We start from the raw sequence: 72,089 nt of genomic DNA, 5'->3' as shown, positions 1-72,089 counted from the left end.
GCCCATCAGTAGATGAATGGATTAGAAAACTGTGGTACATCTACACGATGGAATACTACACTGCTGTAAAAAGGAAGGAACTCGTACCATTTGCAACGTCATGGATAGAACTGGAGAGCATTATGCTAAGTGAAATAAGCCAGTCAATAAAGGAAAAATACTACATGATCTCACTCATTCATGGACAATAGGGACCATTATAAACTTTTGAACAATAATAGATACAGAGGCAGAGCTGCCTCAAACAGATTGTCAAACTGCAGCGGGAAGGCCGAGGAGGGTTGGGGGGCAGGAGGTAGGGGGGTAAGAGATCAACTAAAGGACTTCTATGCATGCATATAAGCATAACCAATGGACATAAGACACTGGGGAATAGGGGAGGCTAGGGGACTGTCTAGGGCGGGGGAATAAAATGGACACATATGTAATACCCTTTGTAATACTTTAAGCAATAAAAAATAAATAAAAAATAAATAAATTAAAAAAAAGAACAATTCCAGTGTTTATTATTGTGAATTCTTAGAACAGTAACGACATTTACAGAGTGGTCTGAGCTCTTTTACCTTATATTCTGTAGTTTTCCAAGTAGTTTCTTTAAAACGCCATCACAATGAAGGTAATTGAAAATGGAAACAGTAAACTCATCATTTCAGAGTGGTTTGAACGGCTGTTCAGTGTATTTATCTTCCCCGTTTTGTATTAAGATTCTATTTACTTGTTATTCCAGTGTTCAATAAACATCACAGAACAATTCCAGTGTTTATTATTGTGAATTCTTAGAACAGGAACCACACTGACAGAATATTCTGAGATCAATTATCTTATATTCTTAAGTAATCTAAGAACTTTCTTTAAAAACACCATCAGAATGACGAGAATTCCAAGTGTAAACAGTAAACTCCTCATTTCAGAGATGTTTGAACGTCTGTTCAGTGTATTTATGTTCCCTATTTTGTATTAAGATTCTATTTACTTGTTATTCCAGTGTTCAATCAATATCACAGAACAATTCCAGTGTTTATTATTGTGAATTCTTATATTTACTTGTTATTCCAGTGTTCAATAAACATCACAGAACAATTCCAGTGTTTATTATTGTGAATTCTTAGAACAGTAACCACATTTACAGAGTGTTCTGAGCTCTTTTACCTGATATGCTTTGTATTCTCAGTAGTTTCTTTAAAACGCCATCACAATGACGGGAATTGAAAATGTAAACAGTAAACTCGTCATTTCAGAGAGTTTTGAACATCTGTTCAGTGTATTTATGTTCCCCGTTTTGTATTAAGATTCTATTTACTGGTTATTAAAGTGTTCAATAAACATCACAGAACAGTTCCAGTGTTTATTAATGTGAATTCTTAGAACAGGACCCACACTGACAGAGTAATCTGAGATCAATTATCTTATATTCTTAAGTATTCTAAGAACTTCCTTTAAAAACACCATCAGAATGATGAGAATTCCAAGTGTAAACAGTAAACTCCTCATTTCAGATATGTTTGAACGTCTGTTCAGTGTATTTATGTTCCCTATTTTGTATTAAGATTCTATATACTTGTTACTCAAAGGTGTACAATAAACATCACAGAAAAATTCAGTGTTTATTATTGTTAATTCTTAGAACAGGAACCACATTCACAGAGTGTTCTGAGATCAATTATCTTATATTCTTAAGTATTCTGAGAACTTTCTTTAAAAACGCCACCAGAATGACGAGAATTTCAAGTATAAACAGAAAACTCCCCATTACAGAGTTGTATGAGCGTGTTTTCACTGTATTTATGTTCCCCGTTTTGTATTAACATTCTATTTTCTTGTTATTACAGTGTTCAATAAACATCAAAGAACAATTCCAGTGTTTATTATTGTGAATTCTTAGAACAGTAAAAACATTTACAAAGTGGTCTGAGCTCTTTTACCTTATATTCTTTAGTTTTCCAAGTAGTTTCTTTAAAACGCCATCACAATGAAGGTAATTGAAAATGTAAACAGTAAACTCATCATTTCAGAGCGGTCTGAACGTCTGTTCAGTGTATTTAGGTTCCCCGTTTTGTATTAAGATTCTATTTACTTGTTATTCCAGTGTTCAATAAACATCACAGAACAATTTCAGTGTTTATTCTTGTGAATTCTTAGAACAGGAACCATATTGACAGAGTGTTCTGAGATCAATCATCTTATATTCTTAAGTATTCTAAGAAGTTTCTTTAAAAACGCCATCAGAATGACGAGAATTCAAAGTGTACACAGTAAACTCGACATTACAGAGTTGTATGAGCTTATTTTCACTGTATTTATGTTCCCCGTTTTGTATTAAGATTCTATTTACTTGTTATTCCAGTGTTCAATAAATATCACAGAACAATTGCAGTGTTTATTATTGTGAATTCTTAGAACAGTAACCACATTTACAGAGTGTTCTGAGCTTTTTTAACTGATAAGCTTTGTATTCTAAGTAGTTCCTTTAAAACGCCATCACCATGACGGGAATTGAAAATGTAAACAGTAAACTCGTCATTTCGGAGCGGTTTGAATGTGTGTTCAGTGTATTTATGTTCCCCGTTTTGTATTAAGATTCTATTTACTGGATATTCAAGTGTTCGATAAACATCACAGAACAGTTCCAGTGTTTATTATTGTGAATTCTTAGAACAGGAACCACACTGACAGAATATTCTGAGATCAATTATCTTATATTCTTAAGTATTCTAAGAACTTTCTTTAAAAACACCATCAGAATGACGAGAATTCCAAGTATAAACAGAAAACTCCCATTACAGAGTTGTATGAGCATGTTTTCTCTGTATTTATGTTCCCCGTTTTGTATTAACATTCTATTTACTTGTTATTACAGTGTTCAATAAACATCAAAGAACAATTCCCATGAACTTTCAGAAAGAGAGATTATAAAAACAATCCCATTTACCATTGCACCAAAAAAATTAAGCTACCTAGGAATAAACTTAACTAAAGAGGTACAAGACCTCTACTCAGAAAACTACAGGACGTTGAAAAAAGAGATAGAGGATGACATAAACCGATGGAAGAACATACCGTGTTCATGGATTGGTAGAATCAACATCATTAAAATGTCCATACTACCCAAAGCAATCTATAAATTCAACGCACTTCCCATTAAAATACCAACAGCATAATTCAGAGATCTAGAACGAACTTTCCAAAAATTCATCTGGAATAAAAGAAGACCCCGAATAGCTGCAGCAATCCTGAAAAAGAACAAAGTAGGTGGGATCTCAATACCAGATATCAAGTTGTATTACAAAGCCACTGTTCTCAAAACTGCCTGGTACTGGCACAAGAATAGGCATATAGATCAATGGAATAGAATAGAGAGCCCAGAAATCGGCCCGAACCAATATGCTCAATTAATATTTGACAAAGGAGGCAAGAACATACAATGGAGCCAAGATAGTCTCTTCAACAAATGGTGTTGGGAAAATTGGACAGATATATGCAAGAAAATGAAACTAGACCACCAACTTACATCATACACAAAAATAAACTCAAAATGGATAAAGGACTTAAATGTACGACAGGAAACCATAAAAATTCTAGAAGAATCCAAAGGCAACAAAATCTCAGACATATGCCGAAGCAATTTCTTCACTGATACAGCTCCTAGGGCACTTGAAACTAAAGAAAAAATGAACAAATGGGACTACATCAAAATGAAAAGCTTCTGCACAGCAAAAGAAACCATCAACAAAACAACTAGAAAACCCACTCTGTGGGAAAACATATTTGCCAATGACATATCTGATAAGGGCCTAATCTCCAAAATTTATAGGGAACTCATACAACTTAACAAAAGGAAGATAAACAATCCAATCAAAAAATGGGCAAAGGACCTAAATAGACACCTTTCAAAAGAGGACATTCAGAAAGCCAAGAGACATATGAAAACATGCTCAAAGTCACTAATCATCCAAGAGATGCAAATCAAAACAACAATGAGGTACCATCTCACACCTGTCAGACTGGCTATCATCAACAAATCAACAAACGACAAGTGCTGGAGACGATGTGGAGAAAAAGGAACACTTGTGCACTGCTGGTGGGAATGCAGACTGGTGCAGCCACTACGGAAGACAGTATGGAGTTTCCTTAAAAAACTGAAAATGGAACTCCCATTTGACCCTGTGATCCCACTTCTAGGAATATATCCCAACAAACCGGTAACACCAATCAGAAAGGATATATGCACCCCTATGTTCATAGCAGCACAATTCACCATAGCTAAGATTTGGAAACAGCCTAAGTGCCCATCAGTAGATGAATGGATTAGAAAACTGTGGTACATCTACACGATGGAATACTACACTGCTGTAAAAAGGAAGGAACTCGTACCATTTGCAACGTCATGGATAGAACTGGAGAGCATTATGCTAAGTGAAATAAGCCAGTCAATAAAGGAAAAATACTACATGATCTCACTCATTCATGGACAATAGGGACCATTATAAACTTTTGAACAATAATAGATACAGAGGCAGAGCTGCCTCAAACAGATTGTCAAACTGCAGCGGGAAGGCCGAGGAGGGTTGGGGGGCAGGAGGTAGGGGGGTAAGAGATCAACTAAAGGACTTCTATGCATGCATATAAGCATAACCAATGGACATAAGACACTGGGGAATAGGGGAGGCTAGGGGACTGTCTAGGGCGGGGGAATAAAATGGACACATATGTAATACCCTTTGTAATACTTTAAGCAATAAAAAATAAATAAAAAATAAATAAATTAAAAAAAGAACAATTCCAGTGTTTATTATTGTGAATTCTTAGAACAGTAACGACATTTACAGAGTGGTCTGAGCTCTTTTACCTTATATTCTGTAGTTTTCCAAGTAGTTTCTTTAAAACGCCATCACAATGAAGGTAATTGAAAATGGAAACAGTAAACTCATCATTTCAGAGTGGTTTGAACGGCTGTTCAGTGTATTTATCTTCCCCGTTTTGTATTAAGATTCTATTTACTTGTTATTCCAGTGTTCAATAAACATCACAGAACAATTCCAGTGTTTATTATTGTGAATTCTTAGAACAGGAACCACACTGACAGAATATTCTGAGATCAATTATCTTATATTCTTAAGTAATCTAAGAACTTTCTTTAAAAACACCATCAGAATGACGAGAATTCCAAGTGTAAACAGTAAACTCCTCATTTCAGAGATGTTTGAACGTCTGTTCAGTGTATTTATGTTCCCTATTTTGTATTAAGATTCTATTTACTTGTTATTCCAGTGTTCAATCAATATCACAGAACAATTCCAGTGTTTATTATTGTGAATTCTTATATTTACTTGTTATTCCAGTGTTCAATAAACATCACAGAACAATTCCAGTGTTTATTATTGTGAATTCTTAGAACAGTAACCACATTTACAGAGTGTTCTGAGCTCTTTTACCTGATATGCTTTGTATTCTCAGTAGTTTCTTTAAAACGCCATCACAATGACGGGAATTGAAAATGTAAACAGTAAACTCGTCATTTCAGAGAGTTTTGAACATCTGTTCAGTGTATTTATGTTCCCCGTTTTGTATTAAGATTCTATTTACTGGTTATTAAAGTGTTCAATAAACATCACAGAACAGTTCCAGTGTTTATTAATGTGAATTCTTAGAACAGGACCCACACTGACAGAGTAATCTGAGATCAATTATCTTATATTCTTAAGTATTCTAAGAACTTCCTTTAAAAACACCATCAGAATGATGAGAATTCCAAGTGTAAACAGTAAACTCCTCATTTCAGATATGTTTGAACGTCTGTTCAGTGTATTTATGTTCCCTATTTTGTATTAAGATTCTATATACTTGTTACTCAAAGGTGTACAATAAACATCACAGAAAAATTCAGTGTTTATTATTGTTAATTCTTAGAACAGGAACCACATTCACAGAGTGTTCTGAGATCAATTATCTTATATTCTTAAGTATTCTGAGAACTTTCTTTAAAAACGCCACCAGAATGACGAGAATTTCAAGTATAAACAGAAAACTCCCCATTACAGAGTTGTATGAGCGTGTTTTCACTGTATTTATGTTCCCCGTTTTGTATTAACATTCTATTTTCTTGTTATTACAGTGTTCAATAAACATCAAAGAACAATTCCAGTGTTTATTATTGTGAATTCTTAGAACAGTAAAAACATTTACAAAGTGGTCTGAGCTCTTTTACCTTATATTCTTTAGTTTTCCAAGTAGTTTCTTTAAAACGCCATCACAATGAAGGTAATTGAAAATGTAAACAGTAAACTCATCATTTCAGAGCGGTCTGAACGTCTGTTCAGTGTATTTAGGTTCCCCGTTTTGTATTAAGATTCTATTTACTTGTTATTCCAGTGTTCAATAAACATCACAGAACAATTTCAGTGTTTATTCTTGTGAATTCTTAGAACAGGAACCATATTGACAGAGTGTTCTGAGATCAATCATCTTATATTCTTAAGTATTCTAAGAAGTTTCTTTAAAAACGCCATCAGAATGACGAGAATTCAAAGTGTACACAGTAAACTCGACATTACAGAGTTGTATGAGCTTATTTTCACTGTATTTATGTTCCCCGTTTTGTATTAAGATTCTATTTACTTGTTATTCCAGTGTTCAATAAATATCACAGAACAATTGCAGTGTTTATTATTGTGAATTCTTAGAACAGTAACCACATTTACAGAGTGTTCTGAGCTTTTTTAACTGATAAGCTTTGTATTCTAAGTAGTTCCTTTAAAACGCCATCACCATGACGGGAATTGAAAATGTAAACAGTAAACTCGTCATTTCGGAGCGGTTTGAATGTGTGTTCAGTGTATTTATGTTCCCCGTTTTGTATTAAGATTCTATTTACTGGATATTCAAGTGTTCGATAAACATCACAGAACAGTTCCAGTGTTTATTATTGTGAATTCTTAGAACAGGAACCACACTGACAGAATATTCTGAGATCAATTATCTTATATTCTTAAGTATTCTAAGAACTTTCTTTAAAAACACCATCAGAATGACGAGAATTCCAAGTATAAACAGAAAACTCCCATTACAGAGTTGTATGAGCATGTTTTCTCTGTATTTATGTTCCCCGTTTTGTATTAACATTCTATTTACTTGTTATTACAGTGTTCAATAAACATCAAAGAACAATTCCCATGAACTTTCAGAAAGAGAGATTATAAAAACAATCCCATTTACCATTGCACCAAAAAAATTAAGCTACCTAGGAATAAACTTAACTAAAGAGGTACAAGACCTCTACTCAGAAAACTACAGGACGTTGAAAAAAGAGATAGAGGATGACATAAACCGATGGAAGAACATACCGTGTTCATGGATTGGTAGAATCAACATCATTAAAATGTCCATACTACCCAAAGCAATCTATAAATTCAACGCACTTCCCATTAAAATACCAACAGCATAATTCAGAGATCTAGAACGAACTTTCCAAAAATTCATCTGGAATAAAAGAAGACCCCGAATAGCTGCAGCAATCCTGAAAAAGAACAAAGTAGGTGGGATCTCAATACCAGATATCAAGTTGTATTACAAAGCCACTGTTCTCAAAACTGCCTGGTACTGGCACAAGAATAGGCATATAGATCAATGGAATAGAATAGAGAGCCCAGAAATCGGCCCGAACCAATATGCTCAATTAATATTTGACAAAGGAGGCAAGAACATACAATGGAGCCAAGATAGTCTCTTCAACAAATGGTGTTGGGAAAATTGGACAGATATATGCAAGAAAATGAAACTAGACCACCAACTTACATCATACACAAAAATAAACTCAAAATGGATAAAGGACTTAAATGTACGACAGGAAACCATAAAAATTCTAGAAGAATCCAAAGGCAACAAAATCTCAGACATATGCCGAAGCAATTTCTTCACTGATACAGCTCCTAGGGCACTTGAAACTAAAGAAAAAATGAACAAATGGGACTACATCAAAATGAAAAGCTTCTGCACAGCAAAAGAAACCATCAACAAAACAACTAGAAAACCCACTCTGTGGGAAAACATATTTGCCAATGACATATCTGATAAGGGCCTAATCTCCAAAATTTATAGGGAACTCATACAACTTAACAAAAGGAAGATAAACAATCCAATCAAAAAATGGGCAAAGGACCTAAATAGACACCTTTCAAAAGAGGACATTCAGAAAGCCAAGAGACATATGAAAACATGCTCAAAGTCACTAATCATCCAAGAGATGCAAATCAAAACAACAATGAGGTACCATCTCACACCTGTCAGACTGGCTATCATCAACAAATCAACAAACGACAAGTGCTGGAGACGATGTGGAGAAAAAGGAACACTTGTGCACTGCTGGTGGGAATGCAGACTGGTGCAGCCACTACGGAAGACAGTATGGAGTTTCCTTAAAAAACTGAAAATGGAACTCCCATTTGACCCTGTGATCCCACTTCTAGGAATATATCCCAACAAACCGGTAACACCAATCAGAAAGGATATATGCACCCCTATGTTCATAGCAGCACAATTCACCATAGCTAAGATTTGGAAACAGCCTAAGTGCCCATCAGTAGATGAATGGATTAGAAAACTGTGGTACATCTACACGATGGAATACTACACTGCTGTAAAAAGGAAGGAACTCGTACCATTTGCAACGTCATGGATAGAACTGGAGAGCATTATGCTAAGTGAAATAAGCCAGTCAATAAAGGAAAAATACTACATGATCTCACTCATTCATGGACAATAGGGACCATTATAAACTTTTGAACAATAATAGATACAGAGGCAGAGCTGCCTCAAACAGATTGTCAAACTGCAGCGGGAAGGCCGAGGAGGGTTGGGGGGCAGGAGGTAGGGGGGTAAGAGATCAACTAAAGGACTTCTATGCATGCATATAAGCATAACCAATGGACATAAGACACTGGGGAATAGGGGAGGCTAGGGGACTGTCTAGGGCGGGGGAATAAAATGGACACATATGTAATACCCTTTGTAATACTTTAAGCAATAAAAAATAAATAAAAAATAAATAAATTAAAAAAAAGAACAATTCCAGTGTTTATTATTGTGAATTCTTAGAACAGTAACGACATTTACAGAGTGGTCTGAGCTCTTTTACCTTATATTCTGTAGTTTTCCAAGTAGTTTCTTTAAAACGCCATCACAATGAAGGTAATTGAAAATGGAAACAGTAAACTCATCATTTCAGAGTGGTTTGAACGGCTGTTCAGTGTATTTATCTTCCCCGTTTTGTATTAAGATTCTATTTACTTGTTATTCCAGTGTTCAATAAACATCACAGAACAATTCCAGTGTTTATTATTGTGAATTCTTAGAACAGGAACCACACTGACAGAATATTCTGAGATCAATTATCTTATATTCTTAAGTAATCTAAGAACTTTCTTTAAAAACACCATCAGAATGACGAGAATTCCAAGTGTAAACTGTAAACTCCTCATTTCAGAGATGTTTGAACGTCTGTTCAGTGTATTTATGTTCCCTATTTTGTATTAAGATTCTATTTACTTGTTATTCCAGTGTTCAATCAATATCACAGAACAATTCCAGTGTTTATTATTGTGAATTCTTATATTTACTTGTTATTCCAGTGTTCAATAAACATCACAGAACAATTCCAGTGTTTATTATTGTGAATTCTTAGAACAGTAACCACATTTACAGAGTGTTCTGAGCTCTTTTACCTGATATGCTTTGTATTCTCAGTAGTTTCTTTAAAACGCCATCACAATGACGGGAATTGAAAATGTAAACAGTAAACTCGTCATTTCAGAGAGTTTTGAACATCTGTTCAGTGTATTTATGTTCCCCGTTTTGTATTAAGATTCTATTTACTGGTTATTAAAGTGTTCAATAAACATCACAGAACAGTTCCAGTGTTTATTAATGTGAATTCTTAGAACAGGACCCACACTGACAGAGTAATCTGAGATCAATTATCTTATATTCTTAAGTATTCTAAGAACTTCCTTTAAAAACACCATCAGAATGATGAGAATTCCAAGTGTAAACAGTAAACTCCTCATTTCAGATATGTTTGAACGTCTGTTCAGTGTATTTATGTTCCCTATTTTGTATTAAGATTCTATATACTTGTTACTCAAAGGTGTACAATAAACATCACAGAAAAATTCAGTGTTTATTATTGTTAATTCTTAGAACAGGAACCACATTCACAGAGTGTTCTGAGATCAATTATCTTATATTCTTAAGTATTCTGAGAACTTTCTTTAAAAACGCCACCAGAATGACGAGAATTTCAAGTATAAACAGAAAACTCCCCATTACAGAGTTGTATGAGCGTGTTTTCACTGTATTTATGTTCCCCGTTTTGTATTAACATTCTATTTTCTTGTTATTACAGTGTTCAATAAACATCAAAGAACAATTCCAGTGTTTATTATTGTGAATTCTTAGAACAGTAAAGACATTTACAAAGTGGTCTGAGCTCTTTTACCTTATATTCTTTAGTTTTCCAAGTAGTTTCTTTAAAACGCCATCACAATGAAGGTAATTGAAAATGTAAACAGTAAACTCATCATTTCAGAGCGGTCTGAACGTCTGTTCAGTGTATTTAGGTTCCCCGTTTTGTATTAAGATTCTATTTACTTGTTATTCCAGTGTTCAATAAACATCACAGAACAATTTCAGTGTTTATTCTTGTGAATTCTTAGAACAGGAACCATATTGACAGAGTGTTCTGAGATCAATCATCTTATATTCTTAAGTATTCTAAGAAGTTTCTTTAAAAACGCCATCAGAATGACGAGAATTCAAAGTGTACACAGTAAACTCGACATTACAGAGTTGTATGAGCTTATTTTCACTGTATTTATGTTCCCCGTTTTGTATTAAGATTCTATTTACTTGTTATTCCAGTGTTCAATAAATATCACAGAACAATTGCAGTGTTTATTATTGTGAATTCTTAGAACAGTAACCACATTTACAGAGTGTTCTGAGCTTTTTTAACTGATAAGCTTTGTATTCTAAGTAGTTCCTTTAAAACGCCATCACCATGACGGGAATTGAAAATGTAAACAGTAAACTCGTCATTTCGGAGCGGTTTGAATGTGTGTTCAGTGTATTTATGTTCCCCGTTTTGTATTAAGATTCTATTTACTGGATATTCAAGTGTTCGATAAACATCACAGAACAGTTCCAGTGTTTATTATTGTGAATTCTTAGAACAGGAACCACACTGACAGAATATTCTGAGATCAATTATCTTATATTCTTAAGTATTCTAAGAACTTTCTTTAAAAACACCATCAGAATGACGAGAATTCCAAGTATAAACAGAAAACTCCCATTACAGAGTTGTATGAGCATGTTTTCTCTGTATTTATGTTCCCCGTTTTGTATTAACATTCTATTTACTTGTTATTACAGTGTTCAATAAACATCAAAGAACAATTCCCATGAACTTTCAGAAAGAGAGATTATAAAAACAATCCCATTTACCATTGCACCAAAAAAATTAAGCTACCTAGGAATAAACTTAACTAAAGAGGTACAAGACCTCTACTCAGAAAACTACAGGACGTTGAAAAAAGAGATAGAGGATGACATAAACCGATGGAAGAACATACCGTGTTCATGGATTGGTAGAATCAACATCATTAAAATGTCCATACTACCCAAAGCAATCTATAAATTCAACGCACTTCCCATTAAAATACCAACAGCATAATTCAGAGATCTAGAACGAACTTTCCAAAAATTCATCTGGAATAAAAGAAGACCCCGAATAGCTGCAGCAATCCTGAAAAAGAACAAAGTAGGTGGGATCTCAATACCAGATATCAAGTTGTATTACAAAGCCACTGTTCTCAAAACTGCCTGGTACTGGCACAAGAATAGGCATATAGATCAATGGAATAGAATAGAGAGCCCAGAAATCGGCCCGAACCAATATGCTCAATTAATATTTGACAAAGGAGGCAAGAACATACAATGGAGCCAAGATAGTCTCTTCAACAAATGGTGTTGGGAAAATTGGACAGATATATGCAAGAAAATGAAACTAGACCACCAACTTACATCATACACAAAAATAAACTCAAAATGGATAAAGGACTTAAATGTACGACAGGAAACCATAAAAATTCTAGAAGAATCCAAAGGCAACAAAATCTCAGACATATGCCGAAGCAATTTCTTCACTGATACAGCTCCTAGGGCACTTGAAACTAAAGAAAAAATGAACAAATGGGACTACATCAAAATGAAAAGCTTCTGCACAGCAAAAGAAACCATCAACAAAACAACTAGAAAACCCACTCTGTGGGAAAACATATTTGCCAATGACATATCTGATAAGGGCCTAATCTCCAAAATTTATAGGGAACTCATACAACTTAACAAAAGGAAGATAAACAATCCAATCAAAAAATGGGCAAAGGACCTAAATAGACACCTTTCAAAAGAGGACATTCAGAAAGCCAAGAGACATATGAAAACATGCTCAAAGTCACTAATCATCCAAGAGATGCAAATCAAAACAACAATGAGGTACCATCTCACACCTGTCAGACTGGCTATCATCAACAAATCAACAAACGACAAGTGCTGGAGACGATGTGGAGAAAAAGGAACACTTGTGCACTGCTGGTGGGAATGCAGACTGGTGCAGCCACTACGGAAGACAGTATGGAGTTTCCTTAAAAAACTGAAAATGGAACTCCCATTTGACCCTGTGATCCCACTTCTAGGAATATATCCCAACAAACCGGTAACACCAATCAGAAAGGATATATGCACCCCTATGTTCATAGCAGCACAATTCACCATAGCTAAGATTTGGAAACAGCCTAAGTGCCCATCAGTAGATGAATGGATTAGAAAACTGTGGTACATCTACACGATGGAATACTACACTGCTGTAAAAAGGAAGGAACTCGTACCATTTGCAACGTCATGGATAGAACTGGAGAGCATTATGCTAAGTGAAATAAGCCAGTCAATAAAGGAAAAATACTACATGATCTCACTCATTCATGGACAATAGGGACCATTATAAACTTTTGAACAATAATAGATACAGAGGCAGAGCTGCCTCAAACAGATTGTCAAACTGCAGCGGGAAGGCCGAGGAGGGTTGGGGGGCAGGAGGTAGGGGGGTAAGAGATCAACTAAAGGACTTCTATGCATGCATATAAGCATAACCAATGGACATAAGACACTGGGGAATAGGGGAGGCTAGGGGACTGTCTAGGGCGGGGGAATAAAATGGACACATATGTAATACCCTTTGTAATACTTTAAGCAATAAAAAATAAATAAAAAATAAATAAATTAAAAAAAAGAACAATTCCAGTGTTTATTATTGTGAATTCTTAGAACAGTAACGACATTTACAGAGTGGTCTGAGCTCTTTTACCTTATATTCTGTAGTTTTCCAAGTAGTTTCTTTAAAACGCCATCACAATGAAGGTAATTGAAAATGGAAACAGTAAACTCATCATTTCAGAGTGGTTTGAACGGCTGTTCAGTGTATTTATCTTCCCCGTTTTGTATTAAGATTCTATTTACTTGTTATTCCAGTGTTCAATAAACATCACAGAACAATTCCAGTGTTTATTATTGTGAATTCTTAGAACAGGAACCACACTGACAGAATATTCTGAGATCAATTATCTTATATTCTTAAGTAATCTAAGAACTTTCTTTAAAAACACCATCAGAATGACGAGAATTCCAAGTGTAAACAGTAAACTCCTCATTTCAGATATGTTTGAACGTCTGTTCAGTGTATTTATGTTCCCTATTTTGTATTAAGATTCTATATACTTGTTACTCAAAGGTGTACAATAAACATCACAGAAAAATTCAGTGTTTATTATTGTTAATTCTTAGAACAGGAACCACATTCACAGAGTGTTCTGAGATCAATTATCTTATATTCTTAAGTATTCTGAGAACTTTCTTTAAAAACGCCACCAGAATGACGAGAATTTCAAGTATAAACAGAAAACTCCCCATTACAGAGTTGTATGAGCGTGTTTTCACTGTATTTATGTTCCCCGTTTTGTATTAACATTCTATTTTCTTGTTATTACAGTGTTCAATAAACATCAAAGAACAATTCCAGTGTTTATTATTGTGAATTCTTAGAACAGTAAAAACATTTACAAAGTGGTCTGAGCTCTTTTACCTTATATTCTTTAGTTTTCCAAGTAGTTTCTTTAAAACGCCATCACAATGAAGGTAATTGAAAATGTAAACAGTTAACTCATCATTTCAGAGCGGTTTGAAGGGCTGTTCAGTGTATTTATGTTCCCCGTTTTGTATTAAGATTCTATTTACTTATTATTCGAGGGTTCAGGAAACATCACAGAACAATTCCGGTGTTTATTATTGTGAATTCTTAGAACAGTAACCACATTTACAGAGTGTTCTGAGCTCTTAACTGATATGCTTTGTATTCTCAATAGTTTCTTTAAAAAGCCATCGCAATGACGGGAATTGAAAATGTAAACAGTAAACTCATCATTTCAGAGCGCTTTGAACATCAGTTCAGTGTATTTATGTTCCCCGTTTTGTATTAAGATTCTACTTACTTGTTATTCAAGTGTACAATAAACATCACAGCACAATTCCAGTGTTTATTATTGTGAATTCTTAGAACAGGAACCACACTGACAGAGTGTTCTGAGATCAATTATCTTATATTCTTAAGTATACTAAGTACTTTCTTTAAAACCGCCATCAGAATGACGAGAACTCAAAATGTATACCGTAAACTCTCCATTACAGAGTTGTATGAGCGTGTTTTCACTGTATTTATATTTACTCTTTTGTATTAACATTCTATTTACTTGTTATTCCAGTGTTCAATAAATATCACAGAACAATTCCAGTGTTTATTATTGTGAATTCTTAGAACAGTAACCACATCTACAGAGTGTTCTGAGCTCTTTTAACTGATATGCTTTGTATTCTCAGCAGTTTCTTTAAACACCATCACCATGACCAGAATTTATAATGTGAACAGTAAACTCCTCATTTCATAGCGGTTTGAACATCTGTTCAGTGTATGTATGTTCCCCGTTTTGTATTAAGATTCTATTTACTGGTTATTCAAGTGTTCAATAAACATCACAGAACAGTTCCAGTGTTTATTATTGTGAATTCTTAGAACAGGAACCACACTGACAGAGTATTCTGAGATCAATTATCTTATATTCTTAAGTATTCTCAGAACTTTCTTTAAAAACACCATCAGAATGACGAGAATTCCAAGTGTAAGCAGTAAACTCCTCATTTCAGAGATGTTTGAATGTCTGTTCAGTGTATTTATGTTCCCTATTTTGTATTAAAATTCTATTTACTTGTTATTCCAGTGTTCAATCAACATCACAGTACAATTCAGTGTTTATTATTGTTAATTCTTAGAACAGGAACCACATTCACAGAGTGTTCTGAGATCAATTATCTTATATTCTTAAATATTCTGAGAATTTTCTTTAAAAACGCCATCAGAATGACTAGAATTCCAAGTATAAACAGAAAACTCCCCATTACACAGTTGTATGAGTGTGTTTTCACTGTATTTATGTTCCCCATTTTATATTAACATTCTATTTACTTGTTATTACAGTGTTCAATAAACATCAAAGAACAATTCCAGTGTTTATTATTGTGAATTCTTAGAACAGCAACGACATTTACAGAGTGGTCTGAGCTCTTTTACCTTATATTCTTTAGTTTTCCAAGTAGTTTCTTTAAAACGCCATCACAATGAAGGTAATTGAAAATGTAAACTCTAAACTCATCATTTCAGAGTGGTTTGAAGGGCTGTTCAGTGTATTTATGTTCCCCGTTTTGTATTAAGATTCTATTTACTTGTTATTCCAGTGTTCAATAAACATCACAGAACAATTCCAGTGTTTATTATTGTGAATTCTTAGAACAGTTTCCACATTTACAGTGTGTTCTGAGCTCTTTTAACTGATATGCTTTGTATTCTCAGTAGTTTCTTTAAAACACCATCACCATGACGGGAATTGAAAATGTAAACAGTAAACTCGTCATTTCAGAGCGGTTTGAACGTCTGTTCAGTGTATTTATGTTCCCCGTTTTTTATTAAAATTCTATTTACTTGTTATTCGAGTGTTCAGTAAACATCACAGAACAATTCCAGTGTTTATTATTGTGAATTCTTAAAACAGTAACCAATTTTTACAGTGTTCTGAGCTCTTTTAAATGATATGATTTGTATTCTAAGTAGTTTCTTTAAAACACCATCACAATGACGGGAATTGAAAATGTAAACAGTAAACTCGTCATTTCAGAGAGTTTTGAACATCTGTTCAGTGTATTTATGTTCCCCGTTTTGTATTAAGATTCTATTTACTGGTTATTCAAGTGTTCAATAAACATCACAGAACAGTTCCAGTGTTTATTATTATGAATTCTTAGAACAGGAACCACACTGTCAGAGTATTCTGAGATCAATTATCTTATATTCTTAAGTATTCTCAGAACTTTCTTTAAAAACACCATCAGAATGACGAGAATTCCAAGTGTAAACAGTAAACTCCTCATTTCAGAGATGTTTGAACGTCTGTTCAGTGTATTTATGTTCCCTATTTTGTATTAAGATTCTATTTACTTGTTATTCCAGTGTTCAATCAACATCACAGAACAATTCAATGTTTATTATTGTTAATTCTTAGAACAGGAACCACATTCACAGAGTGTTCTGAGAACAATTATCTTATATTCTTAAGTATTCTGAGAACTTTCTTTAAAAACGCCATCAGAATGACGAGAATTCCAAGTATAAACAGAAAACTCCCCATTACAGAGTTGTATGAGCGTGTTTTCACTGTATTTATGTTCCCCGTTTTGTATTAACATTCTATTTACTTGTTATTACAGTGTTCAATAGACATCAAAGAACAATTCCAGTGTTTATTTTTCTGAATTCTTAGAACAGTAACGACATTTACAGAGTGGTCTGAGCTCTTTTACCTTATATTCTTTAGTTTTCCAAGCAGTTTCTTTAAAACGCCATCACAATGAAGGTAATTGAAAATGTAAACAGTTAACTCATCATTTCAGAGCGGTTTGAAGGGCTGTTCAGTGTATTTATGTTCCCCGTTTTGTATTAAGATTCTATTTACTTATTATTCGAGGGTTCAGGAAACATCACAGAACAATTCCGGTGTTTATTATTGTGAATTCTTAGAACAGTAACCACATTTACAGAGTGTTCTGAGCTCTTAACTGATATGCTTTGTATTCTCAATAGTTTCTTTAAAAAGCCATCGCAATGACGGGAATTGAAAATGTAAACAGTAAACTCATCATTTCAGAGCGCTTTGAACATCAGTTCAGTGTATTTATGTTCCCCGTTTTGTATTAAGATTCTACTTACTTGTTATTCAAGTGTACAATAAACATCACAGCACAATTCCAGTGTTTATTATTGTGAATTCTTAGAACAGGAACCACACTGACAGAGTGTTCTGAGATCAATTATCTTATATTCTTAAGTATACTAAGTACTTTCTTTAAAACCGCCATCAGAATGACGAGAACTCAAAATGTATACCGTAAACTCTCCATTACAGAGTTGTATGAGCGTGTTTTCACTGTATTTATATTTACTCTTTTGTATTAACATTCTATTTACTTGTTATTCCAGTGTTCAATAAATATCACAGAACAATTCCAGTGTTTATTATTGTGAATTCTTAGAACAGTAACCACATCTACAGAGTGTTCTGAGCTCTTTTAACTGATATGCTTTGTATTCTCAGCAGTTTCTTTAAACACCATCACCATGACCAGAATTTATAATGTGAACAGTAAACTCCTCATTTCATAGCGGTTTGAACATCTGTTCAGTGTATGTATGTTCCCCGTTTTGTATTAAGATTCTATTTACTGGTTATTCAAGTGTTCAATAAACATCACAGAACAGTTCCAGTGTTTATTATTGTGAATTCTTAGAACAGGAACCACACTGACAGAGTATTCTGAGATCAATTATCTTATATTCTTAAGTATTCTCAGAACTTTCTTTAAAAACACCATCAGAATGACGAGAATTCCAAGTGTAAGCAGTAAACTCCTCATTTCAGAGATGTTTGAATGTCTGTTCAGTGTATTTATGTTCCCTATTTTGTATTAAAATTCTATTTACTTGTTATTCCAGTGTTCAATCAACATCACAGTACAATTCAGTGTTTATTATTGTTAATTCTTAGAACAGGAACCACATTCACAGAGTGTTCTGAGATCAATTATCTTATATTCTTAAATATTCTGAGAATTTTCTTTAAAAACGCCATCAGAATGACTAGAATTCCAAGTATAAACAGAAAACTCCCCATTACACAGTTGTATGAGTGTGTTTTCACTGTATTTATGTTCCCCATTTTATATTAACATTCTATTTACTTGTTATTACAGTGTTCAATAAACATCAAAGAACAATTCCAGTGTTTATTATTGTGAATTCTTAGAACAGCAACGACATTTACAGAGTGGTCTGAGCTCTTTTACCTTATATTCTTTAGTTTTCCAAGTAGTTTCTTTAAAACGCCATCACAATGAAGGTAATTGAAAATGTAAACTCTAAACTCATCATTTCAGAGTGGTTTGAAGGGCTGTTCAGTGTATTTATGTTCCCCGTTTTGTATTAAGATTCTATTTACTTGTTATTCCAGTGTTCAATAAACATCACAGAACAATTCCAGTGTTTATTATTGTGAATTCTTAGAACAGTTTCCACATTTACAGTGTGTTCTGAGCTCTTTTAACTGATATGCTTTGTATTCTCAGTAGTTTCTTTAAAACACCATCACCATGACGGGAATTGAAAATGTAAACAGTAAACTCGTCATTTCAGAGCGGTTTGAACGTCTGTTCAGTGTATTTATGTTCCCCGTTTTTTATTAAAATTCTATTTACTTGTTATTCGAGTGTTCAGTAAACATCACAGAACAATTCCAGTGTTTATTATTGTGAATTCTTAAAACAGTAACCAATTTTTACAGTGTTCTGAGCTCTTTTAAATGATATGATTTGTATTCTAAGTAGTTTCTTTAAAACACCATCACAATGACGGGAATTGAAAATGTAAACAGTAAACTCGTCATTTCAGAGAGTTTTGAACATCTGTTCAGTGTATTTATGTTCCCCGTTTTGTATTAAGATTCTATTTACTGGTTATTCAAGTGTTCAATAAACATCACAGAACAGTTCCAGTGTTTATTATTATGAATTCTTAGAACAGGAACCACACTGTCAGAGTATTCTGAGATCAATTATCTTATATTCTTAAGTATTCTCAGAACTTTCTTTAAAAACACCATCAGAATGACGAGAATTCCAAGTGTAAACAGTAAACTCCTCATTTCAGAGATGTTTGAACGTCTGTTCAGTGTATTTATGTTCCCTATTTTGTATTAAGATTCTATTTACTTGTTATTCCAGTGTTCAATCAACATCACAGAACAATTCAATGTTTATTATTGTTAATTCTTAGAACAGGAACCACATTCACAGAGTGTTCTGAGAACAATTATCTTATATTCTTAAGTATTCTGAGAACTTTCTTTAAAAACGCCATCAGAATGACGAGAATTCCAAGTATAAACAGAAAACTCCCCATTACAGAGTTGTATGAGCGTGTTTTCACTGTATTTATGTTCCCCGTTTTGTATTAACATTCTATTTACTTGTTATTACAGTGTTCAATAGACATCAAAGAACAATTCCAGTGTTTATTTTTCTGAATTCTTAGAACAGTAACGACATTTACAGAGTGGTCTGAGCTCTTTTACCTTATATTCTTTAGTTTTCCAAGCAGTTTCTTTAAAACACCATCACAATGAAGGTAATTGAAAATGTAAACAGTAAACTCATCATTTCAGAGTGGTTTGAAGGGCTGTTCAGTGTATTTATGTTCCCCGTTTTGTATTAAGATTCTATTTACTTGTTATTCCAGTGTTCAATAAACATCACAGAACAATTCCAGTGTTTATTATTGTGAATTCTTAGAACAGTTTCCACATTTACAGTGTGTTCTGAGCTCTTTTAACTGATATGCTTAGTATTCTCAGTAGTTTTTTTAAAACACCATCACCATGACGGGAATTGAAAATGTAAACAGTAAACTCGTCATTTCAGAGAGTTTTGAACATCTGTTCAGTGTATTTATGTTCCCCGTTTTGTATTAAGATTCTATTTACTGGTTATTCCAGTGTTCAATAAACATCACAGAACAGTTCCAGTGTTTATTATTGTGAATTCTTAGAACAGGAACCACACTGACAGAGTATTCTGAGATCAATTATCTTATATTCTTAAGTATTCTCAGAACTTTCTTTAAAAACACCATCAGAATGACGAGAATTCCAAGTGTAAGCAGTAAACTCCTCATTTCAGAGATGTTTGAATGTCTGTTCAGTGTATTTATGTTCCCTATTTTGTATTAAAATTCTATTTACTTGTTATTCCAGTGTTCAATCAACATCACAGTACAATTCAGTGTTTATTATTGTTAATTCTTAGAACAGGAACCACATTCACAGAGTGTTCTGAGATCAATTATCTTATATTCTTAAATATTCTGAGAACTTTCTTTAAAAACGCCATCAGAATGACTAGAATTCCAAGTATAAACAGAAAACTCCCCATTACACAGTTGTATGAGTGTGTTTTCACTGTATTTATGTTCCCCATTTTATATTAACATTCTATTTACTTGTTATTACAGTGTTCAATAAACATCAAAGAACAATTCCAGTGTTAATTATTGTGAATTCTTAGAACAGTAACGACATTTACAGAGTGGTCTGAGCTCTTTTACCTTATATTCTTTAGTTTTCCAAGTAGTTTCTTTAAAACGCCATCACAATGAAGGTAATTGAAAATGTAAACTCTAAACTCATCATTTCAGAGTGGTTTGAAGGGCTGTTCAGTGTATTTATGTTCCCCGTTTTGTATTAAGATTCTAATTACTTGTTATTCCAGTGTTCAATAAACATCACAGAACAATTCCAGTGTTTATTATTGTGAATTCTTAGAACAGTTTCCACATTTACAGTGTGTTCTGAGCTCTTTTAACTGATATGCTTTGTATTCTCAGTAGTTTCTTTAAAACGCCATCACCATGACGGGAATTGAAAACGTAAACAGTAAACTCGTCATTTCAGAGCGGTTTGAACGTCTGTTCAGTGTATTTATGTTCCCCGTTTTTTATTAAAATTCTATTTACTTGTTATTCGAGTGTTCAGTAAACATCACAGAACAATTCCAGTGTTTATTATTGTGAATTCTTAAAACAGTAACCAATTTTTTCAGTGTTCTGAGCTCTTTTAAATGATATGATTTGTATTCTAAGTAGTTTCTTTAAAACACCATCACAATGACGGGAATTGAAAATGTAAACAGTAAACTCGTCATTTCAGAGAGTTTTGAACATCTGTTCAGTGTATTTATGTTCCCCGTTTTGTATTAAGATTCTATTTACTGGTTATTCAAGTGTTCAATAAACATCACAGAACAGTTCCAGTGTTTATTATTATGAATTCTTAGAACAGGAACCACACTGACAGAGTATTCTGAGATCAATTATCTTATATTCTTAAGTATTCTCAGAACTTTCTTTAAAAACACCATCAGAATGACGAGAATTCCAAGTGTAAACTGTAAACTCCTCATTTCAGAGATGTTTGAACGTCTGTTCAGTGTATTTATGTTCCCTATTTTGTATTAAGATTCTATTTACTGGTTATTCCAGTGTTCAATCAACATCACAGAACAATTCAATGTTTATTATTGTTAATTCTTAGAACAGGAACCACATTCACAGAGTGTTCTGAGAACAATTATCTTATATTCTTAAGTATTCTGAGAACTTTCTTTAAAAACGCCATCAGAATGACGAGAATTCCAAGTATAAACAGAAAACTCCCCATTACAGAGTTGTATGAGCGTGTTTTCACTGTATTTATGTTCCCCGTTTTGTATTAACATTCTATTTACTTGTTATTACAGTGTTCAATAGACATCAAAGAACAATTCCAGTGTTTATTTTTCTGAATTCTTAGAACAGTAACGACATTTACAGAGTGGTCTGAGCTCTTTTACCTTATATTCTTTAGTTTTCCAAGTAGTTTCTTTAAAACGCCATCACAATGAAGGTAATTGAAAATGTAAACAGTAAACTCATCATTTCAGAGCGGTCTGAACGTCTGTTCAGTGTATTTAGGTTCCCCGTTTTGTATTAAGATTCTATTTACTTGTTATTCCAGTGTTCAATAAACATCACAGAACAATTTCAGTGTTTATTCTTGTGAATTCTTAGAACAGGAACCATATTGACAGAGTGTTCTGAGATCAATCATCTTATATTCTTAAGTATTCTAAGAAGTTTCTTTAAAAACGCCATCAGAATGACGAGAATTCAAAGTGTACACAGTAAACTCGACATTACAGAGTTGTATGAGCTTATTTTCACTGTATTTATGTTCCCCGTTTTGTATTAAGATTCTATTTACTTGTTATTCCAGTGTTCAATAAATATCACAGAACAATTGCAGTGTTTATTATTGTGAATTCTTAGAACAGTAACCACATTTACAGAGTGTTCTGAGCTTTTTTAACTGATAAGCTTTGTATTCTAAGTAGTTCCTTTAAAACGCCATCACCATGACGGGAATTGAAAATGTAAACAGTAAACTCGTCATTTCGGAGCGGTTTGAATGTGTGTTCAGTGTATTTATGTTCCCCGTTTTGTATTAAGATTCTATTTACTGGATATTCAAGTGTTCGATAAACATCACAGAACAGTTCCAGTGTTTATTATTGTGAATTCTTAGAACAGGAACCACACTGACAGAATATTCTGAGATCAATTATCTTATATTCTTAAGTATTCTAAGAACTTTCTTTAAAAACACCATCAGAATGACGAGAATTCCAAGTATAAACAGAAAACTCCCATTACAGAGTTGTATGAGCATGTTTTCTCTGTATTTATGTTCCCCGTTTTGTATTAACATTCTATTTACTTGTTATTACAGTGTTCAATAAACATCAAAGAACAATTCCCATGAACTTTCAGAAAGAGAGATTATAAAAACAATCCCATTTACCATTGCACCAAAAAAATTAAGCTACCTAGGAATAAACTTAACTAAAGAGGTACAAGACCTCTACTCAGAAAACTACAGGACGTTGAAAAAAGAGATAGAGGATGACATAAACCGATGGAAGAACATACCGTGTTCATGGATTGGTAGAATCAACATCATTAAAATGTCCATACTACCCAAAGCAATCTATAAATTCAACGCACTTCCCATTAAAATACCAACAGCATAATTCAGAGATCTAGAACGAACTTTCCAAAAATTCATCTGGAATAAAAGAAGACCCCGAATAGCTGCAGCAATCCTGAAAAAGAACAAAGTAGGTGGGATCTCAATACCAGATATCAAGTTGTATTACAAAGCCACTGTTCTCAAAACTGCCTGGTACTGGCACAAGAATAGGCATATAGATCAATGGAATAGAATAGAGAGCCCAGAAATCGGCCCGAACCAATATGCTCAATTAATATTTGACAAAGGAGGCAAGAACATACAATGGAGCCAAGATAGTCTCTTCAACAAATGGTGTTGGGAAAATTGGACAGATATATGCAAGAAAATGAAACTAGACCACCAACTTACATCATACACAAAAATAAACTCAAAATGGATAAAGGACTTAAATGTACGACAGGAAACCATAAAAATTCTAGAAGAATCCAAAGGCAACAAAATCTCAGACATATGCCGAAGCAATTTCTTCACTGATACAGCTCCTAGGGCACTTGAAACTAAAGAAAAAATGAACAAATGGGACTACATCAAAATGAAAAGCTTCTGCACAGCAAAAGAAACCATCAACAAAACAACTAGAAAACCCACTCTGTGGGAAAACATATTTGCCAATGACATATCTGATAAGGGCCTAATCTCCAAAATTTATAGGGAACTCATACAACTTAACAAAAGGAAGATAAACAATCCAATCAAAAAATGGGCAAAGGACCTAAATAGACACCTTTCAAAAGAGGACATTCAGAAAGCCAAGAGACATATGAAAACATGCTCAAAGTCACTAATCATCCAAGAGATGCAAATCAAAACAACAATGAGGTACCATCTCACACCTGTCAGACTGGCTATCATCAACAAATCAACAAACGACAAGTGCTGGAGACGATGTGGAGAAAAAGGAACACTTGTGCACTGCTGGTGGGAATGCAGACTGGTGCAGCCACTACGGAAGACAGTATGGAGTTTCCTTAAAAAACTGAAAATGGAACTCCCATTTGACCCTGTGATCCCACTTCTAGGAATATATCCCAACAAACCGGTAACACCAATCAGAAAGGATATATGCACCCCTATGTTCATAGCAGCACAATTCACCATAGCTAAGATTTGGAAACAGCCTAAGTGCCCATCAGTAGATGAATGGATTAGAAAACTGTGGTACATCTACACGATGGAATACTACACTGCTGTAAAAAGGAAGGAACTCGTACCATTTGCAACGTCATGGATAGAACTGGAGAGCATTATGCTAAGTGAAATAAGCCAGTCAATAAAGGAAAAATACTACATGATCTCACTCATTCATGGACAATAGGGACCATTATAAACTTTTGAACAATAATAGATACAGAGGCAGAGCTGCCTCAAACAGATTGTCAAACTGCAGCGGGAAGGCCGAGGAGGGTTGGGGGGCAGGAGGTAGGGGGGTAAGAGATCAACTAAAGGACTTCTATGCATGCATATAAGCATAACCAATGGACATAAGACACTGGGGAATAGGGGAGGCTAGGGGACTGTCTAGGGCGGGGGAATAAAATGGACACATATGTAATACCCTTTGTAATACTTTAAGCAATAAAAAATAAATAAAAAATAAATAAATTAAAAAAAAGAACAATTCCAGTGTTTATTATTGTGAATTCTTAGAACAGTAACGACATTTACAGAGTGGTCTGAGCTCTTTTACCTTATATTCTGTAGTTTTCCAAGTAGTTTCTTTAAAACGCCATCACAATGAAGGTAATTGAAAATGGAAACAGTAAACTCATCATTTCAGAGTGGTTTGAACGGCTGTTCAGTGTATTTATCTTCCCCGTTTTGTATTAAGATTCTATTTACTTGTTATTCCAGTGTTCAATAAACATCACAGAACAATTCCAGTGTTTATTATTGTGAATTCTTAGAACAGGAACCACACTGACAGAATATTCTGAGATCAATTATCTTATATTCTTAAGTAATCTAAGAACTTTCTTTAAAAACACCATCAGAATGACGAGAATTCCAAGTGTAAACAGTAAACTCCTCATTTCAGATATGTTTGAACGTCTGTTCAGTGTATTTATGTTCCCTATTTTGTATTAAAATTCTATATACTTGTTACTCAAAGGTGTACAATAAACATCACAGAAAAATTCAGTGTTTATTATTGTTAATTCTTAGAACAGGAACCACATTCACAGAGTGTTCTGAGATCAATTATCTTATATTCTTAAGTATTCTGAGAACTTTCTTTAAAAACGCCACCAGAATGACGAGAATTTCAAGTATAAACAGAAAACTCCCCATTACAGAGTTGTATGAGCGTGTTTTCACTGTATTTATGTTCCCCGTTTTGTATTAACATTCTATTTTCTTGTTATTACAGTGTTCAATAAACATCAAAGAACAATTCCAGTGTTTATTATTGTGAATTCTTAGAACAGTAAAAACATTTACAAAGTGGTCTGAGCTCTTTTACCTTATATTCTTTAGTTTTCCAAGTAGTTTCTTTAAAACGCCATCACAATGAAGGTAATTGAAAATGTAAACAGTTAACTCATCATTTCAGAGCGGTTTGAAGGGCTGTTCAGTGTATTTATGTTCCCCGTTTTGTATTAAGATTCTATTTACTTATTATTCGAGGGTTCAGGAAACATCACAGAACAATTCCGGTGTTTATTATTGTGAATTCTTAGAACAGTAACCACATTTACAGAGTGTTCTGAGCTCTTAACTGATATGCTTTGTATTCTCAATAGTTTCTTTAAAAAGCCATCGCAATGACGGGAATTGAAAATGTAAACAGTAAACTCATCATTTCAGAGCGCTTTGAACATCAGTTCAGTGTATTTATGTTCCCCGTTTTGTATTAAGATTCTACTTACTTGTTATTCAAGTGTACAATAAACATCACAGCACAATTCCAGTGTTTATTATTGTGAATTCTTAGAACAGGAACCACACTGACAGAGTGTTCTGAGATCAATTATCTTATATTCTTAAGTATACTAAGTACTTTCTTTAAAACCGCCATCAGAATGACGAGAACTCAAAATGTATACCGTAAACTCTCCATTACAGAGTTGTATGAGCGTGTTTTCACTGTATTTATATTTACTCTTTTGTATTAACATTCTATTTACTTGTTATTCCAGTGTTCAATAAATATCACAGAACAATTCCAGTGTTTATTATTGTGAATTCTTAGAACAGTAACCACATCTACAGAGTGTTCTGAGCTCTTTTAACTGATATGCTTTGTATTCTCAGCAGTTTCTTTAAACACCATCACCATGACCAGAATTTATAATGTGAACAGTAAACTCCTCATTTCATAGCGGTTTGAACATCTGTTCAGTGTATGTATGTTCCCCGTTTTGTATTAAGATTCTATTTACTGGTTATTCAAGTGTTCAATAAACATCACAGAACAGTTCCAGTGTTTATTATTGTGAATTCTTAGAACAGGAACCACACTGACAGAGTATTCTGAGATCAATTATCTTATATTCTTAAGTATTCTCAGAACTTTCTTTAAAAACACCATCAGAATGACGAGAATTCCAAGTGTAAGCAGTAAACTCCTCATTTCAGAGATGTTTGAATGTCTGTTCAGTGTATTTATGTTCCCTATTTTGTATTAAAATTCTATTTACTTGTTATTCCAGTGTTCAATCAACATCACAGTACAATTCAGTGTTTATTATTGTTAATTCTTAGAACAGGAACCACATTCACAGAGTGTTCTGAGATCAATTATCTTATATTCTTAAATATTCTGAGAATTTTCTTTAAAAACGCCATCAGAATGACTAGAATTCCAAGTATAAACAGAAAACTCCCCATTACACAGTTGTATGAGTGTGTTTTCACTGTATTTATGTTCCCCATTTTATATTAACATTCTATTTACTTGTTATTACAGTGTTCAATAAACATCAAAGAACAATTCCAGTGTTTATTATTGTGAATTCTTAGAACAGCAACGACATTTACAGAGTGGTCTGAGCTCTTTTACCTTATATTCTTTAGTTTTCCAAGTAGTTTCTTTAAAACGCCATCACAATGAAGGTAATTGAAAATGTAAACTCTAAACTCATCATTTCAGAGTGGTTTGAAGGGCTGTTCAGTGTATTTATGTTCCCCGTTTTGTATTAAGATTCTATTTACTTGTTATTCCAGTGTTCAATAAACATCACAGAACAATTCCAGTGTTTATTATTGTGAATTCTTAGAACAGTTTCCACATTTACAGTGTGTTCTGAGCTCTTTTAACTGATATGCTTTGTATTCTCAGTAGTTTCTTTAAAACACCATCACCATGACGGGAATTGAAAATGTAAACAGTAAACTCGTCATTTCAGAGCGGTTTGAACGTCTGTTCAGTGTATTTATGTTCCCCGTTTTTTATTAAAATTCTATTTACTTGTTATTCGAGTGTTCAGTAAACATCACAGAACAATTCCAGTGTTTATTATTGTGAATTCTTAAAACAGTAACCAATTTTTACAGTGTTCTGAGCTCTTTTAAATGATATGATTTGTATTCTAAGTAGTTTCTTTAAAACACCATCACAATGACGGGAATTGAAAATGTAAACAGTAAACTCGTCATTTCAGAGAGTTTTGAACATCTGTTCAGTGTATTTATGTTCCCCGTTTTGTATTAAGATTCTATTTACTGGTTATTCAAGTGTTCAATAAACATCACAGAACAGTTCCAGTGTTTATTATTATGAATTCTTAGAACAGGAACCACACTGTCAGAGTATTCTGAGATCAATTATCTTATATTCTTAAGTATTCTCAGAACTTTCTTTAAAAACACCATCAGAATGACGAGAATTCCAAGTGTAAACAGTAAACTCCTCATTTCAGAGATGTTTGAACGTCTGTTCAGTGTATTTATGTTCCCTATTTTGTATTAAGATTCTATTTACTTGTTATTCCAGTGTTCAATCAACATCACAGAACAATTCAATGTTTATTATTGTTAATTCTTAGAACAGGAACCACATTCACAGAGTGTTCTGAGAACAATTATCTTATATTCTTAAGTATTCTGAGAACTTTCTTTAAAAACGCCATCAGAATGACGAGAATTCCAAGTATAAACAGAAAACTCCCCATTACAGAGTTGTATGAGCGTGTTTTCACTGTATTTATGTTCCCCGTTTTGTATTAACATTCTATTTACTTGTTATTACAGTGTTCAATAGACATCAAAGAACAATTCCAGTGTTTATTTTTCTGAATTCTTAGAACAGTAACGACATTTACAGAGTGGTCTGAGCTCTTTTACCTTATATTCTTTAGTTTTCCAAGCAGTTTCTTTAAAACGCCATCACAATGAAGGTAATTGAAAATGTAAACAGTTAACTCATCATTTCAGAGCGGTTTGAAGGGCTGTTCAGTGTATTTATGTTCCCCGTTTTGTATTAAGATTCTATTTACTTATTATTCGAGGGTTCAGGAAACATCACAGAACAATTCCGGTGTTTATTATTGTGAATTCTTAGAACAGTAACCACATTTACAGAGTGTTCTGAGCTCTTAACTGATATGCTTTGTATTCTCAATAGTTTCTTTAAAAAGCCATCGCAATGACGGGAATTGAAAATGTAAACAGTAAACTCATCATTTCAGAGCGCTTTGAACATCAGTTCAGTGTATTTATGTTCCCCGTTTTGTATTAAGATTCTACTTACTTGTTATTCAAGTGTACAATAAACATCACAGCACAATTCCAGTGTTTATTATTGTGAATTCTTAGAACAGGAACCACACTGACAGAGTGTTCTGAGATCAATTATCTTATATTCTTAAGTATACTAAGTACTTTCTTTAAAACCGCCATCAGAATGACGAGAACTCAAAATGTATACCGTAAACTCTCCATTACAGAGTTGTATGAGCGTGTTTTCACTGTATTTATATTTACTCTTTTGTATTAACATTCTATTTACTTGTTATTCCAGTGTTCAATAAATATCACAGAACAATTCCAGTGTTTATTATTGTGAATTCTTAGAACAGTAACCACATCTACAGAGTGTTCTGAGCTCTTTTAACTGATATGCTTTGTATTCTCAGCAGTTTCTTTAAACACCATCACCATGACCAGAATTTATAATGTGAACAGTAAACTCCTCATTTCATAGCGGTTTGAACATCTGTTCAGTGTATGTATGTTCCCCGTTTTGTATTAAGATTCTATTTACTGGTTATTCAAGTGTTCAATAAACATCACAGAACAGTTCCAGTGTTTATTATTGTGAATTCTTAGAACAGGAACCACACTGACAGAGTATTCTGAGATCAATTATCTTATATTCTTAAGTATTCTCAGAACTTTCTTTAAAAACACCATCAGAATGACGAGAATTCCAAGTGTAAGCAGTAAACTCCTCATTTCAGAGATGTTTGAATGTCTGTTCAGTGTATTTATGTTCCCTATTTTGTATTAAAATTCTATTTACTTGTTATTCCAGTGTTCAATCAACATCACAGTACAATTCAGTGTTTATTATTGTTAATTCTTAGAACAGGAACCACATTCACAGAGTGTTCTGAGATCAATTATCTTATATTCTTAAATATTCTGAGAATTTTCTTTAAAAACGCCATCAGAATGACTAGAATTCCAAGTATAAACAGAAAACTCCCCATTACACAGTTGTATGAGTGTGTTTTCACTGTATTTATGTTCCCCATTTTATATTAACATTCTATTTACTTGTTATTACAGTGTTCAATAAACATCAAAGAACAATTCCAGTGTTTATTATTGTGAATTCTTAGAACAGCAACGACATTTACAGAGTGGTCTGAGCTCTTTTACCTTATATTCTTTAGTTTTCCAAGTAGTTTCTTTAAAACGCCATCACAATGAAGGTAATTGAAAATGTAAACTCTAAACTCATCATTTCAGAGTGGTTTGAAGGGCTGTTCAGTGTATTTATGTTCCCCGTTTTGTATTAAGATTCTATTTACTTGTTATTCCAGTGTTCAATAAACATCACAGAACAATTCCAGTGTTTATTATTGTGAATTCTTAGAACAGTTTCCACATTTACAGTGTGTTCTGAGCTCTTTTAACTGATATGCTTTGTATTCTCAGTAGTTTCTTTAAAACACCATCACCATGACGGGAATTGAAAATGTAAACAGTAAACTCGTCATTTCAGAGCGGTTTGAACGTCTGTTCAGTGTATTTATGTTCCCCGTTTTTTATTAAAATTCTATTTACTTGTTATTCGAGTGTTCAGTAAACATCACAGAACAATTCCAGTGTTTATTATTGTGAATTCTTAAAACAGTAACCAATTTTTACAGTGTTCTGAGCTCTTTTAAATGATATGATTTGTATTCTAAGTAGTTTCTTTAAAACACCATCACAATGACGGGAATTGAAAATGTAAACAGTAAACTCGTCATTTCAGAGAGTTTTGAACATCTGTTCAGTGTATTTATGTTCCCCGTTTTGTATTAAGATTCTATTTACTGGTTATTCAAGTGTTCAATAAACATCACAGAACAGTTCCAGTGTTTATTATTATGAATTCTTAGAACAGGAACCACACTGTCAGAGTATTCTGAGATCAATTATCTTATATTCTTAAGTATTCTCAGAACTTTCTTTAAAAACACCATCAGAATGACGAGAATTCCAAGTGTAAACAGTAAACTCCTCATTTCAGAGATGTTTGAACGTCTGTTCAGTGTATTTATGTTCCCTATTTTGTATTAAGATTCTATTTACTTGTTATTCCAGTGTTCAATCAACATCACAGAACAATTCAATGTTTATTATTGTTAATTCTTAGAACAGGAACCACATTCACAGAGTGTTCTGAGAACAATTATCTTATATTCTTAAGTATTCTGAGAACTTTCTTTAAAAACGCCATCAGAATGACGAGAATTCCAAGTATAAACAGAAAACTCCCCATTACAGAGTTGTATGAGCGTGTTTTCACTGTATTTATGTTCCCCGTTTTGTATTAACATTCTATTTACTTGTTATTACAGTGTTCAATAGACATCAAAGAACAATTCCAGTGTTTATTTTTCTGAATTCTTAGAACAGTAACGACATTTACAGAGTGGTCTGAGCTCTTTTACCTTATATTCTTTAGTTTTCCAAGCAGTTTCTTTAAAACACCATCACAATGAAGGTAATTGAAAATGTAAACAGTAAACTCATCATTTCAGAGTGGTTTGAAGGGCTGTTCAGTGTATTTATGTTCCCCGTTTTGTATTAAGATTCTATTTACTTGTTATTCCAGTGTTCAATAAACATCACAGAACAATTCCAGTGTTTATTATTGTGAATTCTTAGAACAGTTTCCACATTTACAGTGTGTTCTGAGCTCTTTTAACTGATATGCTTAGTATTCTCAGTAGTTTTTTTAAAACACCATCACCATGACGGGAATTGAAAATGTAAACAGTAAACTCGTCATTTCAGAGAGTTTTGAACATCTGTTCAGTGTATTTATGTTCCCCGTTTTGTATTAAGATTCTATTTACTGGTTATTCCAGTGTTCAATAAACATCACAGAACAGTTCCAGTGTTTATTATTGTGAATTCTTAGAACAGGAACCACACTGACAGAGTATTCTGAGATCAATTATCTTATATTCTTAAGTATTCTCAGAACTTTCTTTAAAAACACCATCAGAATGACGAGAATTCCAAGTGTAAGCAGTAAACTCCTCATTTCAGAGATGTTTGAATGTCTGTTCAGTGTATTTATGTTCCCTATTTTGTATTAAAATTCTATTTACTTGTTATTCCAGTGTTCAATCAACATCACAGTACAATTCAGTGTTTATTATTGTTAATTCTTAGAACAGGAACCACATTCACAGAGTGTTCTGAGATCAATTATCTTATATTCTTAAATATTCTGAGAACTTTCTTTAAAAACGCCATCAGAATGACTAGAATTCCAAGTATAAACAGAAAACTCCCCATTACACAGTTGTATGAGTGTGTTTTCACTGTATTTATGTTCCCCATTTTATATTAACATTCTATTTACTTGTTATTACAGTGTTCAATAAACATCAAAGAACAATTCCAGTGTTAATTATTGTGAATTCTTAGAACAGTAACGACATTTACAGAGTGGTCTGAGCTCTTTTACCTTATATTCTTTAGTTTTCCAAGTAGTTTCTTTAAAACGCCATCACAATGAAGGTAATTGAAAATGTAAACTCTAAACTCATCATTTCAGAGTGGTTTGAAGGGCTGTTCAGTGTATTTATGTTCCCCGTTTTGTATTAAGATTCTAATTACTTGTTATTCCAGTGTTCAATAAACATCACAGAACAATTCCAGTGTTTATTATTGTGAATTCTTAGAACAGTTTCCACATTTACAGTGTGTTCTGAGCTCTTTTAACTGATATGCTTTGTATTCTCAGTAGTTTCTTTAAAACGCCATCACCATGACGGGAATTGAAAACGTAAACAGTAAACTCGTCATTTCAGAGCGGTTTGAACGTCTGTTCAGTGTATTTATGTTCCCCGTTTTTTATTAAAATTCTATTTACTTGTTATTCGAGTGTTCAGTAAACATCACAGAACAATTCCAGTGTTTATTATTGTGAATTCTTAAAACAGTAACCAATTTTTTCAGTGTTCTGAGCTCTTTTAAATGATATGATTTGTATTCTAAGTAGTTTCTTTAAAACACCATCACAATGACGGGAATTGAAAATGTAAACAGTAAACTCGTCATTTCAGAGAGTTTTGAACATCTGTTCAGTGTATTTATGTTCCCCGTTTTGTATTAAGATTCTATTTACTGGTTATTCAAGTGTTCAATAAACATCACAGAACAGTTCCAGTGTTTATTATTATGAATTCTTAGAACAGGAACCACACTGACAGAGTATTCTGAGATCAATTATCTTATATTCTTAAGTATTCTCAGAACTTTCTTTAAAAACACCATCAGAATGACGAGAATTCCAAGTGTAAACTGTAAACTCCTCATTTCAGAGATGTTTGAACGTCTGTTCAGTGTATTTATGTTCCCTATTTTGTATTAAGATTCTATTTACTGGTTATTCCAGTGTTCAATCAACATCACAGAACAATTCAATGTTTATTATTGTTAATTCTTAGAACAGGAACCACATTCACAGAGTGTTCTGAGAACAATTATCTTATATTCTTAAGTATTCTGAGAACTTTCTTTAAAAACGCCATCAGAATGACGAGAATTCCAAGTATAAACAGAAAACTCCCCATTACAGAGTTGTATGAGCGTGTTTTCACTGTATTTATGTTCCCCGTTTTGTATTAACATTCTATTTACTTGTTATTACAGTGTTCAATAGACATCAAAGAACAATTCCAGTGTTTATTTTTCTGAATTCTTAGAACAGTAACGACATTTACAGAGTGGTCTGAGCTCTTTTACCTTATATTCTTTAGTTTTCCAAGTAGTTTCTTTAAAACGCCATCACAATGAAGGTAATTGAATATGTAAACTGTAAACTCATCATTTCAGAGTGGTTTGAACGGCTGTTCAGTGTATTTAGGTTCTCTGTTTTGTATTAAGATTCTATTTACTTGTTATTCCAGTGTTCAATAAACATCACAGAACAATTCCAGTGTTTATTATTGTGAATTCTTAGAACAGTTTCCACATTTACAGTGTGTTCTGAGCTCTTTTAACTGATATGCTTTGTATTCTCAGTAGTTTCTTTAAAACGCCATCACCATGACGGGAATTGAAAATGTAAACAGTAAACTCGTCATTTCAGAGCGGTTTGAACGTCTGTTCAGTGTATTTATGTTCCCCGTTTTTTATTAAAATTCTATTTACTTGTTATTCGAGTGTTCAGTAAACATCACAGAACAATTCCAGTGTTTATTATTGTGAATTCTTAAACCAGTAACCACATTTACAGAGTGTTCTGAGCTCTTTTAAATGATATGATTTGTATTCTAAGTAGTTTCTTTAAAACACCATCACAATGACGGGAATTGAAAATGTAAACAGTAAACTCGTCATTTCAGAGAGTTTTGAACATCTGTTCAGTGTATTTATGTTCCCCGTTTTGTATTAAGATTCTATTTACTGGTTATTCAAGTGTTCAATAAACATCACAGAACAGTTCCAGTGTTTATTATTATGAATTCTTAGAACAGGAACCACACTGACAGAGTATTCTGAGATCAATTATCTTATATTCTTAAGTATTCTCAGAACTTTCTTTAAAAACACCATCAGAATGACGAGAATTCCAAGTGTAAACAGTAAACTCCTCATTTCAGAGATGTTTGACCTTCTGTTCAGTGTCTTCATGTTCCCTATTTTGTATTAAGATTCTATTTACTTGTTATTCAAAGGTGTACAATCAACATCACAGAGCATTTCAGTGTTTATTATTGTTAATTCTGAGAACAGGAACCACATTCACAGAGTGTTCTGAGATCAATTATCTTATATTCTTAAGTATTCTGAGAACTTTCTTTAAAAACGCCATCAGAATGACGAGAATTCCAAGTATAAACAGAAAACTCCCCATTACAGAGTTGTATGAGCGTGTTTTCACTGTATTTATGTTCCCCGTTTTATATTAACATTCTATTTACTTGTTATTACAGTGTTCAATAAACATCAAAGTACAATTCCAGTGTTTATTATTGTGAATTCTTAGAACAGTAACGACATTTACAGAGTGGTCTGAGCTCTTTTACCTTATATTCTTTAGTTTTCCAAGCAGTTTCTTTAAAACGCCATCACAATGAAGGTAATTGAAAATGTAAACAGTAAACTCATCATTTCAGAGTGGTTTGAACGGCTGTTCAGTGTATTTATGTTCCCCGTTTTGTATTAAGATTCTATTTACTTGTTATTCCAGTGTTCAATAAACATCACAGAACAGTTCCAGTGTTTATTATTATGAATTCTTAGAACAGGAACCACACTGACAGAGTATTCTGAGATCAATTATCTTATATTCTTAAGTATTCTCAGAACTTTCTTTAAAAACACCATCAGAATGATGAGAATTCCAAGTGTAAACTGTAAACTCCTCATTTCAGAGATGTTTGAACGTCTGTTCAGTGTATTTATGTTCCCTATTTTGTATTAAGATTCTATTTACTGGTTATTCCAGTGTTCAATCAACATCACAGAACAATTCAATGTTTATTATTGTTAATTCTTAGAACAGGAACCACATTCACAGAGTGTTCTGAGAACAATTATCTTATATTCTTAAGTATTCTGAGAACTTTCTTTAAAAACGCCATCAGAATGACGAGAATTCCAAGTATAAACAGAAAACTCCCCATTACAGAGTTGTATGAGCGTGTTTTCACTGTATTTATGTTCCCCGTTTTGTATTAACATTCTATTTACTTGTTATTACAGTGTTCAATAGACATCAAAGAACAATTCCAGTGTTTATTTTTCTGAATTCTTAGAACAGTAACGACATTTACAGAGTGGTCTGAGCTCTTTTACCTTATATTCTTTAGTTTTCCAAGTAGTTTCTTTAAAACGCCATCACAATGAAGGTAATTGAAAATGTAAACTGTAAACTCATCATTTCAGAGTGGTTTGAACGGCTGTTCACTGTATTTAGGTTCTCCGTTTTGTATTAAGATTCTATTTACTTGTTATTCCAGTGTTCAATAAACATCACAGAACAATTCCAGTGTTTATTATTGTGAATTCTTAGAACAGTTTCCACATTTACAGTGTGTTCTGAGCTCTTTTAACTGATATGCTTTGTATTCTCAGTAGTTTCTTTAAAACGCCATCACCATGACGGGAATTGAAAATGTAAACAGTAAACTCGTCATTTCAGAGCGGTTTGAACGTCTGTTCAGTGTATTTATGTTCCCTGTTTTTTATTAAAATTCTATTTACTTGTTATTCGAGTGTTCAGTAAACATCACAGAACAATTACAGTGTTTATTATTGTGAATTCTTAAAACAGTAACCACATTTACAGAGTGTTCTGAGCTCTTTTAAATGATATGATTTGTATTCTAAGTAGTTTCTTTAAAACACCATCACAATGACGGGAATTGAAAATGTAAACAGTAAACTCGTCATTTCAGAGAGTTTTGAACATCTGTTCAGTGTATTTATGTTCCCCGTTTTGTATTAAGATTCTATTTACTGGTTATTCAAGTGTTCAATAAACATCACAGAACAGTTCCAGTGTTTATTATTATGAATTCTTAGAACAGGGACCACACTGACAGAGTATTCTGAGATCAATTATCTTATACTCTTAAGTATTCTCAGAACTTTCTTTAAAAACACCATCAGAATGACGAGAATTCCAAGTGTAAGCAGTAAACTCCTCATTTCAGAGATGTTTGAATGTCTGTTCAGTGTATTTATGTTCCCTATTTTGTATTAAAATTCTATTTACTTGTTATTCCAGTGTTCAATCAACATCACAGTACAATTCAGTGTTTATTATTGTTAATTCTTAGAACAGGAACCACATTCACAGAGTGTTCTGAGATCAATTATCTTATATTCTTAAATATTCTGAGAACTTTCTTTAAAAACGCCATCAGAATGACTAGAATTCCAAGTATAAACAGAAAACTCCCCATTACACAGTTGTATGAGTGTGTTTTCACTGTATTTATGTTCCCCATTTTATATTAACATTCTATTTACTTGTTATTACAGTGTTCAATAAACATCAAAGAACAATTTCAGTGTTAATTATTGTGAATTCTTAGAACAGTAACGACATTTACAGAGTGGTCTGAGCTCTTTTACCTTATATTCTTTAGTTTTCCAAGTAGTTTCTTTAAAACGCCATCACAATGAAGGTAATTGAAAATGTAAACTCTAAACTCATCATTTCAGAGTGGTTTGAAGGGCTGTTCAGTGTATTTATGTTCCCCGTTTTGTATTAAGATTCTATTTACTTGTTATTCCAGTGTTCAATAAACATCACAGAACAATTCCAGTGTTTATTATTGTGAATTCTTAGAACAGTTTCCACATTTACAGTGTGTTCTGAGCTCTTTTAACTGATATGCTTTGTATTCTCAGTAGTTTCTTTAAAACGCCATCACCATGACGGGAATTGAAAACGTAAACAGTAAACTCGTCATTTCAGAGCGGTTTGAACGTCTGTTCAGTGTATTTATGTTCCCCGTTTTTTATTAAAATTCTATTTACTTGTTATTCGAGTGTTCAGTAAACATCACAGAACAATTCCAGTGTTTATTATTGTGAATTCTTAAAACAGTAACCACATTTACAGAGTGTTCTGAGCTCTTTTAAATGATATGATTTGTATTCTAAGTAGTTTCTTTAAAACACCATCACAATGACGGGAATTGAAAATGTAAACAGTAAACTCGTCATTTCAGAGAGTTTTGAACATCTGTTCAGTGTATTTATGTTCCCCGTTTTGTATTAAGATTCTATTTACTGGTTATTCAAGTGTTCAATAAACATCACAGAACAGTTCCAGTGTTTATTATTATGAATTCTTAGAACAGGAACCACACTGACAGAGTATTCTGAGATCAATTATCTTATATTCTTAAGTATTCTCAGAACTTTCTTTAAAAACACCATCAGAATGACGAGAATTCCAAGTGTAAACTGTAAACTCCTCATTTCAGAGATGTTTGAACGTCTGTTCAGTGTATTTATGTTCCCTATTTTGTATTAAGATTCTATTTACTGGTTATTCCAGTGTTCAATCAACATCACAGAACAATTCAATGTTTATTATTGTTAATTCTTAGAACAGGAACCACATTCACAGAGTGTTCTGAGAACAATTATCTTATATTCTTAAGTATTCTGAGAACTTTCTTTAAAAACGCCATCAGAATGACGAGAATTCCAAGTATAAACAGAAAACTCCCCATTACAGAGTTGTATGAGCGTGTTTTCACTGTATTTATGTTCCCCGTTTTGTATTAACATTCTATTTACTTGTTATTACAGTGTTCAATAGACATCAAAGAACAATTCCAGTGTTTATTTTTCTGAATTCTTAGAACAGTAACGACATTTACAGAGTGGTCTGAGCTCTTTTACCTTATATTCTTTAGTTTTCCAAGTAGTTTCTTTAAAACGCCATCACAATGAAGGTAATTGAAAATGTAAACAGTAAACTCATCATTTCAGAGTGGTTTGAACGGCTGTTCAGTGTATTTATGTTCCCCGTTTTGTATTAAGATTCTATTTACTTGTTATTCCAGTGTTCAATAAACATCACAGAACAATTCCAGTGTTTATTATTGTGAATTCTTAGAACAGTTTCCACATTTACAGTGTGTTCTGAGCTCTTTTAACTGATATGCTTAGTATTCTCAGTAGTTTTTTTAAAACACCATCACCATGACGGGAATTGAAAATGTAAACAGTAAACTCGTCATTTCAGAGAGTTTTGAACATCTGTTCAGTGTATTTATGTTCCCCGTTTTGTATTAAGATTCTATTTACTGGTTATTCAAGTGTTCAATAAACATCACAGAACAGTTCCAGTGTTTATTATTGTGAATTCTTAGAACAGGAACCACACTGACAGAGTATTCTGAGATCAATTATCTTATATTCTTAAGTATTCTCAGAACTTTCTTTAAAAACACCATCAGAATGACGAGAATTCCAAGTGTAAGCAGTAAACTCCTCATTTCAGAGATGTTTGAATGTGTGTTCAGTGTATTTATGTTCCCTATTTTGTATTAAAATTCTATTTACTTGTTATTCCAGTGTTCAATCAACATCACAGTACAATTCAGTGTTTATTATTGTTAATTCTTAGAACAGGAACCACATTCACAGAGTGTTCTGAGATCAATTATCTTATATTCTTAAATATTCTGAGAACTTTCTTTAAAAACGCCATCAGAATGACTAGAATTCCAAGTATAAACAGAAAACTCCCCATTACACAGTTGTATGAGTGTGTTTTCACTGTATTTATGTTCCCCATTTTATATTAACATTCTATTTACTTGTTATTACAGTGTTCAATAAACATCAAAGAACAATTTCAGTGTTAATTATTGTGAATTCTTAGAACAGTAACGACATTTACAGAGTGGTCTGAGCTCTTTTACCTTATATTCTTTAGTTTTCCAAGTAGTTTCTTTAAAACGCCATCACAATGAAGGTAATTGAAAATGTAAACTCTAAACTCATCATTTCAGAGTGGTTTGAAGGGCTGTTCAGTGTATTTATGTTCCCCGTTTTGTATTAAGATTCTATTTACTTGTTATTCCAGTGTTCAATAAACATCACAGAACAATTCCAGTGTTTATTATTGTGAATTCTTAGAACAGTTTCCACATTTACAGTGTGTTCTGAGCTCTTTTAACTGATATGCTTTGTATTCTCAGTAGTTTCTTTAAAACGCCATCACCATGACGGGAATTGAAAACGTAAACAGTAAACTCGTCATTTCAGAGCGGTTTGAACGTCTGTTCAGTGTATTTATGTTCCCCGTTTTTTATTAAAATTCTATTTACTTGTTATTCGAGTGTTCAGTAAACATCACAGAACAATTCCAGTGTTTATTATTGTGAATTCTTAAAACAGTAACCACATTTACAGAGTGTTCTGAGCTCTTTTAAATGATATGATTTGTATTCTAAGTAGTTTCTTTAAAACACCATCACAATGACGGGAATTGAAAATGTAAACAGTAAACTCGTCATTTCAGAGAGTTTTGAACATCTGTTCAGTGTATTTATGTTCCCCGTTTTGTATTAAGATTCTATTTACTGGTTATTCAAGTGTTCAATAAACATCACAGAACAGTTCCAGTGTTTATTATTATGAATTCTTAGAACAGGAACCACACTGACAGAGTATTCTGAGATCAATTATCTTATATTCTTAAGTATTCTCAGAACTTTCTTTAAAAACACCATCAGAATGACGAGAATTCCAAGTGTAAACTGTAAACTCCTCATTTCAGAGATGTTTGAACGTCTGTTCAGTGTATTTATGTTCCCTATTTTGTATTAAGATTCTATTTACTGGTTATTCCAGTGTTCAATCAACATCACAGAACAATTCAATGTTTATTATTGTTAATTCTTAGAACAGGAACCACATTCACAGAGTGTTCTGAGAACAATTATCTTATATTCTTAAGTATTCTGAGAACTTTCTTTAAAAACGCCATCAGAATGACGAGAATTCCAAGTATAAACAGAAAACTCCCCATTACAGAGTTGTATGAGCGTGTTTTCACTGTATTTATGTTCCCCGTTTTGTATTAACATTCTATTTACTTGTTATTACAGTGTTCAATAGACATCAAAGAACAATTCCAGTGTTTATTTTTCTGAATTCTTAGAACAGTAACGACATTTACAGAGTGGTCTGAGCTCTTTTACCTTATATTCTTTAGTTTTCCAAGTAGTTTCTTTAAAACGCCATCACAATGAAGGTAATTGAAAATGTAAACAGTAAACTCATCATTTCAGAGTGGTTTGAACGGCTGTTCAGTGTATTTATGTTCCCCGTTTTGTATTAAGATTCTATTTACTTGTTATTCCAGTGTTCAATAAACATCACAGAACAATTCCAGTGTTTATTATTGTGAATTCTTAGAACAGTTTCCACATTTACAGTGTGTTCTGAGCTCTTTTAACTGATATGCTTAGTATTCTCAGTAGTTTTTTTAAAACACCATCACCATGACGGGAATTGAAAATGTAAACAGTAAACTCGTCATTTCAGAGAGTTTTGAACATCTGTTCAGTGTATTTATGTTCCCCGTTTTGTATTAAGATTCTATTTACTGGTTATTCAAGTGTTCAATAAACATCACAGAACAGTTCCAGTGTTTATTATTGTGAATTCTTAGAACAGGAACCACACTGACAGAGTATTCTGAGATCAATTATCTTATATTCTTAAGTATTCTCAGAACTTTCTTTAAAAACACCATCAGAATGACGAGAATTCCAAGTGTAAGCAGTAAACTCCTCATTTCAGAGATGTTTGAATGTGTGTTCAGTGTATTTATGTTCCCTATTTTGTATTAAAATTCTATTTACTTGTTATTCCAGTGTTCAATCAACATCACAGTACAATTCAGTGTTTATTATTGTTAATTCTTAGAACAGGAACCACATTCACAGAGTGTTCTGAGATCAATTATCTTATATTCTTAAATATTCTGAGAACTTTCTTTAAAAACGCCATCAGAATGACTAGAATTCCAAGTATAAACAGAAAACTCCCCATTACACAGTTGTATGAGTGTGTTTTCACTGTATTTATGTTCCCCATTTTATATTAACATTCTATTTACTTGTTATTACAGTGTTCAATAAACATCAAAGAACAATTTCAGTGTTAATTATTGTGAATTCTTAGAACAGTAACGACATTTACAGAGTGGTCTGAGCTCTTTTACCTTATATTCTTTAGTTTTCCAAGTAGTTTCTTTAAAACGCCATCACAATGAAGGTAATTGAAAATGTAAACTCTAAACTCATCATTTCAGAGTGGTTTGAAGGGCTGTTCAGTGTATTTATGTTCCCCGTTTTGTATTAAGATTCTATTTACTTGTTATTCCAGTGTTCAATAAACATCACAGAACAATTCCAGTGTTTATTATTGTGAATTCTTAGAACAGTTTCCACATTTACAGTGTGTTCTGAGCTCTTTTAACTGATATGCTTTGTATTCTCAGTAGTTTCTTTAAAACGCCATCACCATGACGGGAATTGAAAACGTAAACAGTAAACTCGTCATTTCAGAGCGGTTTGAACGTCTGTTCAGTGTATTTATGTTCCCCGTTTTTTATTAAAATTCTATTTACTTGTTATTCGAGTGTTCAGTAAACATCACAGAACAATTCCAGTGTTTATTATTGTGAATTCTTAAAACAGTAACCACATTTACAGAGTGTTCTGAGCTCTTTTAAATGATATGATTTGTATTCTAAGTAGTTTCTTTAAAACACCATCACAATGACGGGAATTGAAAATGTAAACAGTAAACTCGTCATTTCAGAGAGTTTTGAACATCTGTTCAGTGTATTTATGTTCCCCGTTTTGTATTAAGATTCTATTTACTGGTTATTCAAGTGTTCAATAAACATCACAGAACAGTTCCAGTGTTTATTATTATGAATTCTTAGAACAGGAACCACACTGACAGAGTATTCTGAGATCAATTATCTTATATTCTTAAGTATTCTCAGAACTTTCTTTAAAAACACCATCAGAATGACGAGAATTCCAAGTGTAAACTGTAAACTCCTCATTTCAGAGATGTTTGAACGTCTGTTCAGTGTATTTATGTTCCCTATTTTGTATTAAGATTCTATTTACTGGTTATTCCAGTGTTCAATCAACATCACAGAACAATTCAATGTTTATTATTGTTAATTCTTAGAACAGGAACCACATTCACAGAGTGTTCTGAGAACAATTATCTTATATTCTTAAGTATTCTGAGAACTTTCTTTAAAAACGCCATCAGAATGACGAGAATTCCAAGTATAAACAGAAAACTCCCCATTACAGAGTTGTATGAGCGTGTTTTCACTGTATTTATGTTCCCCGTTTTGTATTAACATTCTATTTACTTGTTATTACAGTGTTCAATAGACATCAAAGAACAATTCCAGTGTTTATTTTTCTGAATTCTTAGAACAGTAACGACATTTACAGAGTGGTCTGAGCTCTTTTACCTTATATTCTTTAGTTTTCCAAGTAGTTTCTTTAAAACGCCATCACAATGAAGGTAATTGAAAATGTAAACAGTAAACTCATCATTTCAGAGTGGTTTGAACGGCTGTTCAGTGTATTTATGTTCCCCGTTTTGTATTAAGATTCTATTTACTTGTTATTCCAGTGTTCAATAAACATCACAGAACAATTCCAGTGTTTATTATTGTGAATTCTTAGAACAGTTTCCACATTTACAGTGTGTTCTGAGCTCTTTTAACTGATATGCTTAGTATTCTCAGTAGTTTTTTTAAAACACCATCACCATGACGGGAATTGAAAATGTAAACAGTAAACTCGTCATTTCAGAGAGTTTTGAACATCTGTTCAGTGTATTTATGTTCCCCGTTTTGTATTAAGATTCTATTTACTGGTTATTCAAGTGTTCAATAAACATCACAGAACAGTTCCAGTGTTTATTATTGTGAATTCTTAGAACAGGAACCACACTGACAGAGTATTCTGAGATCAATTATCTTATATTCTTAAGTATTCTCAGAACTTTCTTTAAAAACACCATCAGAATGACGAGAATTCCAAGTGTAAGCAGTAAACTCCTCATTTCAGAGATGTTTGAATGTGTGTTCAGTGTATTTATGTTCCCTATTTTGTATTAAAATTCTATTTACTTGTTATTCCAGTGTTCAATCAACATCACAGTACAATTCAGTGTTTATTATTGTTAATTCTTAGAACAGGAACCACATTCACAGAGTGTTCTGAGATCAATTATCTTATATTCTTAAATATTCTGAGAACTTTCTTTAAAAACGCCATCAGAATGACTAGAATTCCAAGTATAAACAGAAAACTCCCCATTACACAGTTGTATGAGTGTGTTTTCACTGTATTTATGTTCCCCATTTTATATTAACATTCTATTTACTTGTTATTACAGTGTTCAATAAACATCAAAGAACAATTTCAGTGTTAATTATTGTGAATTCTTAGAACAGTAACGACATTTACAGAGTGGTCTGAGCTCTTTTACCTTATATTCTTTAGTTTTCCAAGTAGTTTCTTTAAAACGCCATCACAATGAAGGTAATTGAAAATGTAAACTCTAAACTCATCATTTCAGAGTGGTTTGAAGGGCTGTTCAGTGTATTTATGTTCCCCGTTTTGTATTAAGATTCTAATTACTTGTTATTCCAGTGTTCAATAAACATCACAGAACAATTCCAGTGTTTATTATTGTGAATTCTTAGAACAGTTTCCACATTTACAGTGTGTTCTGAGCTCTTTTAACTGATATGCTTTGTATTCTCAGTAGTTTCTTTAAAACGCCATGACCATGACGGGAATTGAAAATGTAAACAGTAAACTCGTCATTTCAGAGCGGTTTGAACGTCTGTTCAGTGTATTTATGTTCCCCGTTTTTTATTAAAATTCTATTTACTTGTTATTCGAGTGTTCAGTAAACATCACAGAACAATTACAGTGTTTATTATTGTGAATTCTTAAAACAGTAACCACATTTGCAGTGTTCTGAGCTCTTTTAAATGATATGATTTGTATTCTCAGTAGTTTCTTTAAAACACCATCACAATGACGGGAATTGAAAATGTAAACAGTAAACTCGTCATTTCAGAGAGTTTTGAACATCTGTTCAGTGTATTTATGTTCCCCGTTTTGTATTAAGATTCTATTTACTGGTTATTCAAGTGTTCAATAAACATCACAGAACAGTTCCAGTGTTTATTATTATGAATTCTTAGAACAGGGACCACACTGACAGAGTATTCTGAGATCAATTATCTTATATTCTTAAGTATTCTCAGAACTTTCTTTAAAAACACCATCAGAATGACGAGAATTCCAAGTGTAAACAGTAAACTCCTCATTTCAGAGATGTTTGACCTTCTGTTCAGTGTCTTCATGTTCCCTATTTTGTATTAAGATTCTATTTACTTGTTATTCAAAGGTGTACAATCAACATCACAGAGCATTTCAGTGTTTATTATTGTTAATTCTGAGAACAGGAACCACATTCACAGAGTGTTCTGAGATCAATTATCTTATATTCTTAAGTATTCTGAGAACTTTCTTTAAAAACGCCATCAGAATGACGAGAATTCCAAGTATAAACAGAAAACTCCCCATTACAGAGTTGTATGAGCGTGTTTTCACTGTATTTATGTTCCCCGTTTTATATTAACATTCTATTTACTTGTTATTACAGTGTTCAATAAACATCAAAGTACAATTCCAGTGTTTATTATTGTGAATTCTTAGAACAGTATCGACATTTACAGAGTGGTCTGAGCTCTTTTACCTTATATTCTTTAGTTTTCCAAGCAGTTTCTTTAAAACGCCATCACAATGAAGGTAATTGAAAATGTAAACAGTAAACTCATCATTTCAGAGTGGTTTGAACGGCTGTTCAGTGTATTTATGTTCCCCGTTTTGTATTAAGATTCTATTTACTTGTTATTCCAGTGTTCAATAAACATCACAGAACAATTCCAGTGTTTATTATTGTGAATTCTTAGAACAGTTTCCACATTTACAGTGTGTTCTGAGCTCTTTTAACTGATATGCTTAGTATTCTCAGTAGTTTTTTTAAAACACCATCACCATGACAGGAATTGAAAATGTAAACAGTAAACTCGTCATTTCAGAGAGTTTTGAACATCTGTTCAGTGTATTTATGTTCCCCGTTTTGTATTAAAATTCTATTTACTGGTTATTCAAGTGTTCAATAAACATCACAGAACAGTTCCAGTGTTTATTATTGTGAATTCTTAGAACAGGAACCACACTGACAGAGTATTCTGAGATCAATTATCTTATATTCTTAAGTATTCTCAGAACTTTCTTTAAAAACACCATCAGAATGATGAGAATTCCAAGTGTAAGCAGTAAACTCCTCATTTCAGAGATGTTTGAATGTCTGTTCAGTGTATTTATGTTCCCTATTTTGTATTAAAATTCTATTTACTTGTTATTCCAGTGTTCAATCAACATCACAGTACAATTCAGTGTTTATTATTGTTAATTCTTAGAACAGGAACCACATTCACAGAGTGTTCTGAGATCAATTATCTTATATTCTTAAATATTCTGAGAACTTTCTTTAAAAACGCCATCAGAATGACTAGAATTCCAAGTATAAACAGAAAACTCCCCATTACACAGTTGTATGAGTGTGTTTTCACTGTATTTATGTTCCCCATTTTATATTAACATTCTATTTACTTGTTATTACAGTGTTCTATAAACATCAAAGAACAATTCCAGTGTTTATTATTGTGAATTCTTAGAACAGTAACGACATTTACAGAGTGGTCTGAGCTCTTTTACCTTATATTCTTTAGTTTTCCAAGTAGTTTCTTTAAAACGCCATCACAATGAAGGTAATTGAAAATGTAAACTCTAAACTCATCATTTCAGAGTGGTTTGAAGGGCTGTTCAGTGTATTTATGTTCCCCGTTTTGTATTAAGATTCTATTTACTTGTTATTCCAGTGTTCAATAAACATCACAGAACAATTCCAGTGTTTATTATTGTGAATTCTTAGAACAGTTTCCACATTTACAGTGTGTTCTGAGCTCTTTTAACTGATATGCTTAGTATTCTCAGTAGTTTTTTTAAAACACCATCACCATGACGGGAATTGAAAATGTAAACAGTAAACTCGTCATTTCAGAGAGTTTTGAACATCTGTTCAGTGTATTTATGTTCCCCGTTTTGTATTAAGATTCTATTTACTGGTTATTCAAGTGTTCAATAAACATCACAGAACAGTTCCAGTGTTTATTATTGTGAATTCTTAGAACAGGAACCACACTGACAGAGTATTCTGAGATCAATTATCTTATATTCTTAAGTATTCTCAGAACTTTCTTTAAAAACACCATCAGAATGACGAGAATTCCAAGTGTAAGCAGTAAACTCCTCATTTCAGAGATGTTTGAATGTGTGTTCAGTGTATTTATGTTCCCTATTTTGTATTAAAATTCTATTTACTTGTTATTCCAGTGTTCAATCAACATCACAGTACAATTCAGTGTTTATTATTGTTAATTCTTAGAACAGGAACCACATTCACAGAGTGTTCTGAGATCAATTATCTTATATTCTTAAATATTCTGAGAACTTTCTTTAAAAACGCCATCAGAATGACTAGAATTCCAAGTATAAACAGAAAACTCCCCATTACACAGTTGTATGAGTGTGTTTTCACTGTATTTATGTTCCCCATTTTATATTAACATTCTATTTACTTGTTATTACAGTGTTCAATAAACATCAAAGAACAATTTCAGTGTTAATTATTGTGAATTCTTAGAACAGTAACGACATTTACAGAGTGGTCTGAGCTCTTTTACCTTATATTCTTTAGTTTTCCAAGTAGTTTCTTTAAAACGCCATCACAATGAAGGTAATTGAAAATGTAAACTCTAAACTCATCATTTCAGAGTGGTTTGAAGGGCTGTTCAGTGTATTTATGTTCCCCGTTTTGTATTAAGATTCTAATTACTTGTTATTCCAGTGTTCAATAAACATCACAGAACAATTCCAGTGTTTATTATTGTGAATTCTTAGAACAGTTTCCACATTTACAGTGTGTTCTGAGCTCTTTTAACTGATATGCTTTGTATTCTCAGTAGTTTCTTTAAAACGCCATGACCATGACGGGAATTGAAAATGTAAACAGTAAACTCGTCATTTCAGAGCGGTTTGAACGTCTGTTCAGTGTATTTATGTTCCCCGTTTTTTATTAAAATTCTATTTACTTGTTATTCGAGTGTTCAGTAAACATCACAGAACAATTACAGTGTTTATTATTGTGAATTCTTAAAACAGTAACCACATTTGCAGTGTTCTGAGCTCTTTTAAATGATATGATTTGTATTCTCAGTAGTTTCTTTAAAACACCATCACAATGACGGGAATTGAAAATGTAAACAGTAAACTCGTCATTTCAGAGAGTTTTGAACATCTGTTCAGTGTATTTATGTTCCCCGTTTTGTATTAAGATTCTATTTACTGGTTATTCAAGTGTTCAATAAACATCACAGAACAGTTCCAGTGTTTATTATTATGAATTCTTAGAACAGGGACCACACTGACAGAGTATTCTGAGATCAATTATCTTATATTCTTAAGTATTCTCAGAACTTTCTTTAAAAACACCATCAGAATGACGAGAATTCCAAGTGTAAACAGTAAACTCCTCATTTCAGAGATGTTTGACCTTCTGTTCAGTGTCTTCATGTTCCCTATTTTGTATTAAGATTCTATTTACTTGTTATTCAAAGGTGTACAATCAACATCACAGAGCATTTCAGTGTTTATTATTGTTAATTCTGAGAACAGGAACCACATTCACAGAGTGTTCTGAGATCAATTATCTTATATTCTTAAGTATTCTGAGAACTTTCTTTAAAAACGCCATCAGAATGACGAGAATTCCAAGTATAAACAGAAAACTCCCCATTACAGAGTTGTATGAGCGTGTTTTCACTGTATTTATGTTCCCCGTTTTATATTAACATTCTATTTACTTGTTATTACAGTGTTCAATAAACATCAAAGTACAATTCCAGTGTTTATTATTGTGAATTCTTAGAACAGTATCGACATTTACAGAGTGGTCTGAGCTCTTTTACCTTATATTCTTTAGTTTTCCAAGCAGTTTCTTTAAAACGCCATCACAATGAAGGTAATTGAAAATGTAAACAGTAAACTCATCATTTCAGAGTGGTTTGAACGGCTGTTCAGTGTATTTATGTTCCCCGTTTTGTATTAAGATTCTATTTACTTGTTATTCCAGTGTTCAATAAACATCACAGAACAATTCCAGTGTTTATTATTGTGAATTCTTAGAACAGTTTCCACATTTACAGTGTGTTCTGAGCTCTTTTAACTGATATGCTTAGTATTCTCAGTAGTTTTTTTAAAACACCATCACCATGACAGGAATTGAAAATGTAAACAGTAAACTCGTCATTTCAGAGAGTTTTGAACATCTGTTCAGTGTATTTATGTTCCCCGTTTTGTATTAAAATTCTATTTACTGGTTATTCAAGTGTTCAATAAACATCACAGAACAGTTCCAGTGTTTATTATTGTGAATTCTTAGAACAGGAACCACACTGACAGAGTATTCTGAGATCAATTATCTTATATTCTTAAGTATTCTCAGAACTTTCTTTAAAAACACCATCAGAATGATGAGAATTCCAAGTGTAAGCAGTAAACTCCTCATTTCAGAGATGTTTGAATGTCTGTTCAGTGTATTTATGTTCCCTATTTTGTATTAAAATTCTATTTACTTGTTATTCCAGTGTTCAATCAACATCACAGTACAATTCAGTGTTTATTATTGTTAATTCTTAGAACAGGAACCACATTCACAGAGTGTTCTGAGATCAATTATCTTATATTCTTAAATATTCTGAGAACTTTCTTTAAAAACGCCATCAGAATGACTAGAATTCCAAGTATAAACAGAAAACTCCCCATTACACAGTTGTATGAGTGTGTTTTCACTGTATTTATGTTCCCCATTTTATATTAACATTCTATTTACTTGTTATTACAGTGTTCTATAAACATCAAAGAACAATTCCAGTGTTTATTATTGTGAATTCTTAGAACAGTAACGACATTTACAGAGTGGTCTGAGCTCTTTTACCTTATATTCTTTAGTTTTCCAAGTAGTTTCTTTAAAACGCCATCACAATGAAGGTAATTGAAAATGTAAACTCTAAACTCATCATTTCAGAGTGGTTTGAAGGGCTGTTCAGTGTATTTATGTTCCCCGTTTTGTATTAAGATTCTATTTACTTGTTATTCCAGTGTTCAATAAACATCACAGAACAATTCCAGTGTTTATTATTGTGAATTCTTAGAACAGTTTCCACATTTACAGTGTGTTCTGAGCTCTTTTAACTGATATGCTTTGTATTCTCAGTAGTTTCTTTAAAACGCCATCACCATGACGGGAATTGAAAATGTAAACAGTAAACTCGTCATTTCAGAGCGGTTTGAACGTCTGTTCAGTGTATTTATGTTCCCCGTTTTTTATTAAAATTCTATTTACTTGTTATTCGAGTGTTCAGTAAACATCACAGAACAATTACAGTGTTTATTATTGTGAATTCTTAAAACAGTAACCACATTTGCAGTGTTCTGAGCTCTTTTAAATGATATGATTTGTATTCTAAGTAGTTTCTTTAAAACACCATCACAATGACGGGAATTGAAAATGTAAACAGTAAACTCGTCATTTCAGAGAGTTTTGAACATCTGTTCAGTGTATTTATGTTCCCCGTTTTGTATTAAGATTCTATTTACTGGTTATTCAAGTGTTCAATAAACATCACAGAACAGTTCCAGTGTTTATTATTATGAATTCTTAGAACAGGAACCACACTGACAGAGTATTCTGAGATCAATTATCTTATATTCTTAAGTATTCTCAGAACTTTCTTTAAAAACACCATCAGAATGACGAGAATTCCAAGTGTAAACAGTAAACTCCTCATTTCAGAGATGTTTGACCTTCTGTTCAGTGTCTTTATGTTCCCTATTTTGTATTAAGATTCTATTTACTTGTTATTCAAAGGTGTACAATCAACATCACAGAGCATTTCAGTGTTTATTATTGTTAATTCTGAGAACAGGAACCACATTCACAGAGTGTTCTGAGATCAATTATCTTATATTCTTAAGTATTCTGAGAACTTTCTTTAAAAACGCCATCAGAATGACGAGAATTCCAAGTATAAACAGAAAACTCCCCATTACAGAGTTGTATGAGCGTGTTTTCACTGTATTTATGTTCCCCGTTTTATATTAACATTCTATTTACTTGTTATTACAGTGTTCAATAAACATCAACGAACAATTCCAGTGTTTATTATTGTGAATTCTTAGAACAGTAACGACATTTACAGAGTGGTCTGAGCTCTTTTACCTTATATTCTTTAGTTTTCCAAGCAGTTTCTTTAAAACGCCATCACAATGAAGGTAATTGAAAATGTAAACAGTAAACTCATCATTTCAGAGTGGTTTGAAGGGCTGTTCAGTGTATTTATGTTCCCCGTTTTGTATTAAGATTCTATTTACTGGTTATTCCAGTGTTCAATAAACATCACAGAACAGTTCCAGTGTTTATTATTGTGAATTCTTAGAACAGGAACCACACTGACAGAGTATTCTGAGATCAATTATCTTATATTCTTAAGTATTCTCAGAACTTTCTTTAAAAACACCATCAGAATGACGAGAATTCCAAGTGTAAGCAGTAAACTCCTCATTTCAGAGATGTTTGAATGTCTGTTCAGTGTATTTATGTTCCCTATTTTGTATTAAAATTCTATTTACTTGTTATTCCAGTGTTCAATCAACATCACAGTACAATTCAGTGTTTATTATTGTTAATTCTTAGAACAGGAACCACATTCACAGAGTGTTCTGAGATCAATTATCTTATATTCTTAAATATTCTGAGAACTTTCTTTAAAAACGCCTCAGAATGACTAGAATTCCAAGTATAAACAGAAAACTCCCCATTACACAGTTGTATGAGTGTGTTTTCACTGTATTTATGTTCCCCATTTTATATTAACATTCTATTTACTTGTTATTACAGTGTTCAATAAACATCAAAGAACAATTCCAGTGTTTATTATTGTGAATTCTTAGAACAGTAACGACATTTACAGAGTGGTCTGAGCTCTTTTACCTTATATTCTTTAGTTTTCCAAGTAGTTTCTTTAAAACGCCATCACAATGAAGGTAATTGAAAATGTAAACTCTAAACTCATCATTTCAGAGTGGTTTGAAGGGCTGTTCAGTGTATTTATGTTCCCCGTTTTGTATTAAGATTCTATTTACTTGTTATTCCAGTGTTCAATAAACATCACAGAACAATTCCAGTGTTTATTATTGTGAATTCTTAGAACAGTTTCCACATTTACAGTGTGTTCTGAGCTCTTTTAACTGATATGCTTTGTATTCTCAGTAGTTTCTTTAAAACGCCATGACCATGACGGGAATTGAAAACGTAAACAGTAAACTCGTCATTTCAGAGCGGTTTGAACGTCTGTTCAGTGTATTTATGTTCCCCGTTTTTTATTAAAATTCTATTTACTTGTTATTCGAGTGTTCAGTAAACATCACAGAACAATTCCAGTGTTTATTATTTTGAATTCTTAAAACAGTAACCAATTTTTTCAGTGTTCTGAGCTCTTTTAAATGATATGATTTGTATTCTAAGTAGTTTCTTTAAAACACCATCACAATGACGGGAATTGAAAATGTAAACAGTAAACTCGTCATTTCAGAGAGTTTTGAACATCTGTTCAGTGTATTTATGTTCCCCGTTTTGTATTAAGATTCTATTTACTGGTTATTCAAGTGTTCAATAAACATCACAGAACAGTTCCAGTGTTTATTATTATGAATTCTTAGAACAGGAACCACACTGACAGAGTATTCTGAGATCAATTATCTTATATTCTTAAGTATTCTCAGAACTTTCTTTAAAAACACCATCAGAATGACGAGAATTCCAAGTGTAAGCAGTAAACTCCTCATTTCAGAGATGTTTGAACGTCTGTTCAGTGTATTTATGTTCCCTATTTTGTATTAAGATTCTATTTACTTGTTATTCCAGTGTTCAATCAACATCACAGAACAATTCAATGTTTATTATTGTTAATTCTTAGAACAGGAACCACATTCACAGAGTGTTCTGAGAACAATTATCTTATATTCTTAAGTATTCTGAGAACTTTCTTTAAAAACGCCATCAGAATGACGAGAATTCCAAGTATAAACAGAAAACTCCCCATTACAGAGTTGTATGAGCGTGTTTTCACTGTATTTATGTTCCCCGTTTTGTATTAACATTCTATTTACTTGTTATTACAGTGTTCAATAGACATCAAAGAACAATTCCAGTGTTTATTTTTCTGAATTCTTAGAACAGTAACGACATTTACAGAGTGGTCTGAGCTCTTTTACCTTATATTCTTTAGTTTTCCAAGTAGTTTCTTTAAAACGCCATCACAATGAAGGTAATTGAAAATGTAAACTGTAAACTCATCATTTCAGAGTGGTTTGAAGGGCTGTTCAGTGTATTTATGTTCTCCGTTTTGTATTAAGATTCTATTTACTTGTTATTCCAGTGTTCAATAAACATCACAGAACAATTCCAGTGTTTATTATTGTGAATTCTTAGAACAGTTTCCACATTTACAGTGTGTTCTGAGCTCTTTTAACTGATATGCTTTGTATTCTCAGTAGTTTCTTTAAAACGCCATCACCATGACGGGAATTGAAAATGTAAACAGTAAACTCGTCATTTCAGAGCGGTTTGAACATCTGTTCAGTGTATTTATGTTCCCTGTTTTTTATTAAAATTCTATTTACTTGTTATTCGAGTGTTCAGTAAACATCACAGAACAATTACAGTGTTTATTATTGTGAATTCTTAAAACAGTAACCACATTTGCAGTGTTCTGAGCTCTTTTAAATGATATGATTTGTATTCTAAGTAGTTTCTTTAAAACACCATCACAATGACGGGAATTGAAAATGTAAACAGTAAACTCGTCATTTCAGAGAGTTTTGAACATCTGTTCAGTGTATTTATGTTCCCCGTTTTGTATTAAGATTCTATTTACTTGTTATTCCAGTGTTCAATAAACATCACAGAACAATTCCAGTGTTTATTATTGTGAATTCTTAGAACAGTTTCCACATTTACAGTGTGTTCTGAGCTCTTTTAACTGATATGCTTAGTATTCTCAGTAGTTTTTTTAAAACGCCATCACCATGACGGGAATTGAAAATGTAAACAGTAAACTCGTCATTTCAGAGCGGTTTGAACGTCTGTTCAGTGTATTTATGTTCCTCGTTTTTTATTAAAATTCTATTTACTTGTTATTCGAGTGTTCAGTAAACATCACAGAACAATTACAGTGTTTATTATTGTGAATTCTTAAAACAGTAACCACATTTGCAGTGTTCTGAGCTCTTTTAAATGATATGATTTGTATTCTAAGTAGTTTCTTTAAAACACCATCACAATGACGGGAATTGAAAATGTAAACAGTAAACTCGTCATTTCAGAGAGTTTTGAACATCTGTTAAATGTATTTATGTTCCCCGTTTTGTATTAAGATTCTATTTACTGGTTATTCAAGTGTTCAATAAACATCACAGAACAGTTCCAGTGTTTATTATTATGAATTCTTAGAACAGGAACCACACTGACAGAGTATTCTGAGATCAATTATCTTATATTCTTAAGTATTCTCAGAACTTTCTTTAAAAACACCATCAGAATGACGAGAATTCCAAGTGTAAACAGTAAACTCCTCATTTCAGAGATGTTTGACCTTCTGTTCAGTGTCTTTATGTTCCCTATTTTGTATTAAGATTCTATTTACTTGTTATTCAAAGGTGTACAATCAACATCACAGAGCATTTCAGTGTTTATTATTGTTAATTCTGAGAACAGGAACCACATTCACAGAGTGTTCTGAGATCAATTATCTTATATTCTTAAGTATTCTGAGAACTTTCTTTAAAAACGCCATCAGAATGACGAGAATTCCAAGTATAAACAGAAAACTCCCCATTACAGAGTTGTATGAGCGTGTTTTCACTGTATTTATGTTCCCCGTTTTATATTAACATTCTATTTACTTGTTATTACAGTGTTCAATAAACATCAAAGAACAATTCCAGTGTTTATTATTGTGAATTCTTAGAAGAGTAACGACATTTACAGAGTGGTCTGAGCTCTTTTACCTTATATTCTTTAGTTTTCCAAGCAGTTTCTTTAAAACGCCATCACAATGAAGGTAATTGAAAATGTAAACAGTAAACTCATCATTTCAGAGTGGTTTGAAGGGCTGTTCAGTGTATTTATGTTCCCCGTTTTGTATTAAGATTCTATTTACTTGTTATTCCAGTGTTCAATAAACATCACAGAACAATTCCAGTGTTTATTATTGTGAATTCTTAGAACAGTTTCCACATTTACAGTGTGTTCTGAGCTCTTTTAACTGATATGCTTAGTATTCTCAGTAGTTTTTTTAAAACACCATCACCATGACGGGAATTGAAAATGTAAACAGTAAACTCGTCATTTCAGAGAGTTTTGAACATCTGTTCAGTGTATTTATGTTCCCCGTTTTGTATTAAGATTCTATTTACTGGTTATTCCAGTGTTCAATAAACATCACAGAACAGTTCCAGTGTTTATTATTGTGAATTCTTAGAACAGGAACCACACTGACAGAGTATTCTGAGATCAATTATCTTATATTCTTAAGTATTCTCAGAACTTTCTTTAAAAACACCATCAGAATGACGAGAATTCCAAGTGTAAGCAGTAAACTCCTCATTTCAGAGATGTTTGAATGTCTGTTCAGTGTATTTATGTTCCCTATTTTGTATTAAAATTCTATTTACTTGTTATTCCAGTGTTCAATCAACATCACAGTACAATTCAGTGTTTATTATTGTTAATTCTTAGAACAGGAACCACATTCACAGAGTGTTCTGAGATCAATTATCTTATATTCTTAAATATTCTGAGAACTTTCTTTAAAAACGCCATCAGAATGACTAGAATTCCAAGTATAAACAGAAAACTCCCCATTACACAGTTGTATGAGTGTGTTTTCACTGTATTTATGTTCCCCATTTTATATTAACATTCTATTTACTTGTTATTACAGTGTTCAATAAACATCAAAGAACAATTCCAGTGTTTATTATTGTGAATTCTTAGAACAGTAACGACATTTACAGAGTGGTCTGAGCTCTTTTCCCTTATATTCTTTAGTTTTCCAAGTAGTTTCTTTAAAACGCCATCACAATGAAGGTAATTGAAAATGTAAACTCTAAACTCATCATTTCAGAGTGGTTTGAAGGGCTGTTCAGTGTATTTATGTTCCCCGTTTTGTATTAAGATTCTATTTACTTGTTATTCCAGTGTTCAATAAACATCACAGAACAATTCCAGTGTTTATTATTGTGAATTCTTAGAACAGTTTCCACATTTACAGTGTGTTCTGAGCTCTTTTAACTGATATGCTTTGTATTCTCAGTAGTTTCTTTAAAACGCCATCACCATGACGGGAATTGAAAACGTAAACAGTAAACTCGTCATTTCAGAGCGGTTTGAACGTCTGTTCAGTGTATTTATGTTCCCCGTTTTTTATTAAAATTCTATTTACTTGTTATTCGAGTGTTCAGTAAACATCACAGAACAATTCCAGTGTTTATTATTTTGAATTCTTAAAACAGTAACCAATTTTTTCAGTGTTCTGAGCTCTTTTAAATGATATGATTTGTATTCTAAGTAGTTTCTTTAAAACACCATCACAATGACGGGAATTGAAAATGTAAACAGTAAACTCGTCATTTCAGAGAGTTTTGAACATCTGTTCAGTGTATTTATGTTCCCCGTTTTGTATTAAGATTCTATTTACTGGTTATTCAAGTGTTCAATAAACATCACAGAACAGTTCCAGTGTTTATTATTATGAATTCTTAGAACAGGAACCACACTGACAGAGTATTCTGAGATCAGTTATCTTATATTCTTAAGTATTCTCAGAACTTTCTTTAAAAACACCATCAGAATGACGAGAATTCCAAGTGTAAACAGTAAACTCCTCATTTCAGAGATGTTTGAACGTCTGTTCAGTGTATTTATGTTCCCTATTTTGTATTAAGATTCTATTTACTTGTTATTCCAGTGTTCAATCAACATCACAGAACAATTCAATGTTTATTATTGTTAATTCTTAGAACAGGAACCACATTCACAGAGTGTTCTGAGAACAATTATCTTATATTCTTAAGTATTCTGAGAACTTTCTTTAAAAACGCCATCAGAATGACGAGAATTCCAAGTATAAACAGAAAACTCCCCATTACAGAGTTGTATGAGCGTGTTTTCACTGTATTTATGTTCCCCGTTTTGTATTAACATTCTATTTACTTGTTATTACAGTGTTCAATAGACATCAAAGAACAATTCCAGTGTTTATTTTTCTGAATTCTTAGAACAGTAACGACATTTACAGAGTGGTCTGAGCTCTTTTACCTTATATTCTTTAGATTTCCAAGTAGTTTCTTTAAAACGCCATCACAATGAAGGTAATTGAAAATGTAAACTGTAAACTCATCATTTCAGAGTGGTTTGAAGGGCTGTTCAGTGTATTTATGTTCTCCGTTTTGTATTAAGATTCTATTTACTTGTTATTCCAGTGTTCAATAAACATCACAGAACAATTCCAGTGTTTATTATTGTGAATTCTTAGAACAGTTTCCACATTTACAGTGTGTTCTGAGCTCTTTTAACTGATATGCTTTGTATTCTCAGTAGTTTCTTTAAAACGCCATCACCATGACGGGAATTGAAAATGTAAACAGTAAACTCGTCATTTCAGAGCGGTTTGAACATCTGTTCAGTGTATTTATGTTCCCCGTTTTTTATTAAAATTCTATTTACTTGTTATTCGAGTGTTCAGTAAACATCACAGAACAATTACAGTGTTTATTATTGTGAATTCTTAAAACAGTAACCACATTTGCAGTGTTCTGAGCTCTTTTAAATGATATGATTTGTATTCTAAGTAGTTTCTTTAAAACACCATCACAATGACGGGAATTGAAAATGTAAACAGTAAACTCGTCATTTCAGAGAGTTTTGAACATCTGTTCAGTGTATTTATGTTCCCCGTTTTGTATTAAGATTCTATTTACTTGTTATTCCAGTGTTCAATAAACATCACAGAACAATTCCAGTGTTTATTATTGTGAATTCTTAGAACAGTTTCCACATTTACAGTGTGTTCTGAGCTCTTTTAACTGATATGCTTAGTATTCTCAGTAGTTTTTTTAAAACACCATCACCATGACGGGAATTGAAAATGTAAACAGTAAACTCGTCATTTCAGAGAGTTTTGAACATCTGTTCAGTGTATTTATGTTCCCCGTTTTGTATTAAGATTCTATTTACTGGTTATTCCAGTGTTCAATAAACATCACAGAACAGTTCCAGTGTTTATTATTGTGAATTCTTAGAACAGGAACCACACTGACAGAGTATTCTGAGATCAATTATCTTATATTCTTAAGTATTCTCAGAACTTTCTTTAAAAACACCATCAGAATGACGAGAATTCCAAGTGTAAGCAGTAAACTCCTCATTTCAGAGATGTTTGAATGTCTGTTCAGTGTATTTATGTTCCCTATTTTGTATTAAAATTCTATTTACTTGTTATTCCAGTGTTCAATCAACATCACAGTACAATTCAGTGTTTATTATTGTTAATTCTTAGAACAGGAACCACATTCACAGAGTGTTCTGAGATCAATTATCTTATATTCTTAAATATTCTGAGAACTTTCTTTAAAAACGCCATCAGAATGACTAGAATTCCAAGTATAAACAGAAAACTCCCCATTACACAGTTGTATGAGTGTGTTTTCACTGTATTTATGTTCCCCATTTTATATTAACATTCTATTTACTTGTTATTACAGTGTTCAATAAACATCAAAGAACAATTCCAGTGTTTATTATTGTGAATTCTTAGAACAGTAACGACATTTACAGAGTGGTCTGAGCTCTTTTCCCTTATATTCTTTAGTTTTCCAAGTAGTTTCTTTAAAACGCCATCACAATGAAGGTAATTGAAAATGTAAACTCTAAACTCATCATTTCAGAGTGGTTTGAAGGGCTGTTCAGTGTATTTATGTTCCCCGTTTTGTATTTAGATTCTATTTACTTGTTATTCCAGTGTTCAATAAACATCACAGAACAATTCCAGTGTTTATTATTGTGAATTCTTAGAACAGTTTCCACATTTACAGTGTGTTCTGAGCTCTTTTAACTGATATGCTTTGTATTCTCAGTAGTTTCTTTAAAACGCCACCACCATGACGGGAATTGAAAACGTAAACAGTAAACTCGTCATTTCAGAGCGGTTTGAACATCTGTTCAGTGTATTTATGTTCCCCGTTTTTTATTAAAATTCTATTTCCTTGTTATTCGAGTGTTCAGTAAACATCACAGAACAATTCCAGTGTTTATTATTGTGAATTCTTAAAACAGTAACCAATTTTTTCAGTGTTCTGAGCTCTTTTAAATGATATGATTTGTATTCTAAGTAGTTTCTTTAAAACACCATCACAATGACGGGAATTGAAAATGTAAACAGTAAACTCGTCATTTCAGAGAGTTTTGAACATCTGTTCAGTGTATTTATGTTCCCCATTTTGTATTAAGATTCTATTTACTGGTTATTCCAGTGTTCAATAAACATCACAGAACAGTTCCAGTGTTTATTATTGTGAATTCTTAGAACAGGAACCACACTGACAGAGTATTCTGAGATCAATTATCTTATATTCTTAAGTATTCTCAGAACTTTCTTTAAAAACACCATCAGAATGACGAGAATTCCAAGTGTAAGCAGTAAACTCCTCATTTCAGAGATGTTTGAATGTCTGTTCAGTGTATTTATGTTCCCTATTTTGTATTAAAATTCTATTTACTTGTTATTCCAGTGTTCAATCAACATCACAGTACAATTCAGTGTTTATTATTGTTAATTCTTAGAACAGGAACCACATTCACAGAGTGTTCTGAGATCAATTATCTTATATTCTTAAATATTCTGAGAACTTTCTTTAAAAACGCCATCAGAATGACTAGAATTCCAAGTATAAACAGAAAACTCCCCATTACACAGTTGTATGAGTGTGTTTTCACTGTATTTATGTTCCCCATTTTATATTAACATTCTATTTACTTGTTATTACAGTGTTCAATAAACATCAAAGAACAATTCCAGTGTTTATTATTGTGAATTCTTAGAACAGTAACGACATTTACAGAGTGGTCTGAGCTCTTTTCCCTTATATTCTTTAGTTTTCCAAGTAGTTTCTTTAAAACGCCATCACAATGAAGGTAATTGAAAATGTAAACTCTAAACTCATCATTTCAGAGTGGTTTGAAGGGCTGTTCAGTGTATTTATGTTCCCCGTTTTGTATTTAGATTCTATTTACTTGTTATTCCAGTGTTCAATAAACATCACAGAACAATTCCAGTGTTTATTATTGTGAATTCTTAGAACAGTTTCCACATTTACAGTGTGTTCTGAGCTCTTTTAACTGATATGCTTAGTATTCTCAGTAGTTTTTTTAAAACACCATCACCATGACGGGAATTGAAAATGTAAACAGTAAACTCGTCATTTCAGAGAGTTTTGAACATCTGTTCAGTGTATTTATGTTCCCCGTTTTGTATTAAGATTCTATTTACTGGTTATTCCAGTGTTCAATAAACATCACAGAACAGTTCCAGTGTTTATTATTGTGAATTCTTAGAACAGGAACCACACTGACAGAGTATTCTGAGATCAATTATCTTATATTCTTAAGTATTCTCAGAACTTTCTTTAAAAACACCATCAGAATGACGAGAATTCCAAGTGTAAGCAGTAAACTCCTCATTTCAGAGATGTTTGAATGTCTGTTCAGTGTATTTATGTTCCCTATTTTGTATTAAGATTCTATTTACTTGTTATTCCAGTGTTCAATCAACATCACAGTACAATTCAGTGTTTATTATTGTTAATTCTTAGAACAGGAACCACATTCACAGAGTGTTCTGAGATCAATTATCTTATATTCTTAAATATTCTGAGAACTTTCTTTAAAAACGCCATCAGAATGACTAGAATTCCAAGTATAAACAGAAAACTCCCCATTACACAGTTGTATGAGTGTGTTTTCACTGTATTTATGTTCCCCATTTTATATTAACATTCTATTTACTTGTTATTACAGTGTTCAATAAACATCAAAGAACAATTCCAGTGTTTATTATTGTGAATTCTTAGAACAGTAACGACATTTACAGAGTGGTCTGAGCTCTTTTCCCTTATATTCTTTAGTTTTCCAAGTAGTTTCTTTAAAACGCCATCACAATGAAGGTAATTGAAAATGTAAACTCTAAACTCATCATTTCAGAGTGGTTTGAAGGGCTGTTCAGTGTATTTATGTTCCCCGTTTTGTATTTAGATTCTATTTACTTGTTATTCCAGTGTTCAATAAACATCACAGAACAATTCCAGTGTTTATTATTGTGAATTCTTAGAACAGTTTCCACATTTACAGTGTGTTCTGAGCTCTTTTAACTGATATGCTTTGTATTCTCAGTAGTTTCTTTAAAACGCCACCACCATGACGGGAATTGAAAACGTAAACAGTAAACTCGTCATTTCAGAGCGGTTTGAACATCTGTTCAGTGTATTTATGTTCCCCGTTTTTTATTAAAATTCTATTTCCTTGTTATTCGAGTGTTCAGTAAACATCACAGAACAATTCCAGTGTTTATTATTGTGAATTCTTAAAACAGTAACCAATTTTTTCAGTGTTCTGAGCTCTTTTAAATGATATGATTTGTATTCTAAGTAGTTTCTTTAAAACACCATCACAATGACGGGAATTGAAAATGTAAACAGTAAACTCGTCATTTCAGAGAGTTTTGAACATCTGTTCAGTGTATTTATGTTCCCCATTTTGTATTAAGATTCTATTTACTGGTTATTCCAGTGTTCAATAAACATCACAGAACAGTTCCAGTGTTTATTATTGTGAATTCTTAGAACAGGAACCACACTGACAGAGTATTCTGAGATCAATTATCTTATATTCTTAAGTATTCTCAGAACTTTCTTTAAAAACACCATCAGAATGACGAGAATTCCAAGTGTAAGCAGTAAACTCCTCATTTCAGAGATGTTTGAATGTCTGTTCAGTGTATTTATGTTCCCTATTTTGTATTAAAATTCTATTTACTTGTTATTCCAGTGTTCAATCAACATCACAGTACAATTCAGTGTTTATTATTGTTAATTCTTAGAACAGGAACCACATTCACAGAGTGTTCTGAGATCAATTATCTTATATTCTTAAATATTCTGAGAACTTTCTTTAAAAACGCCATCAGAATGACTAGAATTCCAAGTATAAACAGAAAACTCCCCATTACACAGTTGTATGAGTGTGTTTTCACTGTATTTATGTTCCCCATTTTATATTAACATTCTATTTACTTGTTATTACAGTGTTCAATAAACATCAAAGAACAATTCCAGTGTTTATTATTGTGAATTCTTAGAACAGTAACGACATTTACAGAGTGGTCTGAGCTCTTTTCCCTTATATTCTTTAGTTTTCCAAGTAGTTTCTTTAAAACGCCATCACAATGAAGGTAATTGAAAATGTAAACTCTAAACTCATCATTTCAGAGTGGTTTGAAGGGCTGTTCAGTGTATTTATGTTCCCCGTTTTGTATTTAGATTCTATTTACTTGTTATTCCAGTGTTCAATAAACATCACAGAACAATTCCAGTGTTTATTATTGTGAATTCTTAGAACAGTTTCCACATTTACAGTGTGTTCTGAGCTCTTTTAACTGATATGCTTTGTATTCTCAGTAGTTTCTTTAAAACGCCATCACCATGACGGGAATTGAAAACGTAAACAGTAAACTCGTCATTTCAGAGCGGTTTGAACATCTGTTCAGTGTATTTATGTTCCCCGTTTTTTATTAAAATTCTATTTCCTTGTTATTCGAGTGTTCAGTAAACATCACAGAACAATTCCAGTGTTTATTATTGTGAATTCTTAAAACAGTAACCAATTTTTTCAGTGTTCTGAGCTCTTTTAAATGATATGATTTGTATTCTAAGTAGTTTCTTTAAAACACCATCACAATGACGGGAATTGAAAATGTAAACAGTAAACTCGTCATTTCAGAGAGTTTTGAACATCTGTTCAGTGTATTTATGTTCCCCGTTTTGTATTAAGATTCTATTTACTGGTTATTCAAGTGTTCAATAAACATCACAGAACAGTTCCAGTGTTTATTATTATGAATTCTTAGAACAGGAACCACACTGACAGAGTATTCTGAGATCAATTATCTTATATTCTTAAGTATTCTCAGAACTTTCTTTAAAAACACCATCAGAATGACGAGAATTCCAAGTGTAAACAGTAAACTCCTCATTTCAGAGATGTTTGAACGTCTGTTCAGTGTATTTATGTTCCCTATTTTGTATTAAGATTCTATTTACTTGTTATTCCAGTGTTCAATCAACATCACAGAACAATTCAATGTTTATTACTGTTAATTCTTAGAACAGGAACCACATTCACAGAGTGTTCTGAGAACAATTATCTTATATTCTTAAGTATTCTGAGAACTTTCTTTAAAAACGCCATCAGAATGACGAGAATTCCAAGTATAAACAGAAAACTCCCCATTACAGAGTTGTATGAGCGTGTTTTCACTGTATTTATGTTCCCCGTTTTGTATTAACATTCTATTTACTTGTTATTACAGTGTTCAATAGACATCAAAGAACAATTCCAGTGTTTATTTTTCTGAATTCTTAGAACAGTAACGACATTTACAGAGTGGTCTGAGCTCTTTTACCTTATATTCTTTAGTTTTCCAAGTAGTTTCTTTAAAACGCCATCACAATGAAGGTAATTGAAAATGTAAACTGTAAACTCATCATTTCAGAGTGGTTTGAAGGGCTGTTCAGTGTATTTATGTTCTCCGTTTTGTATTAAGATTCTATTTACTTGTTATTCCAGTGTTCAATAAACATCACAGAACAATTCCAGTGTTTATTATTGTGAATTCTTAGAACAGTTTCCACATTTACAGTGTGTTCTGAGCTCTTTTAACTGATATGCTTTGTATTCTCAGTAGTTTCTTTAAAACGCCATCACCATGACGGGAATTGAAAATGTAAACAGTAAACTCGTCATTTCAGAGCGGTTTGAACGTCTGTTCAGTGTATTTATGTTCCCCGTTTTTTATTAAAATTCTATTTACTTGTTATTCGAGTGTTCAGTAAACATCACAGAACAATTACAGTGTTTATTATTGTGAATTCTTAAAACAGTAACCACATTTGCAGTGTTCTGAGCTCTTTTAAATGATATGATTTGTATTCTAAGTAGTTTCTTTAAAACACCATCACAATGACGGGAATTGAAAATGTAAACAGTAAACTCGTCATTTCAGAGAGTTTTGAACATCTGTTCAGTGTATTTATGTTCCCCGTTTTGTATTAAGATTCTATTTACTTGTTATTCCAGTGTTCAATAAACATCACAGAACAATTCCAGTGTTTATTATTGTGAATTCTTAGAACAGTTTCCACATTTACAGTGTGTTCTGAGCTCTTTTAACTGATATGCTTAGTATTCTCAGTAGTTTTTTTAAAACACCATCACCATGACGGGAATTGAAAATGTAAACAGTAAACTCGTCATTTCAGAGAGTTTTGAACATCTGTTCAGTGTATTTATGTTCCCCGTTTTGTATTAAGATTCTATTTACTGGTTATTCCAGTGTTCAATAAACATCACAGAACAGTTCCAGTGTTTATTATTGTGAATTCTTAGAACAGGAACCACACTGACAGAGTATTCTGAGATCAATTATCTTATATTCTTAAGTATTCTCAGAACTTTCTTTAAAAACACCATCAGAATGACGAGAATTCCAAGTGTAAGCAGTAAACTCCTCATTTCAGAGATGTTTGAATGTCTGTTCAGTGTATTTATGTTCCCTATTTTGTATTAAAATTCTATTTACTTGTTATTCCAGTGTTCAATCAACATCACAGTACAATTCAGTGTTTATTATTGTTAATTCTTAGAACAGGAACCACATTCACAGAGTGTTCTGAGATCAATTATCTTATATTCTTAAATATTCTGAGAACTTTCTTTAAAAACGCCATCAGAATGACTAGAATTCCAAGTATAAACAGAAAACTCCCCATTACACAGTTGTATGAGTGTGTTTTCACTGTATTTATGTTCCCCATTTTATATTAACATTCTATTTACTTGTTATTACAGTGTTCAATAAACATCAAAGAACAATTCCAGTGTTTATTATTGTGAATTCTTAGAACAGTAACGACATTTACAGAGTGGTCTGAGCTCTTTTCCCTTATATTCTTTAGTTTTCCAAGTAGTTTCTTTAAAACGCCATCACAATGAAGGTAATTGAAAATGTAAACTCTAAACTCATCATTTCAGAGTGGTTTGAAGGGCTGTTCAGTGTATTTATGTTCCCCGTTTTGTATTTAGATTCTATTTACTTGTTATTCCAGTGTTCAATAAACATCACAGAACAATTCCAGTGTTTATTATTGTGAATTCTTAGAACAGTTTCCACATTTACAGTGTGTTCTGAGCTCTTTTAACTGATATGCTTTGTATTCTCAGTAGTTTCTTTAAAACGCCATCACCATGACGGGAATTGAAAACGTAAACAGTAAACTCGTCATTTCAGAGCGGTTTGAACATCTGTTCAGTGTATTTATGTTCCCCGTTTTTTATTAAAATTCTATTTCCTTGTTATTCGAGTGTTCAGTAAACATCACAGAACAATTCCAGTGTTTATTATTGTGAATTCTTAAAACAGTAACCAATTTTTTCAGTGTTCTGAGCTCTTTTAAATGATATGATTTGTATTCTAAGTAGTTTCTTTAAAACACCATCACAATGACGGGAATTGAAAATGTAAACAGTAAACTCGTCATTTCAGAGAGTTTTGAACATCTGTTCAGTGTATTTATGTTCCCCGTTTTGTATTAAGATTCTATTTACTGGTTATTCCAGTGTTCAATAAACATCACAGAACAGTTCCAGTGTTTATTATTGTGAATTCTTAGAACAGGAACCACACTGACAGAGTATTCTGAGATCAATTATCTTATATTCTTAAGTATTCTCAGAACTTTCTTTAAAAACACCATCAGAATGACGAGAATTCCAAGTGTAAGCAGTAAACTCCTCATTTCAGAGATGTTTGAATGTCTGTTCAGTGTATTTATGTTCCCTATTTTGTATTAAAATTCTATTTACTTGTTATTCCAGTGTTCAATCAACATCACAGTACAATTCAGTGTTTATTATTGTTAATTCTTAGAACAGGAACCACATTCACAGAGTGTTCTGAGATCAATTATCTTATATTCTTAAATATTCTGAGAACTTTCTTTAAAAACGCCATCAGAATGACTAGAATTCCAAGTATAAACAGAAAACTCCCCATTACACAGTTGTATGAGTGTGTTTTCACTGTATTTATGTTCCCCATTTTATATTAACATTCTATTTACTTGTTATTACAGTGTTCAATAAACATCAAAGAACAATTCCAGTGTTTATTATTGTGAATTCTTAGAACAGTAACGACATTTACAGAGTGGTCTGAGCTCTTTTCCCTTATATTCTTTAGTTTTCCAAGTAGTTTCTTTAAAACGCCATCACAATGAAGGTAATTGAAAATGTAAACTCTAAACTCATCATTTCAGAGTGGTTTGAAGGGCTGTTCAGTGTATTTATGTTCCCCGTTTTGTATTTAGATTCTATTTACTTGTTATTCCAGTGTTCAATAAACATCACAGAACAATTCCAGTGTTTATTATTGTGAATTCTTAGAACAGTTTCCACATTTACAGTGTGTTCTGAGCTCTTTTAACTGATATGCTTTGTATTCTCAGTAGTTTCTTTAAAACGCCATCACCATGACGGGAATTGAAAACGTAAACAGTAAACTCGTCATTTCAGAGCGGTTTGAACATCTGTTCAGTGTATTTATGTTCCCCGTTTTTTATTAAAATTCTATTTCCTTGTTATTCGAGTGTTCAGTAAACATCACAGAACAATTCCAGTGTTTATTATTGTGAATTCTTAAAACAGTAACCAATTTTTTCAGTGTTCTGAGCTCTTTTAAATGATATGATTTGTATTCTAAGTAGTTTCTTTAAAACACCATCACAATGACGGGAATTGAAAATGTAAACAGTAAACTCGTCATTTCAGAGAGTTTTGAACATCTGTTCAGTGTATTTATGTTCCCCGTTTTGTATTAAGATTCTATTTACTGGTTATTCAAGTGTTCAATAAACATCACAGAACAGTTCCAGTGTTTATTATTATGAATTCTTAGAACAGGAACCACACTGACAGAGTATTCTGAGATCAATTACCTTATATTCTTAAGTATTCTCAGAACTTTCTTTAAAAACACCATCAGAATGACGAGAATTCCAAGTGTAAACAGTAAACTCCTCATTTCAGAGATGTTTGAATGTCTGTTCAGTGTATTTATGTTCCCTATTTTGTATTAAGATTCTATTTACTTGTTATTCCAGTGTTCAATCAACATCACAGAACAATTCAATGTTTATTATTGTTAATTCTTAGAACAGGAACCACATTCACAGAGTGTTCTGAGAACAATTATCTTATATTCTTAAGTATTCTGAGAACTTTCTTTAAAAACGCCATCAGAATGACGAGAATTCCAAGTATAAACAGAAAACTCCCCATTACAGAGTTGTATGAGCGTGTTTTCACTGTATTTATGTTCCCCGTTTTGTATTAACATTCTATTTACTTGTTATTACAGTGTTCAATAGACATCAAAGAACAATTCCAGTGTTTATTTTTCTGAATTCTTAGAACAGTAACGACATTTACAGAGTGGTCTGAGCTCTTTTACCTTATATTCTTTAGTTTTCCAAGTAGTTTCTTTAAAACGCCATCACAATGAAGGTAATTGAAAATGTAAACTGTAAACTCATCATTTCAGAGTGGTTTGAAGGGCTGTTCAGTGTATTTATGTTCTCCGTTTTGTATTAAGATTCTATTTACTTGTTATTCCAGTGTTCAATAAACATCACAGAACAATTCCAGTGTTTATTATTGTGAATTCTTAGAACAGTTTCCACATTTACAGTGTGTTCTGAGCTCTTTTAACTGATATGCTTTGTATTCTCAGTAGTTTCTTTAAAACGACATCACCATGACGGGAATTGAAAATGTAAACAGTAAACTCGTCATTTCAAAGCGGTTTGAACGTCTGTTCAGTGTATTTATGTTCCCCGTTTTTTATTAAAATTCTATTTACTTGTTATTCGAGTGTTCAGTAAACATCACAGAACAATTACAGTGTTTATTATTGTGAATTCTTAAAACAGTAACCACATTTGCAGTGTTCTGAGCTCTTTTAAATGATATGATTTGTATTCTAAGTAGTTTCTTTAAAACACCATCACAATGACGGGAATTGAAAATGTAAACAGTAAACTCGTCATTTCAGAGAGTTTTGAACATCTGTTCAGTGTATTTATGTTCCCCGTTTTGTATTAAGATTCTATTTACTTGTTATTCCAGTGTTCAATAAACATCACAGAACAATTCCAGTGTTTATTATTGTGAATTCTTAGAACAGTTTCCACATTTACAGTGTGTTCTGAGCTCTTTTAACTGATATGCTTAGTATTCTCAGTAGTTTTTTTAAAACACCATCACCATGACGGGAATTGAAAATGTAAACAGTAAACTCGTCATTTCAGAGAGTTTTGAACATCTGTTCAGTGTATTTATGTTCCCCGTTTTGTATTAAGATTCTATTTACTGGTTATTCCAGTGTTCAATAAACATCACAGAACAGTTCCAGTGTTTATTATTGTGAATTCTTAGAACAGGAACCACACTGACAGAGTATTCTGAGATCAATTATCTTATATTCTTAAGTATTCTCAGAACTTTCTTTAAAAACACCATCAGAATGACGAGAATTCCAAGTGTAAGCAGTAAACTCCTCATTTCAGAGATGTTTGAATGTCTGTTCAGTGTATTTATGTTCCCTATTTTGTATTAAAATTCTATTTACTTGTTATTCCAGTGTTCAATCAACATCACAGAACAATTCCAGTGTTTATTATTGTGAATTCTTAGAACAGTTTCCACATTTACAGTGTGTTCTGAGCTCTTTTAACTGATATGCTTTCTATTCTCAGTAGTTTCTTTAAAAGGCCATCACCATGACGGGAATTGAAAACGTAAACAGTAAACTCGTCATTTCAGAGCGGTTTGAACGTCTGTTCAGTGTATTTATGTTCCCCGTTTTTTATTAAAATTCTATTTCCTTGTTATTCGAGTGTTCAGTAAACATCACAGAACAATTCCAGTGTTTATTATTGTGAATTCTTAAAACAGTAACCAATTTTTTCAGTGTTCTGAGCTCTTTTAAATGATATGATTTGTATTCTAAGTAGTTTCTTTAAAACACCATCACAATGACGGGAATTGAAAATGTAAACAGTAAACTCGTCATTTCAGAGAGTTTTGAACATCTGTTCAGTGTATTTATGTTCCCCGTTTTGTATTAAGATTCTATTTACTGGTTATTCAAGTGTTCAATAAACATCACAGAACAGTTCCAGTGTTTATTATTATGAATTCTTAGAACAGGAACCACATTCACAGAGTATTCTGAGATCAATTATCTTATATTCTTAAGTATTCTCAGAACTTTCTTTAAAAACACCATCAGAATGACGAGAATTCCAAGTGTAAACAGTAAACTCCTCATTTCAGAGATGTTTGAACGTCTGTTCAGTGTATTTATGTTCCCTATTTTGTATTAAGATTCTATTTACTTGTTATTCCAGTGTTCAATCAACATCACAGAACAATTCAATGTTTATTATTGTTAATTCTTAGAACAGGAACCACATTCACAGAGTGTTCTGAGAACAATTATCTTATATTCTTAAGTATTCTGAGAACTTTCTTTAAAAACGCCATCAGAATGACGAGAATTCCAAGTATAAACAGAAAACTCCCCATTACACAGTTGTATGAGCGTGTTTTCACTGTATTTATGTTCCCCGTTTTGTATTAACATTCTATTTACTTGTTATTACAGTGTTCAATAGACATCAAAGAACAATTCCAGTGTTTATTTTTCTGAATTCTTAGAACAGTAACGACATTTACAGAGTGGTCTGAGCTCTTTTACCTTATATTCTTTAGTTTTCCAAGTAGTTTCTTTAAAACGCCATCACAATGAAGGTAATTGAAAATGTAAACTGTAAACTCATCATTTCAGAGTGGTTTGAAGGGCTGTTCAGTGTATTTATGTTCCCCGTTTTGTATTAAGATTCTATTTACTTGTTATTCCAGTGTTCAATAAACATCACAGAACAATTCCAGTGTTTATTATTGTGAATTCTTAGAACAGTTTCCACATTTACAGTGTGTTCTGAGCTCTTTTAACTGATGTGCTTTGTATTCTCAGTAGTTTCTTTAAAACGCCATCACCATGACGGTAATTGAAAATGTAAACAGTAAACTCGTCATTTCAGAGCGGTTTGAACGTCTGTTCAGTGTATTTATGTTCCCTGTTTTTTATTAAAATTCTATTTACTTGTTATTCGAGTGTTCAGTAAACATCACAGAACAATTACAGTGTTTATTATTGTGAATTCTTAAAACAGTAACCACATTTGCAGTGTTCTGAGCTCTTTTAAATGATATGATTTGTATTCTAAGTAGTTTCTTTAAAACACCATCACAATGACGGGAATTGAAAATGTAAACAGTAAACTCGTCATTTCAGAGAGTTTTGAACATCTGTTCAGTGTATTTATGTTCCCCGTTTTGTATTAAGATTCTATTTACTGGTTATTCAAGTGTTCAATAAACATCACAGAACAGTTCCAGTGTTTATTATTATGAATTCTTAGAACAGGAACCACACTGACAGAGTATTCTGAGATCAATTATCTTATATTCTTAAGTATTCTCAGAACTTTCTTTAAAAACACCATCAGAATGAGGAGAATTCCAAGTGTAAACAGTAAACTCCTCATTTCAGAGATGTTTGACCTTCTGTTCAGTGTCTTTATGTTCCCTATTTTGTATTAAGATTCTATTTACTTGTTATTCAAAGGTGTACAATCAACATCACAGAGCATTTCAGTGTTTATTATTGTTAACTCTGAGAACAGGAACCACATTCACAGAGTGTTCTGAGATCAATTATCTTATATTCTTAAGTATTCTGAGAACTTTCTTTAAAAACGCCATCAGAATGACGAGAATTCCAAGTATAAACAGAAAACTCCCCATTACAGAGTTGTATGAGCGTGTTTTCACTGTATTTATGTTCCCCGTTTTATATTAACATTCTATTTACTTGTTATTACAGTGTTCAATAAACATCAAAGAACAATTCCAGTGTTTATTATTGTGAATTCTTAGAACAGTAACGACATTTACAGAGTGGTCTGAGCTCTTTTACCTTATATTCTTTAGTTTTCCAAGCAGTTTCTTTAAAACGCCATCACAATGAAGGTAATTGAAAATGTAAACAGTAAACTCATCATTTCAGAGTGGTTTGAAGGGCTGTTCAGTGTATTTATGTTCCCCGTTTTGTATTAAGATTCTATTTACTTGTTATTCCAGTGTTCAATAAACATCACAGAACAATTCCAGTGTTTATTATTGTGAATTCTTAGAACAGTTTCCACATTTAGTGTGTTCTGAGCTCTTTTAACTGATATGCTTAGTATTCTCAGTAGTTTTTTTAAAACACCATCACCATGACGGGAAATGAAAATGTAAACAGTAAACTCGTCATTTCAGAGAGTTTTGAACATCTGTTCAGTGTATTTATGTTCCCCGTTTTGTATTAAGATTCTATTTACTGGTTATTCAAGTGTTCAATAAACATCACAGAACAGTTCCAGTGTTTATTATTGTGAATTCTTAGAACAGGAACCACACTGACAGAGTATTCTGAGATCAATTATCTTATATTCTTAAGTATTCTCAGAACTTTCTTTAAAAACACCATCAGAATGACGAGAATTCCAAGTGTAAGCAGTAAACTCCTCATTTCAGAGATGTTTGAATGTCTGTTCAGTGTATTTATGTTCCCTATTTTGTATTAAAATTCTATTTACTTGATATTCCAGTGTTCAATCAACATCACAGTACAATTCAGTGTTTATTATTGTTAATTCTTAGAAGAGGAACCACATTCACAGAGTGTTCTGAGATCAATTATCTTATATTCTTAAATATTCTGAGAACTTTCTTTAAAAACGC

This window comes from Myotis daubentonii, chromosome 15, assembly GCF_963259705.1.
Source record: "Myotis daubentonii chromosome 15, mMyoDau2.1, whole genome shotgun sequence".
NCBI classification, from domain to species: Eukaryota; Metazoa; Chordata; class Mammalia; order Chiroptera; family Vespertilionidae; genus Myotis; species Myotis daubentonii.
Note: the sequence above shows the minus strand (reverse complement) of the source record.